At 43.5% G+C, this 72,089-nt stretch overlaps 2 protein-coding genes and 1 pseudogene across 4 annotated transcripts in view; all 3 read right to left on the reverse strand.

The window, feature by feature from the left end:
• Positions 1 to 1,826: 1,826 nt before the first annotated feature.
• Positions 1,827 to 37,015, reverse strand: LOC123760136 (phospholysine phosphohistidine inorganic pyrophosphate phosphatase). 2 transcript variants are annotated; one of them, XM_045745642.2, is made up of 6 exons: positions 36,908 to 37,015; positions 29,581 to 29,717; positions 22,301 to 22,490; positions 16,055 to 16,206; positions 6,097 to 6,253; positions 1,827 to 2,030 (listed from the first exon to the last, which is right to left on the reverse strand). In XM_045745642.2, the coding sequence occupies exons 2-6, from the start codon at positions 29,706 to 29,708 to the stop codon at positions 1,833 to 1,835; spliced, it is 825 nt and encodes a 274-aa protein (XP_045601598.1). In that variant the 5' UTR covers positions 29,709 to 29,717; positions 36,908 to 37,015; the 3' UTR covers positions 1,827 to 1,832. The 2 variants fall into 2 exon arrangements, with proteins under 2 accessions (XP_045601598.1, XP_069181559.1); XM_069325458.1 differs by lacking the exon at positions 36,908 to 37,015 and adding an exon at positions 36,733 to 36,901.
• A 13,399-nt stretch (positions 37,016 to 50,414) lies between these two features.
• LOC138365350 (mucin-2-like) lies at positions 50,415 to 59,456 on the reverse strand (annotated as a pseudogene).
• A 3,425-nt stretch (positions 59,457 to 62,881) lies between these two features.
• Positions 62,882 to 72,089, reverse strand: part of tkv (serine/threonine receptor kinase thickveins) — a 76,722-nt gene continuing 67,514 nt past the window's right edge. The window contains exons 7-10 of one of the 2 annotated variants that reach the window (XM_045745640.2): positions 69,837 to 69,983; positions 69,232 to 69,393; positions 68,039 to 68,198; positions 62,882 to 63,806 (exon numbers count right to left, since the gene is read on the reverse strand). In XM_045745640.2, the coding sequence (XP_045601596.1) occupies positions 63,678 to 63,806; positions 68,039 to 68,198; positions 69,232 to 69,393; positions 69,837 to 69,983 (598 nt within the window). In that variant the 3' untranslated portion in view covers positions 62,882 to 63,677. The remainder of the gene's footprint in view (positions 63,807 to 68,038; positions 68,199 to 69,231; positions 69,394 to 69,836; positions 69,984 to 72,089) is intronic. The other variant, XM_045745641.2, reaches the window with a different exon arrangement.

Genomic DNA, 72,089 nt, shown 5'->3' on the forward strand with positions numbered 1-72,089 from the left:
TCCTTAACAGAGTCATTTGACTTTCAATGCTATGTTTTTTTATGAACCTTGCAGTTCTGTAAAGCTTCACTGACTTTCTGAAGGCTTTCCTGGTGAGAACGGTGATGATAATCTCTTGTTTCTTGCACCTCTGAGGGAGCAGGTTCTGGTTCTGATCCATGGTAGGCCAAACAGGACTTCTGCAACTAATGTGACCCAATAGGGAAGAGTCATCACAGCGAGCCAGCTTCAGGAAGCCCACCAAGGGGCTCCACCCAGAAATACATGTAATACATGCATATAAAGTGTTTCAATCCTTCAATTCAAAATAGTTTAGTGTAGCTGCCTGTTTAATGATTCAATAAAGTTATTATCATTTTAATTATGTGACATTAAATTTCTTAGTTACCAAGTTATTAGTTATTTTATTGGACCATGTATATTAGGAAGAATTTTAAAATTTTCCTTACAATATAACATATCATATTGTACTCTGAATATCTCCCAATTTTGTAATTTCAATTTTATTTAAGAAGTATTCCCTTACTATACATTTCATAAATGATATCTCACCCATTACAGCACACACAATGACCGAAAATGGGCAGGAGAGGGGGGGGGGGGGCCGAGGTCACCCACACCAGCCCAGGGGCAGGAGAGGGGGGGCCAAGGCCACCCACACCAGCCTAAGGGCAGGAGAGGGGGCTGAGGCCATCCACGCCAGCCTAAGGGCAGGAGAGGGGGCCGAGGTCACCCACACCAGCCCAGGGGCAGGAGAGGGGGGTACTCAGGCCATCCACACCAGCCTAAGGGCAGAAGAGGGGGCTGAGGCCATCCACACCAGCCTAAGGGCAGGAGAGGGGGCTGAGGCCACCCACACCAGCCTAAGGGCAGGAGAGGGGGGGGGCCAAGACCACTCACACCAGCCTAACGGAAGGAGAGGGGGCTGAGGCCACCCACACTAGCCTAAGGGCAGGAGAGGGGGGCGGCCGAGACCACTCACACCAGCCTAAGGGCAGGAGAGGGAGCTGAGGCCACCCACACCAGCCTAAGCGAAGGAGATGGGGGGGGGGGGGGCTGAGGCCACCTACACCAGCCTAAGGGAAGTAGAGGGGGCTGAGGCCACCTACACCAGCCTAAGGGCAGGAGAAAGGGCCAAGGCCACCCACACCAGCCTAAGGGAAGGAGAGGGGGCTGAGGCCACCCACACCAGCCTAAGGGCAGGAGAGGGGACTGAGGCCACCCACACCAGCCTAAGGGAAGGAGAGGGGGCTGAGGCCACCCACACCAGCCTAAGGGAAGGAGAGGGGGCTGAGGCCACCCACACCAGCCCAAGGGAAGGAGAAGGGGCCAAGGCCACCTACACCAGCCCAGGGGCATCACACTGGTCCCTTTGTCACATTATGGCACAGACAACAAGTGGTTCAAAATTTACAAAGAATATAGTTAAGCAAAGTATACAAAGAATATTGTTTATATAACAAGAGGTAAACAATGCCGGCACAGTATGATCAACACACCGTATATGATCACGGTGCATCCAAGTCACTTGGTAAATGTTCATTCCATGCAAAAAAAAGTCACATTCTTCTAAAGTAGCATTTTATAATTTGGGGTACATTTTATGTACAGTTAACATGACTGTACTAAAAAAATATATATTTTAATTTTATAAACTACTAAAGCGAGGAGTAAAAATGTTAGAAAAATACGATCGCTTAGTTTGTCTGAATTTTTAAGGTTTCTGTTTATTTGGGGTCAGGATTTTTAATTCCCACTATTGTATGCTGTTTGCATTCAAGTACTATACTCACATGTCCATATTAAATAAGGTAAATAATAAAATATTAAAATCACAAAAATGTATTATCATGAGCTTCAATTATCATGTCAACAGCTTCTAAGAGATTGTTGGCAATAAAGTCAGGTTTTACAGTTGGATGATTTTCACAGCTGTCAGTATACTTGCCAGTGCGAACCAGCACACCTCTGATGCCACACTTCTGGGCACCACCAACATCAGACACGATATCATCTCCTATCATCACAGCCTGGAAAATACAGTTAAGGAGTGTACTTACTTTATAGTTATTTTGAAAGTAAGGTAATACAAAATCTACCACTGGTCTATAATGATTAATTTATATGTAAGAAAGTAGCTATCAAAACAAGGCACCAAGCAGGGAAGACTATTGTAACAGTTGGTGTACGATCACCAAACACTGCTGCTACCCTTGTACTGTAACGTAATCAACTAACGTCACAAACTGTAACACTTACAGTAATGGTTGCTAAACTGGTAACCCTTGTGGTTGTAATAATTGTTAAATATCACCCCAGTGAACTTGTTGAGCTTGCCTTTGCAGCAGAGAATGCTCAAGCCAGTTAACAGGAGACGGGGAAAAGAACGATCAAGGATGTAAATACCTCTTTACAGTACTGGATGGTAAATCAGGATTACACAAACACAAATTAACGCCGCCACCACTTCTCCTGAATTTGCAGTAATCAAGCTAATTGACTCAGAAGAAGACCAGTCAATTAGTACAGAGTATCAGGGAACCTTAATGTTTTAATACTTTCAGGATGGATGGAATTCCTTTTAAATATACTTAAGACAAAGGAATATATATTGACATACATTGACATATACATAAAGATACTCGTATGAAGGCAGGTAATGTCCAAAACATATCGAGGTCTATGACTCGAAATAATTAAGGGAAAGCACTGTATATGAAATACACAGGAGAATAATTGAATCACTTTATTTAAAAAATGCAAATTAAGTAAACTCTAGGCTACAAAAATCCTATCCTTGAGGCAATGGAAATGGAACCACAAATTGTACAAGCAACCCAAACACAACACTTTACTGTATCCTACACCCAAGCTGGTGGTCTGGCTTGTCCCCCGTTGACCCAACACCTCTCGTGGTGCTCGTCCTGCTCACACTGTCCTCACCTCCCCCCTCCATTACAGGTAAATTTGTTACCTGTAATGGCAGACCTTCAACCTTACCAAAAGTTGTGAATTGCAGAATGAATGACTAGGTAAAAATTTAAATAAGGAGTCCCTTTACCAGAAATATGACAGACATATAAATGGCATACTTAGTGGGGCCATTAACAAGTTCAGTCGAGGTAACACTATAGCTGGGTATACCTATGCTATGTACTGTACCTGTCTATGAATGTGAGGAACAACATCCCCGTGGTCCAGTCTCTGACCAGGCTCCCCAGAGGCTCCCCAGTTGGTGATTTGGTCAACCAGGCTGTTCAGTGCAGCTGCTTGCAGTCTGATGTATGAGTCACAGCCTGGTTGATCAGGTATCCTTTGATGGTGTTTATCAAGTTCTCTTTTGAACACTGAGAGGTCTGCCAATTATGCCCAATATGCTGTATGTAGGACAGTGTTGCAGTGCTTCCATTGTGCGAGTCATACAGGGATGACAGCAGCAGCATATCTGACCAACTTACACCAGTTATCTAGTAATAAATTACCTTCATCTAGAATGAATCATCTAGTAAATCTTACCAAGTAAGATTTAAAATTCCTGCCGATATTCAGGGATTGCATCGGTTTTCTCAGACCTCCAGTAAACAGATGCCACTTTGAAACAGAATAGTGGACACCATTCCTGGGTGTGAAGGCCTCAGTACTGAGCGAGCAACCAAGGGTGGTGCATGCAGCACTACTGTTCAGCTTGTATCCACGGCTGAATCACTTAAAAATGGCATCACTTAATATGGGTACTCGCCAAGAGTCTGGATGTTTCTCCACATATAATCTTGGAATGATGTTAGGTGAGTATGGTTCTGTTAACTAAGGGTGGAGGTTGAGGGCTGAAATTGACATGCTGAGGGGTGAGGCCAAAATGTTGAGAGTTGAGGCCGAGAAGTTGAGGGTTGAAGTCAAGATGTTGGGTTAAGTTGGGTTGAATTAGGCAGCCCATCTTCCTGTTTTGGTAGTACTTATAGTAATGATGAGGACCATAGTACATATACCGATGTAAAATGCAATTAGAAAGTAGAAATTGATAGTATTGAATTTAGACAAACTGGAAAAGATTTTCTATTTATGTTGCAAAGACAAACTAAACTAACCTAACCTTCCTAGGCCTAATACACACTACCTGAGGCCTAACATAGTACATATGTGTGCTATACTAGGCCTAGGAATATTTAAGTTTGATTTTTGTTTCATTTTTTCAGAGTCTATAAAGTAAATAAGACACATTTCTACTATCTTATTGCTTAGTATGTCAGTGTTTGTACTTTGGTGCACATAGTTACAAAAAGTACTACCTAAACAGGAGGATGGGTTAGAATTAGGTTGGGTGGGTTGGTTGGGTTTGATTGGGTTAGGTTGGGTTAGGTTGGGTTGGGTTGGGTTGAGTTGGATTGGGTTAGGTTGGGTTGAGTTAGGTTGGGTTGAGTTAGGTTCGGTTTAGGTTGGGTTAGGTTGGGTTGAGTTAGGTTGGGTTGAGTTGGGTTGAGTTAGGTTGGGTTGAGTTAGGTTCGGTTTAGGTTGGGTTAGGTTGGGTTGAGTTAGGTTGGGTTGAGTTAGGTTGGGTTGGGTTAAGTTGGGTTGGGTTAAGTTGGGTTGGGTTGGGTTAGGTTAGGTTGGGTTGAGTTAAATTGGGTTAGGTTGGGTTGAGTTAAATTGGGTTAGGTTGGGTTGAATTAGATTGGGTTGGGTTGAGTTAGATTGGATTGGGTTGAATTAGGTTGGGTTCAGTTAGGTTGGGTTTCAAGAGTTAGATTGGGTTGGGTTGGGTTGGGTTGGGTTGGGGTTGGGGTTGGGTTGGGGTTGGGGTTGGGTTGGGGTTGGGTTAGGTTGGGGTTAGGTTAGGTTGGGGTTGGGTTTGGGATAACATAAACCAGTACAAGCTTGTTTCATCAGCATTATAAACTTGTATAGGAGATAGAAGGTAAAGAATCATCCAGATCTCCTCAAATTTCAACACACATGCCTCTGCACCTTTTACATTGGCAGATTGCTGTTCACCTTATAATTTCACACATCTAATAACCATGACGAACCTTAAAGCCCCTCACTGTACACACAATTATCACGAAGCTTCATTTGTTGCTGAAAATGCTTGTCCTTTTCCTTAATCAGCCATCCTGGCAGCGGCTCCTTTGATTCGTCATGTGTCTGCCTGTACTGTACTTCTCCCAGCCTCATCAACACTTAACACAAGCATTACTAATAACTTTTCTGTTGCATATTGCTACATCACTAACTTTTAGCATAACTTGCAAAAACCTCAGCCTTTAATATATCATGAAGAGTTCTTTTGCTAACTTTGTACTTGGCACAGATGACACTTCTAGGAATTCCAGATTCAAGTTTCTTTTTAAGAGCAATTATTTTTGTTAAATTCATCACATGTTTTCTCTTGGCTTCACTGCATGCTGAAGCCCTGAACAACAGATTTCCTGCATTTCCTGATGCACTAGTGGCAGGATGCAGTATGTATTCACAGATATACAATGGTGAAATAGGGAAAGGGCTTTGTCCACCGTGGGCAACACAAAAACAAGACTGGGTCGTCAGAACACGTGCAGAGGTCGCACCAAGGCAAGCCAGTAGCCGACTGCCAAACTACTTAGGCTTCTTGTGAGTGGAGGTTGGGAAGAAGGGTCGGGCAGTGTATTATATTGGAGGAAGGGAATATGCATGAAGCGTACCTAAAGTGGCACTGCAGTATGGGTACCTAAAGTGGCAGTAGTATGTATACCTAAAGTGGCACTGCAGCATGGGTACCTAAAGTGGCAGTAGTATGTGTACCTAAAGTGGTACTGAAGCATGGGTACCTAAAGTGGCAGTACAATGTGAATATACCTAGTGGCACTGCAGTGTGAATTTACTTAAAGTGACACTGAAGTGTTAATGTGCACCATTAAATAGCAATACACGAGTGTGCCTAAAGAAACAAATCAACATCTTGTATTGAACTGTTTTATTCTTTATTTTTAATACAGTTTTCCTTTTACATTCAATGTGCTTCAACCAAGCACAACCACTTTACAAATGGTTGTAAACCACTTTGACAAATCAAAACAAAAATAAACATAAAACAGAAATAAAATGATAAGAATATGCACTGACCTCTTCTGGTGTAATTCCAATGTCTGATAATGCTGCACTAAAAAATGACAGACAAGGTTTACCAACCACTTCACTCTTGATGTCACAGGCAAACTCCAGTGCGTTTGCAAAAGCTCCAACATCTAGTTGCAACTGGTCCTTGTGCTTGTAGTACTTCCTAAGAGAGTGGATAAATGTTAGAGCTCGAGAATGGTTCATATTTAGTTTATTAATGAATAACATTACATATATAGTACTGCACAGCCAAACTGGAAGTTTCTGAACTGAGACCCCTCAGTTGCTCCCTGTATTTACAGTACATGTTTTACCATGACAACTATGCATACCAAGCTTCCCTAGTTGTTCACTGCTGTTCCCACTGCCTGGTCAATGTTACTTCCCTGGGGGGGGGGGGGGTTCAGGTGTCTGCTCTTTTGTTTCTGCTCTTTTGTGTCTGCTTTTTCACGGCTGCCTCTTCTTTAGGAGTCTCCCTTTGCGCAGACCAAGACCTTTGCCAAGTCTGGAGGTTAGGGCAGATTTGTTTTATGGTGCACGTTCATATCGCAAGTCAGCATTAGGCTACGTGCTACCTTCAGCTTCACTCATTGCATTATCCCAAGCATGGTTAGGGGTTTGTTCAGCTGATATCCCCGTGCCTGGTTTTCCCAGAAAGGATTTTACTTGCCAGTGCTGAAAATCCAAAAAACCAGCGTTGAATGTAATGAAACGCCATTTTCTGGGGAAGTACCGGAGGCTTCCCAAGGCTATCCAGGCTGAATGGATATGTATATCTTTCTGGCATCAGTCAATGCATGGAGTTCTTGCCTACCGGGAACCAAGAGCCAGAACCTGACCCCCTCTAGAGAGGCACGAGGAGCAATGGCCTATAGAGACCCCCCATCCCTGTGATTGGGAGCATTCTATGTCTGCCATCGACTGGGACAGGCACTCAGAAAGGTAGGCGCCCCAAAACAAACCCCTATTCTGGTAAAACTATTGCGACCGAAGGCCAAACAAGTGGACGAACTCCCCAAACAAAAATTGGCAAACTAGCATGACGTCATCATATCGCTGCGCCGCTGTTTGCACAACCACCCCTTCCTTCTCTGGGAGGGGGAAGGGGGAGCTACAGACCAACCTGCCAGCGACCCAACCTTCAGTCCTTAGGCTGGATGTCAAAAACTGCGAAAAAACCAGCGTTGAATGTAATGAAACGCCATTTTCTGGGTGAGACCCGGAGGCTCCCCGGAGCTTTACCGGCTGATATGCTAATGTCAGACTTTGGCATCAGTCATGTGTATGGAGTTCTAGGGCCTACCGGGGACCACGAGCCAGAACCTGGCCCCCTCAGAGAGGCAAGGGGAGCAATGGCCTATAGAAACCCCCGTGTGGTTGGAAGCATTCTATGTCTGCCATCGACCGGGTCAAGCATCCAGAAAGGTAAGCATTCCAAAACAAACCCCTATTCTGGTGAAAATTGCTACCTAAGCCGAACTAGTGAATAGAACTCTTCAACAGAAAACACGGAAACTAGTATGACGTCATACGTCACCGCGCCGCTGTCTGCGCAGCTCCCCCCTCCCCGGGAGGGGGAAGGGGGAGCCCCAGACCTCCCACGCCGGCTATCCACCCATCAGTTCTGAGGCTGGATGTCAAAACACGCGAAAAACGCCGACCGGAGGGAGGGAGGGTTGCCGGGGAGCCTCCGGGTCTCACCCAGAAAATGGCGTTTCATTACATTCAACGCTGGTTTTCTGGGGGGAGCCCCGTCGGCTCCCCGGAGCTAACTACCCACAGAGGAAGGTCAAAGGGACAAAACCGGGAGGCGGACACCACGCACCCCCCAAGGAGGCGAGACAACCGGCAGCAAACGCCAACCCAAGGCGCCACAGCCCCGAAAATCCCGGGAACAACACGAGAACCACGAGCAGCAAGGCCCCTGCACGAACACCAAAAATCCATGCTCGAAAGACTGCAAGGCCACGTCGCCCAGACGGCAGCGAGAGCAGCGAAGCCACGAACGCCACAGGCATGAGGGAAGAACACAGGCAGCTTAGCCGCAAGAACACGGCTGACCACCCGGGACACCATCACCCGCGAACCGGGAAGAACAGAACCGGATCAACGCAAAACGCGCTCCGGACCCAAACGCCGTGGCACGCAAACAACAGCAGAGGGCCGCCACTGAACACAAAAACGACACACCCCCGGCCCGACCAACAAAGCACCAACAAACCCTGGACCCCTCCAGAATGCAGCAGCCCCACCCCCCGCCAGAAAAGATGGAGACTGCTGCCATCAAACAACCAAAACGCTAAAACCGAAGGAGCAAGAAAACACAGCGAACCGACCCCCAGAGGCAAAGGCCCAAAGGAAAGAGCCGACGAAAAAACACACTGGAACCGAAGGGGCACTACCAACCGAGGAGAAGACAGAGCACGCTGACCAGAGACCAGGATGGTGCAAGCGGCGCACGAACAGGCCGGAGGTGAAATGACGCACAAGACAGCTGACTAACGGTGCAGAAGCAACACCAAGACCGAAAGCAAGCTGAAGCGGCTCCGCCTGCGCCGCACGAAAAGAGGCGACAGTATGTGGCAAGACGACGGCCCCCAACCCCTACTAGAAAACCAAGCCGAGAGTAAACCAAGCCAACAAGAAGGACCCACCGAAGAAGGGACAGGAAAAGGAAGGACCGCCAAAATACCCCATACTGCCGCCAAGAAAGCACGCAGGTGGGACACCTACCACGAAGCCACCTGACCACCAACCGGAGGCGAGACCACGAGGCAGAACATAAGCAGCCCCGACAAGGCCCCCCCCGAGCCCAGGAAAAAGGCGGAGCCGCGAGAAGATCTCGGGCGCGACCACCGAAACCCAGGCGGCACAAGGAGATGGAACGTCTGCCGAACAGAAAAACTCCGAAGCATGCAAGCCCGCCAGGAGTTCAGAAACGACGGGTCCGACGCGAGACATCGCAAGACCCCCCCCAAAAAAAAACAACCGGCAGGGCAAGCTAGGAAACCAAAGAAGGCGGAAGGGTCGCCGCCAGAACAGGACCCGAACCAAGGGGCACGAACAACTGCAACAGACCGAGACAAAGAAGCACATCACAGGACACAGGCTGACAAACGCCTAAGAACACACGCAGAACATTCCTGCTGCAGAAGAGGCAGGAAGAAAGAGCAGAAGCACAAAAAAAAAAAAAAAAAAAAAAAAAAAAAAAAAAAAAAAACAGGAGAACAACCAGGGGTGGACAATCAGGCAGGGACAAAAACCCCACGCAATCCCCAGGCACAAAACGGCAGCAAAGCGCCACTCCACAACCGGACACAGGAACAAGGACACGCCACCGTGAAACACGGTACCAATGCTCACGTGCAGCAGCAGCAGCAACAGGCACCACTGCAACATGCAACATGTAAATAGCAACTCCCCTCTGCAAAGGCAGAGAACGGAGCAGGCAGACCCCAGACAGGGCCAACGGAGACACGACAAAACCCTGCAGGCCCAGAAACCTGCACCAGGCGACCGACGGCGGAGAAAACCCCGCTCGATACCTGCTGGATGAGGTACTGGGAGCTCTTTTACACCTCAAGCCCGGCCCAAGGTCAGGCCAGACCGGCCAGAGGATGGCCCACCAGGCAGCTGCTAGGAGCAGTCCACCGGTCCACATACCCCCACAACCAGGACGGGCCGGAACTGCCATACGAAAACAGGCCAGTGCGCCCTGGAAGTCCACGGACGAACCAGCAAGAAGGCTTATGCTCGCAAGTAGGTCGTGTAACAAGCACAGACCACTGATGGTAATACAGTGTTCCCCAAAAGTGCCAATAGCACCACTGCACGCCGCTGGTACTATCCCGCAAGTTCTACCAGATAGGCGGGACCCAAGAGCCAGAGCTCAAATCCTGCAAGCACAGCCAGGAGCCTCACCAGGTGAGTACAGAACCAACCCTACAACCCCCACACCTCACAACATTAAAAAAGGAGGGCCCCCTGAATGACTCCAGCATGGGTTGGACATGCACATGAGGGGGACAGGAAGGGGTGATAAAGGGACAGTCACTGGTGTGCGAACGGTCTCAGTCGTACAAAATTATACCTAAATAAAAACAGGTATATGAACACCGCCGCATCCAGCGCCCGGCCAAAAGACGCCAGACCGCAGAAACTCACCTGGCGAATGGTGGCTCGAACTTGACACGACTCAACCGTGCCCAGAAGAACTTGGGAGCACCGCCAGGTGAAGACGCCAGAGCCGGACCCGCAGGAGAACAGGGAGAGGCGAAGGAGGCGGTCCACACCCATGACACAGAAAACCGCGGTGTCCTCCCCACAACTGGGAACCAGGACACCCCTGGTGCAAAGGGGCACATACCGCAGCCAGGGAGAAGAACGAGAGGCGAAGCACTGTAGCAAAAAAGGGCGCAAAACCCCAGCACTGAACCATCGCCCAGACCAAAACAAACTCCACGGCGCATGCGCATAACACGCTGGCCGAACCGCACACCCTCCCTGCGGGAAGGCGCCAGCCAGGACTATTGCACGAGAAAAGGAGCCAAAAGAGGAAGCAGGAACAATAAAACCGGCCAAAGAAGCAAAGAGCCCAAAAAAAAGGGAACCCAAACGGGCGACAAGTAGCCCAAACGGGCGACAAGTAGCCCAACCGGGCGACAAGTAGCCCAACCGGGCGACAAGGAGCCCAACCGGGCGACAAGGAGCCCAACCGGGCGACAAGTAGCCCAACAGGGCGACAAGTAGCCCAACAGGGCGACAAGTACTAGGAGCCGACAGACGTTCCAATAATGCGGGAAGTAGCGAAAAACCTTCCCGTACCCTCGAGAACACAGAAGCCAACACTAGTCCCGAAGGCACACGAAGGCGCAGGCGCACCCGAGATCAAAAGTCACGCAGAACCCCAACGAACGGGGAAACATGACAAAAACACCGTCCCAAAAAGCGGGGGAGGAAACATCCACCCACAGGACGGAACCAACCGACTCAAAGGCCAAGGAACCGAGCCCGGGGAGGGGCCGACGTCCAACAGCACGTACGGCGAGTGGGGAGGAAAGACCCCACTCCGCGTAACCACAAGCCCCGCCTAGAGGGGGATAAAACCCCCCACGGGGTCTAACGGGGCCAAGGCCCCCCCCAAGGCAGCCCCTCCCCAGCCCCGGGAACCTACACGACAGGCCCCGGGGCCGAGCCGTTCCCCCAAAGCCCCGGCCGTACCAGAAAACCGGGGCAGCCGTGAAAACACTAAGGAAGGGAGCCCACTGGCAGACTCATACAACACGGCTGGAGGAACAGGCCCAAATGCCCCCGTCACTACCCCGGAAGGGGAATTCCCCGAGACTGCCCGAGTCTCAACACCACGAAACACCCCGCCCTGAACCTACAGACGGTAAGGAACCGGATGCAGGCAGGAAGGGTGAACCAGGGGAAAGACAAGGGGGCGTGGATGCAACCAACACCCCCAAGCTCCCAAAACGAAATACAACGGGGCAGCCCCGGGGCTCCCGGGGAGGAAACCACGAGAACGTTGCCACCACCAAGGCTCAAGTGCAACGCCCCTGCTGCCCGCACCCGCTTTGTTAGCACAACTGGGTAACCGAGCCACAACGAGCAACCAAACTCGCAGGACACCGGGTCGAAGGTGTCACCGACCCCACAGGCAGCAGACGGAGGCAAAACAGAGAGTCACCCAGAGACAAAAGGTGAGAGCAACCCTCAAACTCGCTGGAAGCGAGGGGGGGGCTCTGGGGTCACATCCATCGGACCCGCGCGCCCCCAGGGGTTTCCCAGGGTCCCGAGCGTTTACTTTAAGAGGACTCGCGCTCAGGTAATCCCAGGCAGGGTACTGCTAACCGGCACCCAAGCTACCAAACAACTTTCTAAGAGCTGAACCCCCGGGACGTGTACACTCACGGGGACCTAGCAGGGGGTACCACCAGAAATACTCAGAACACAAGGGACACAAGGGGCAAGAACGAAGGCAGACCCCCCCACCAGGTATATAAACAAAAGAAAAAGAAAACCCCGCAAGAGGACAGCGTACCCAAGCGGAACAGAGCCGGCCGCTATGATTGGTAAAGACAAGCTGCACAGTACCCCGCGCCCCACCAGTGCAAACACCGCCCCTTACTCTAAGGCGAACATGGGAGACAGAACACCCGAGCACACAAAGAGCGGCCGAAAACCAAGCGGTAAACGGCCAAGCAGGGGCAGGACCCAAGGAACTTGTGGAAGGTGGCCCCAAGCCCCAAGGGCAGTACTTACAAGGCACCTAGGGAAGGGAACCCGAGGCGCATGCAGCCCGAGTACTGAAGAATCACACCCGGCTCACGCACCACCTAGAAAACAGACACCACACTCTAGGTACAGTGCTGAAACAACCACTGGAGCCGGAGCACATAACCATTGCCAATAGCATCAGCCGAAGAACTGATGGGTGGATAGCCGGCGTGGGAGGTCTGGGGCTCCCCCTTCCCCCTCCCGGGGAGGGGGGAGCTGCGCAGACAGCGGCGCGGTGACGTATGACGTCATACTAGTTTCCGTGTTTTCTGTTGAAGAGTTCTATTCACTAGTTCGGCTTAGGTAGCAATTTTCACCAGAATAGGGGTTTGTTTTGGAATGCTTACCTTTCTGGATGCTTGACCCGGTCGATGGCAGACATAGAATGCTTCCAACCACACGGGGGTTTCTATAGGCCATTGCTCCCCTTGCCTCTCTGAGGGGGCCAGGTTCTGGCTCGTGGTCCCCGGTAGGCCCTAGAACTCCATACACATGACTGATGCCAAAGTCTGACATTAGCATATCAGCCGGTAAAGCTCCGGGGAGCCGACGGGGCTCCCCCCAGAAACACCGCCGACCGGAGGGAGGGCAGGATGCTGGGGAGCCTCTGAGACTCGCCCAGAAAATGGCGTTTCATTACATTCAACGCTGGTTCCCTGGGGAGAGCCCCGTCGGCTCCCCGGAGTTACTTCACCACAGATAAGGAAAAGAGGGAAGGATCTGGGAGCCGGATGCCATGTGCCCTAACATGAAAACAAGACCACAGACGAAAAGAAAGGGCCCTGCAGACGACCCAGGAGATCCAAACTCCAGAACAGGAAGGAGGGGGAACCCGGGCAAACCAAAATGCGTCCCAAGCCCCAGAGGCCAAGACGCGCAGAGAACAGCAAAGAGCTGCAACCGAACAACAAAAGAAAGCACCCCCGGCCTGACCAATTACCCAAGGACCCCTCCGGAAAGCAGCAGACCCAAACATCACCCGAGAAGAAGGAGACTGCATCAAAAGAACAACCTACCACGAGGACCAATGAGGCAGAAGACACAGGCGCCAGAGGAGAGCCAGAAACTCCCCGACCCGACCCCTAGATGTCAACAGCAACAGGAGGCCTGAAAAACAAAAAATACACCAGAACCGAAGGGATCACGACAACCGAGGAGAAGAAGAAAATAGACCACCCAGGCCAACGACCAGGACAGCACGGGAAGCGCAAGATCAGGCCGGAGGCAAAACAATGCCCAAGACAGCAAGCGGAACGGAGCAGAAGGAACAGCAACACCGAACGCAAGCTGGAGTGGCTCCACCAGCGCCACCCAATATGAGGCAACAGTACATGGCACCAGAAGACGGTCCCGGAACAACCCCGAAGGGAAAGACAAGACAACCCTATCAGAGGTTGTCTTATTTTTGCAGACAATAGGAAAACCCTTCGCAGACAATAGGAAAACCCTTCGCAGACAACCCATCGCAGTGATAGGAATACAGAAGGACCACCAGGAAACTACACACTGCAGCCGAGACGAAGCACGCAGGTGGAAGACCAACAATGAAGCCACCAACGCCCACGCAAGCGACGAGAGCACCAGACAAAACCCCCAGACACAAAGACCCGAGGGAAAGAACGAACCAGCCCCGTACAGGGCTGGACCGATTCGCAAAAGAGGCGGAGCCATGGGAAGCCCCACAGAATTGGAACCGAGGAAAACAGAGCCCCCAAACATGGCTGGCAAAACATCGCTGCCAGGGAACCAGGAACCCAAACCCGGCAAGCCAAAAAGAACCAACCCGGACGAGTAGAAACGCCCTGTCCGGGAGGACCCCCCCCCCAGGACCCTGGAAGGACGAACAAGGCCAAACACAAAAGAGCCAGGGCCCAGGCAGAGGCAAACAAGGAAAACGAGCACATAAACGAAAACGTGAGACGCAAAGTGAAAAACAGCGACCCCGCAACCCTAAGGAGCAGCACAACCAGCTCCAGCAGGGAAGAACGACGCATGCGTTTCTGAGGTATACAGGAGAAGAACTACTCAGGACACGTACCGCAAGAAACAAAAACACACGTCCCAGAAAAGGAACAAAGAAAAGCCGGAGCCAGGGCCGGAAATCAAGCCACCTCTGACTCCAGAAAAGGAACCAGGAGGGCAGGAGCAGTTGACCGGAAGACCACAACCTCCCGCAGACAGTGCAACACAAAAGCCAGTAGGGAGAACAAGTAAAAAGTGAACACAGTACCAAAGCTGAACACTGGGGTAGTCCAAACTCAGGGAACTGAACATGGACAGAGGCCCACCCCAGCACTTAACAACAGCAGAGCCAATAAGCATCGACCAAGATACAGACAGCCATGTGTAGCATAGAGGGGGAAAAACAGAAATAGGCAAGGAAAAGACCGGAATACAGACCAAGTAGCAGTCGGTAAGGCAATGTACACGACCAACTACGTGTGTTGAGGGCGGTCGCACACACACACACACAGAGGGACACCATGGTGGATATCGATGTGCACCCAGGCACTGAAGATAGGCAAGGAAGGAGTATCCAGAGACCAAGTAAAGGAAGGAGGATACAAATCATGGACCGGGGGAACGAAGGAGTGTCCAAATATCAAGAAAAGACCCAGGCGCCAAAAACAAAACAAAAAATACCGAAAAGCGGGCAGTGCCCCACAGAACAACAAGAACAAGATACATCAAGATACATGGACAAAGTAATCCTGTTCAGGAGTTCAGCCCAGTTCCGCATATTTTACACGAAGTTGTAACTTCATGCACAGAATACAGTACACAGTATTACATTTTCTTTGTAGTTTTTAAGGATTCTAACATAGTTTTTCAACTGCAATGATGTTGTGGGCTGTCAGTAACATTATTTATAATGTTATTGACAATTATTTAGCAATTCTGTAGGTTGTGTTAATCTCATAATCTAAGTACAGCATAGCACCACACACTAAGCAGTTACCGATGGCATCTGACAAAATAAAGTGCCTCCCAATATAGTACTCATATCGCTAACTCTAGCCACAACACTGATATTATCAGAATCCAGAATCTGATATGAATCATTTTCATAAAATAAATATGAATAATTTTCCACAAGTTTATTTTCTAAAGGAACATGATGTTTCATTTCATGATGCATACATGCACCAAACTGCGGCTGTGTGCTGTGAACATCGTAACCAGCACTGGGTTAACCCACATCTGAACTTTATACAGTCATCACAGTCAGGATCTTCTATGACACTCATCATTATATAAATCCAGTTACTTATTTATTTCATTACTAATTGAAGCTGTGGGAATGAGTTGCATGGCAGTGCTGCTGCTTTATGCACTACACATGGTTGCTCTCCCAGCATTGAGGCCCTCACAACCAGGAGTGCCCACAATTTTTTTCATGATGTCTGTTAACTGGAGGCCAGAAGCAGCAGATTTGCATCCTGTGTACCACAGGAGTTTTAAATTTTAAGGAGTACTTTAAAACATCCCTGACCATGTGGCTGAGCAGCTTATGGAAAATGATTGAGAACATCCCTGAGTCATGCAGTTGCAGGGATAATGTCATGCACAACTAGTGACACGATACAATTTGAGTGTATTCACATATTTCAAATTGGTTGCTTTGAACCACATTTTACCACAAAGCAACTTGTTTCATGGAATATCTTATTGCAAAACTTACCCATAGCCAAGGGCAAAAAGCTTTGGCTTTTCCATGGTCTTCAATACCCTGAATGCTGCATTCATATTAGCAAATGAAAATGCTTCGTCTGCATCCCCAATTACTACACACGTTGGAGTCCCAGTCACCATGTCCTTAAACTCCAGCTCAATCTGTAGTGGTGAGAAACACTTGTCATTTCACAAATTACTCAATTATAGTCCAGTCATAAAAACAATATTCTGGGATGTCCAACAAGTGATACTTTCAACTTTATTGAGCTAGCAAGTTGCCTTCTACTCCAGCAAGAATTAAATGTTAAGAATTTACAAGAATATTTTTACAAGATTGTACAAAAATTCTTTAGAAATATGCAGTATATTTAAGTTTGTATATTCAGCTAGAAAAACCCAGTGCTAGGATTTTTTTTGTTATAAAATTAACCACACAATCAGGTACAGAAACAAGATTTGTCTAGCAGGCTGGTTAATTTTAAGTATCATAGACCAATATCACTTGATTCCCCATAAGTATTCCATACCTTATAACAAAAGGAACTAAAAATATAAATAAGAGTGTCTTACAAACAGTTGAGCATTAACATTTAACAGTTCACTCCCCTCCAAAATCTCTATGGTAAAGATATTAAGACTAACCATAATTTGACTGTCTAATGCACCAAGCAAGCACACACACATTCAAGAAATTACTCAAAACATCATTAATACCCAATTATTTCCCCATACTTTATTGGTGACTTTCACGGAGTGTTATCATAAATTCACACCTTCATATGATGGATATCCACCAGCAGAACATGACTATACAGAGTTATCACACTCATCCCTGGTCTTCCCACAGCTCAATGTGTTCAATCTCCTGCAGATACAAGACCATATTGCCTTCAATATAAAACCAGCACACATGCCACATCCCAAGATAAACCCTGCCCCAAGGGAGGGGGTTGGAAAGATCAGAGACGGGGCAAACCGTGCTCAAAGGGCAGGAAGAGGTTGCTCAGATGGAGCCAAGGTAAAGTTCACTAACACCTCCAATTCTGGGTCTCAAAACACAAAGCAGGCAAGCTCCAGAGCGTCCAATTTGACACATAACAGACTGCTGAAGGTAGGCAAATGAACCCATAAAACAGTAGCTGCCTGATATGTTTGAATATCATCAGGACGGTCAGAGAGAAGAGCCACATGGGGAACGCAAACCCCACATAACTCTAGAGTCGTAGATGCCTTAGACTCAACAGGCAGCATGACGGAGGCAGAACAAATGATTGTCACCTCATGGTACGAAAGATGAGCAACCCTCAAATTCGTACAAGGCAAGAACAGGCTCGGAGGGAATATCAACAGGCCACACCAAACCAGTAGGGGATTTTCAGGGCCTGAAGGGAAAACCAAGCAGGACACCCAGGTACTGGGGATGTGTCGCCAGACCTAAAAAATAAGCCAACACATCTTGGGTCAGAGGTGTGCAAGCCAACTTTTATACACCATCCCTGCAAAAACAAAATGTAACTCTCTCTATTTTCTCCTTATTACAACTTGTAATAAAGTTGTTATATCTTGGTATAATGTTTTTACGATGTAATAGAACATTGTTACAACTTGCTATATTGGTTCTTACAACTTGTTAGGTGTTAAACCTTGTTCGAACGTTGTAGCAACATCGTAGTTTCATCGTGTGTATGGCAGGTTATGTACAAGCATGCAAGCCATCAATGCACCCCAACCAGCCAATGCTTGCTCCAGTCCTGGACCATAACAGAGGGGGCAATAAAGAGGCAAAGCAATAAGAGTCTGCATGTGGGCAATAAAGCCTGACTTACCCAACGTGAGGGCCATCCAAAGCTGGATAGACCTCAGAGAGCAAACTCCTGAACACACCAAAGAAGAAAACTCTTTCAATGCAAGGGCAGTGCTATGGAGAACCCAGGGAAGGTAGCCCTCAGCATATGCAGCTCCAAACACTCCAAAGGCCAGGCTCATGCTACACCAACAGTGCACAACCCAAGGCCACACAGGACAATGTCCAATAAAGGCACTTAGCTGAAAAGCACTGGGGCCAGCCATGGCTTACTGACAATCTGGTAGCCCAACAGTAGATGTGTTGATCACACTGCATCAGTGAAAGAATTGAATGCTCTAGCAACTAGACATTGTGTGCCCTGCCCCACCCTCCCCAAACGAGAGAGGGTGAGGTGAATGGATGCACGCTTGTTTCGAAAGATTTGATCATTTGTTTACAATGTTGGGTGAGTTCATTTGTAGGATTTGAGGCTTAATCTATTTTGAACCCAGCAGTGGTCTGTTTTGATTCACTGACTTTCTGGATGCCTTTCCCAGTAAGGTGGTAGGGTGTCATGTGCTTCCTGTGGCTCTGTGGAACCTGTGGCTCTGTGGAAGGGGGAGGAGGCAGGTTCTGGCTCTGGTCCTCAGTAGGCCAAACTTAACGCCATGGGTGATGTGATCTAGTAGTTGGGAGCCATCTCAGCGAGATAGCTTCAGGAAGCCACAAGAGGCTTCTCCCAGAAAAGGTCATGCAGATTTCTGAACATGAAAAAGCATAGTGAATAAATATGTCAAACAAGTGCTAAAAAAGTTAAATACTGCCATCTACAAAGGAGGGGGCATGCAGTTTGGCCACTACCTCTGCCTCAGCCACCAACGTGCAGAAGGGCCTCCACCTGTGGCCCCTAAGCCAACATGTTGAAACCACAATGAAGTTGACCAGACAAAAACCAGCACTGAATGTAATAAAATGCCTCATTCTGGTGGGTCCAAGGTGACTCCCTGTTACTTGTCACTCTGGTAAGCTCCACACCTATACAGTCACACCAGACCCTTGTGAGTCAATAAGAGCATACCAGGGACCCGAGGCCAATACATGTTACCCCTCAGAGGCACAGAAAGTATGGAATCTGTGATCACCCTCACCATGATAGTAGCCACCAGAAAGGTGGAACGAATGAAAGATAACAGTAAGGTACGACAACAACTCAGTACTGTAGTTAGATAGTTCACACTCTAGTTCCAAATGTCCTCCACCTGTTGGCAGCACTTGGAGCTCGTGGATCTATCAGTGAGCCGCCTCAGTCAAGAGTTGCCCAGAAGAAAAAATCAACTCGTCTGGAAGGAGAAAGAAAATCCAAGGGAAGGCAACCAGAAGATTTCTGGTTGCCTTTCCTGGTGAGGTTGTGAAAATATGTGTCACCATGCCCTGCACCTCTCTGAGGAGGGGCCAGAATGGCACTGGTCTCCAATAGGCCTACAGAACTCCACAGCTGATGTGACCTGGTAGATGATACCATCTCAGTATAAATTGCTTAAGGGAGCCACAAGGGGCTTCCCCAAGAAAAGGCTTGTCCTAGTAATGAAGAAAAAGAATGTCTAATCGACCTCACACAAAATACAATGTTACACAGAAAACACAGACACGATCCCAGAATAATGCAGTGCTGGGCAGGACACAAGATGATGGGGGACGGGAGTGATGTCATAAACGAGGAGAGGGGGGGAGCACAGAACACCTCCCCCCCCCATCTCTCAGAATGGAGACCCCCCACCCTCTAGGACAGGAGCCCAGTCAACAAACACCTCATGACAACAAACATCGCAGGCACCACAGTGGAAGGGATCAAACCACTCTACAGGCAGCAGAGCAGAGGCAGTAATGAATGACATTAGCCATATAGCAAGACTGGCAAGCCAGGGCACCCTGAAGTACTCCAGGACCTGAAGGAAAATCTGGCAGGGATTCCAGGAGCTCCTCGTCAAGAAAAGAAAATACCTAATGCAACCTAAAGGGACAAATGCAGCTCCAACAATCATTGAAACCTTGTAAACAAAGCCTGCAAACACCTCTCTGTAGCCCAGAGAAAAATAATCAACCCGATCACCCCAACCTCTGAGCCTCACAGAGAAGTCAGACCCCTACACTACTCAAGGAAATGAACCCTCCTTCCAGAGGCCAGCCTCTTAAGAACAAATACACAGGTGAACTGCCAAAAATTTGGAAGACGGCTAATATAGTCCCAATATTCAAGAAGGGTGACATACAGGAGGCATTGAACAGACAGGCGGTCAGTGTCACTAACTTGTATACCATGTAAGGTGATGGAGAAGATTGTGCGAAAAAAGCAAGTGGAACATCTGGAGTGGAAGAACTTTGTATCGCAACATCAGCATGGGTTCAGGGATGGCAGATCATGCCTCACAGGACTGATTGAATTCTATGACCTGGCAACAAAAATCAGGCTAGAAAAAGAGGGATGGGCAGACTGCATATTTTTAGATTGCCAGAAAGCCTTTGACACAGAACCACATAAGAGACTTGTGCACAAACTGAAGATGCAGGCAGGAGTGAAAGGGAAGGTACTCTACTGGACAAGAGAGTACCTAAGCAACAGAAGACAGAGTCACTGTGAGGGGTGAGGTCTCTGAGTGGCAAGGCATCACCAGTGATATCCCTCAGGGATTAGTTCTTGGACCTATACTGTTCCTGATATATGTAAATAATCTCCCAGAAGGAATGGACTCGTTCCTCTCAATGCTTGCTGATGATATAAAAATTATGAGGAGGATTAAGATAGAGGAAGATAGTATGAGGCTACAAGATGACCCAAACAAACTGAAGGAATGGTCAAACAAATGGCTACTAAAATTCAACCCAAGTAATGAAACTAGGGAGAGGAAATTAGGAGGCCAGACACTGGATACCAAATGGGAGATGGAGTCCTTCATGAAACGGACTGAGAGAAAGATCTAGGAGTTGATATCACACCATACCTGTTTCCTGAAGCCCATATAAAAAAAATAGCATCAGCGGCATATGGGAGGCTGGCTAACATCTGAACTGCCTTCAGAAACCTGTGTAAGGAATCTTTCAGAACCTTGTATACTACATATGTAAGACCAATCCTGGAGTATGCGGCCCCAGCATGGAGCCCACACCTTGTCAAGCACAAGATGAAGCTGGAAAAAGTTCAGAGGTATGAATTAAGAGGCATGAGTTACGAGGAAAGGCTGAGGGAACTGCACCTCACATCGCTGAAAGACAGAATAACCCGGGGAGACATGATCACCACATACAAAATTCTCAGGGGAATTGACAGGGTAGACAAGGATGGATTATTTAACACGGGTGATACACCCACAAGGGGACATAGGTGGAAGCTGAGTACCCAATGAGACAGAGACATTAGAAAGAACTTTTTCAGTGTCTTAGTGTCAGAGTAACTAGTAAATGGAATACACTAGAAAGTGATGTGGTGGAGGCTGACTCCATACACAGTTTCAAATGTAGATATGATAGAACTTGAGAAGCTCAGGAATCTGTACACCAGTAGAATAACAGTTGAGAGGCGGGACCAAAGACCCAAAGCTCAACCCTCCTCAAGCACAACTAGGTGAGTACAAACCCACCAGCGATGGCAACCTTGTCAGAGCAGGGACAACAGCAATCACTTAGGAATGATTAACCCTAAACACACGCAGCTAAAGGTGAACAGTTAACCAACGTTTACACAGAGACACCTGTGAAACAAATACAATACTACAAATTGGAGCAATACACAAGCAAACTAGCCTTGCAGAACAAAATTCAATGGATGGCTAGCACTTGTCTGGAAAAAACGAGGACCCCGCAGGGTTAGCAGAGATTGGGAGCTGTAATTTCTGTCACACCAGGCAATTTTATCACACCAGGTTCACTGACTGATCCATGAGGAGGTCAGTCAGGTAGCAGCACTAAGTGGCAGCACCACCTAGTGCTGCCACCTGGTGGTGAGGAGTTAGAACTAGAAGGTAAACTGCCAAACTACCGAGTAGATCATTTGACGAGTTGTAGATTTACGCTGTTGTCCGTTTTGTCTTGCCCAATTTTCCCAGTAACTATCATCATGATGAGGATGATCACAGATTCCCTGTTGTGTGTGTCTCTGAGTGGGCCTGGATTTTCCCTCTGATCCCCAGTATACTCTTAAGTGACTCATAAGAGCCTGGTATCACTGGATAGATAAGGAGCTAACCAGAGCAGCTACCAACCCCAAGGACGGTGTAACAACCAACCAACACTGGATTAATGTGTGTAAACAGTACTAACTAAAAGTGTTCACTCTCAAGAAGCAGTGTATGAACAAATTGAGACACAAAGCAGTGTATGAACAAATGTTCTCTCACTTTGTGAATTAACTTTTGTTCACAATTGTAATTTATTATACAACAAAAATTTGAAAAATATACTAAAATGACTAACAGCAGGATGGACCAATATATGTGGAACCAGCCCTTGGTTTTTTAAAATTGAGATGACTGCTGGAACTGGACTGAAAATATCTGCTTCAGACAAGCTAAAATTATGATGACGAAGCTTCTTAACCACATCCGCCTGAGTGGCACACGTTTCATTTGTCACAAATCGTACTGGAATGCCAGCCTTCCTTAACCTGAGAAAGAAAGAAAGGAAAAATTAAGAAGAATCTTTCAGAAACATTTTGGCAGTTTACTAGTGCCATAAACTAAGCATATGTTTATGGCACTAGTAAAGTAGAGGGCACCCAAAAAAAAATTCAAATTCAAAAAATCATTTTATGCTTTATATTTACTTAATCTAGTGTCCAATGTAATGAAACACCTCTTATTGTTTGGTCCCCTGTTGGCTCCCCATGCCACATGCATGTATACTATAGTGCCACACTCTATACTATAGTGCCATGTGTACTAAAGTACCAAGTTGAAGACAACGATGCCATGCTGCTAATAATAAGAATTTATTTACTTATTTATTCATATACAAGAAAAAACAATAGATTAGTAAAGGAGTATATATGCTGGTGGGCGAGTAGCACAGTAGAGACAGTTTGAAACCAAAAATTTGAAAACCAAAACTAATTTTCCCATAAGAAATACTGTACTGCAATGTAAATTGAATTAATCTGTTACACACTCCCAAAAATATTAACTTAAAAATACATTTTATACATACTACTGTACTACTTATATTTTGTACTACAGTGTGTACAAGTACAGTGGTACCTCGGATTACGAGTGTCCCTGGTTACGAGTTTTTCGGGTTACGAGCAGGATTTGCTTGGAAAATTTGGATGGGAATAAGAGCGTTGCCTCGGGATACGAGGGTGTTGATACGCGTACCGGCCGACCTAGCGCGTGGTGGCATGGCGATCGCGCCTCAGTTTACCAGAGCCTCGCACCTAGTGAATATCCCACCTGAATTCTTCACAAGGATTTACAGTTTGTTGCCAGATTTTTGGCCATTTGAGCATAAAAGTTGTTATTATATATTTTGCCATGGGTCCCAAGAAAGCCAGTGGTAAGGTTCAACCTAAGAAAATAGTTGTGAGTAGAGGCAGTAGAGGATGCCCCCTTCCTCATTAAGAAAATGTGTGAAGTATGGGAAGAACTGTAAAGTTTTGTTGAAAAAACTCACTCAGATAAAGCTGTAGCAGGCCGTTGCATTGACTTTTTAAATGACAATGTGATGTCTTACTACAGACAAGTGTTGCATAGAAGGGAAAAACAATCTTCAATGGATCGTTTCATTGTGAGAAAATCAAGCAGTGAGCCACAGCCAGGACCTAGTGGTATGCAGGCAAAACGTGCCAGAGAATGCACTCCAGAAAAATCTTTACTGCCTGATGTTATAATGGAAGGGGACTCCCCTTCCAAACAGTAACACCTCTTCTTCTCCCTCCTCCTCACCATCTTCCATATGCCAACAGGAGTCATCATCAAGGGTAATAACTTGAACATACTTTTGTAGTGTAGATTTGGATGAATTAGGTATAAAATTTAGTTTGAAGTGAGGTTTTGGGTAGTCAGGAACAGATTAATTCATATCCCATTATTTCTTATGGGGAAATTAGCTTTAGTTTATGAGTTTTCGGGTTACGAGCTGTCTCCAGGAACGGATTAAACTCTTAAACCGAGGTACCCCTGTATATCTTACCTTTATTGAGAACTCTTGTTGACGTATGGAAGAGTGAGGAAGGGGGGAGGAGGAGAGGTGTTAGTGTTTGGAAGGGAAATCCCCTTCCATTATAACTGCAGTGATGACATTTGTGGGGCTCACTCTCTTACATTTTGCAGGCATACCACTAGGACCTGGCTGTGACTCACTGTTTGTTTGTCTTAATAAGAATCTGTCTATAGCCACTTGTTTTTCCCTACGTTTTAACACTTGTCTGTAGTGAAACATCACATTGTCTCACTATGAATGATCTCTTGTTTTTCCTCTATCATCATCCTCACAACTATTTTCTTAGGTTGAACTTTACCACCGACTTTCTTGGAACCCATGGAGTGATATACAGTATATATAATAAGAACGTTTATGTTCAAAAAACAAAAAATCACAAAAACAATTAAATTCTTCACAAAGAATTCAAGTACGTTGTCACTAGGCAGGAGACACTGGTAAACCGAGGCGTGCCACACGCTCGGTTGACCCATACCTGTACAACAAACTCGAGCACCGAGGCAAACCTCGAGTACCGAGATTAATTTTTTGAAGAAATTGAGCTCAAGAACAGAAAAATTTGAAAACAGAGGCATTCCAAAACCGAGGTTCCGCTGTACATTCTTGCAAAAGCATTCTAGGCAGGTCCTGAAGCTAACAGAATATGAATTCATGTAATGAACATCAGTACTTGTATATAGAGAGAAAATAAAATTATAGTGATGAAGTTGCATTTCTACACTGTAATATATTGGGTGAGTAAGTAGCACAAGGTGGGATACTATGAAGATAAAATTACATAGGTACTTCATAGTTTTATGAAGTACCTAATAAAGTTTTGAATAGAGTACAGGTTGGACATTTTTTAATTCATTGGGGAGTGCCATATAAAGTATTGGGTTCTTTTATTTGCAGGGAATGTTTCCATTGATTTAGTCTGACTCTGGGAATATCAAGGAGATTTATTTCTGTAATGATGGTCATGGGTTCTATTACATCAAGAAGAGTTTCAAAACATAAATAGAATTTAGGAATAGGGTTTTGTATGTATAAATAGCACAAGGGAATGTGTGTGGAGTATAGGTTTAAGCATATTTAGGGATTTAAACAGAGGAGCTATGTGTTGCCTGAAGATAGATTTTGTTGTACTTTTGATAGCTAATTTTTGCTGGGTGATGATGGGGTTAAGGTAGTTTGCAGTGGTTGAACCCCATGCACAGATGCCGTAAGTTTAATAGGGAAAGATTAGTGAGTAGTATACCTTAAGAAAAGTAGAGTGAGGAACATAATACTGTATCTGACTTTTGAGAGAATACCAAGTTTTATTTTACTTTTTTTTGGCTAAGTGCTGTATGTGAGTACTGAAATTAAGTCTCGTGTCTATGTATAGGCCAAGAAACTGGGCCTCATTTTTACTATTAATGCTGAAATGCTGTTCGTTTGAGTGGCTTTAGGCATACTTGCCCTACCTAGAAATCCAATCTTTTGTATCTTATTTTGTATGTACTGTATGTACTTTTACCCAAAGAAAAAAAAATACAGCCCTCTAGGAAATGCTTGTCAGGATTGGCATTGCAGGTCAGAGTTTTATAGATACTGTACAGAGAATGCTTGAGAATATGTGCAGAGATGATATTTACCATGTTTAAGGATTTCCGTAAGGGAAAAGACTGGTGTCTGAAACTTGATTTTTTATTATTCTAATTGTTGATTTTTGTTGAGTAATTAGGACTCAGAGGTAATTAAAAGTGGTAGGGCCCTAGGCATAGATACCATTGGTGAAATATGGATAAACGAGTGAATAATACAGAGTTACAGTACTAGAACAGGAAAAGGTACATAGCATCTGACTTTGGAGAGAATGTCTACAATTTCTGAATTTTTTTTTAATTATAAAGTACAGAGGAACCACGAGTGATGAGCAGCCCCATCTACGAGCATTTCAGGTAACGAGTGAGATACTCGCAGAAAATGTCTTGATTGACGAGCTTCTGCTCGGTTAACGAGAAAACCACGTGGTGCTTCGTAGCGTTCTCGCTGGCTCTCGCAAATTCTCAGACGCCTCTGACGACAGTGTTTTATTGTGCAGGATAAGCATCCCTCTGCATTTATTTGTTCTTTTCTTTGTTTTTTTGTGGTTTTGCGACTACAATTTGTATCCCACGATGTCACCAAAGAAACTGCTTGCTAAAAATAGTGTTGTCAAGAGGAAGAAAGACACAATTACTGTAGATTTGAAGTAAGAAATCATAGCAAAGCACGAGTGTGGTGTTCGTGTGACTTGTTTAATGACAATTTGGTGTCTTGTTTTAGGGACATCCTAAAACGAAGACAAAAGCAAGCGTCAAAAAGATACGTTCTTTGGAAAGGTGAGAAAAGACGAGTACAGTAAGTGATAGTGAACCACAACCCGGTCTCAGTGGGGTGAAATTCTCAAGAAGAGAGAGCTTGCCTGACTCAGAGGTGGTTTCTCCTTCCACACCATAACCCCTCTTCTCCTCCTCCCCACCTCCCAATCGTCTCCCTCAAGCCAGCAACAACTCTTCATAAGGTAAAGTACTGTACAATTGAAAACAGGAAAACAAAACATTTATAATAACTACATGTACTGGTATTATAATTACATTATAACATTTTATAGTGATGTTTTTCGGAGATGGAACGGATTAAGTGTACTGTATTTCCATTATTTTAAATGGGGAAATTCGTTTCACAAGACTAGCATTTCCCATGACGAGCTCGGTGCCGGAACGGATTAAATTTGTTAACCAACGTTCCTCTGTATATTGTATAGGGTAATGAAAATTTAGTTTGTTGTCATAGTGAGCACCAAGGAACTTCCCATCTACTCTGCTCATAATTTGGGTATTGTTATTCTTAAAATAACAAATCTTAGAACAATATGAGTGTTGTACTTTGTACCAAACAATATGTAAAACATCTAATCGATGTTAAGGGCAAGTTTGTTAGCAGTCAACCACAAATGAACTTCAATTAGTTCAGTATTCACCGTGTCGTTTAAAGTAAGTGGGTTAACATGGGAGAACATGAAGGTTGAGTCATCACCAGATAGAACTGGCTGCTAGTGTTATGTGGTATTAGAAACATCATTGATGTATATGAAAAAAACCAACGTTGAATGTAATGAAACTCCATTTTCTGGGTGAGTCCCGGAGGCTCCCCGGAGCTATCCCAGGCTGATATGCTAATGTCAGACTTTGGCATCAATCATGTGTATGGAGTTCTTAGGCCTACCGGGGACCACGGCCAGAACCGGGCCCCCTCAGAGAGGCAAGGGGAGCAATGGCCTATAGAAGCCCCCGTGTGGTTGGAAGCATTCTATGTCTGCCATCGACCGGAACAGGCACCCAGAAAGGTAAGCGCCTCAAAACAAACCCATATTCTGGTTAAAATTGCTACCAAAAGCCGAACTAGTAGATAGAACTCCCCAACCGAAAACAAGCAAACTAGTGTGACGTCACACACTGCCGCGCCGCTGTCTGCGCAGCTCCCCCCTCCCCGGGAGGGGGAAGGGGGAGCCCCAGACCCCCCGCGCCGGCTACCCACACCTCAGTTCTTGAGGCTGGATGTCAAAAACGTGAAAAACCGCTGACCGGAGGGAGGGAGGGATGCCGGGGAGCCTCCGGGACTCACCCAGAAAATGGCGTTTCATTACATTCAACGCTGGTTTTCTGGGGGGAGCCCCGTCGGCTCCCCGGAGCTAACTACCCACAGACGGAAAAAGAGGGACTTACCCGGGAGACGGTCGTCGCTCACTCCTCAACTCGAAGCCGAGACAACTGGCTGCAACCGCCGACCCAAAGCAACACAGGCCCGATGGGGCCCAGGTACATTCACAAGGTAACGAGCAGCCAGGACCCTGTTCGACCGCCAAAATCCCCGCGCCCGAATATCAGACCAAGACATATTCCCAAAGACGGCAGCAAGAGCCGCGAACTTACGAACGTCATGGGCACGGGGAACCCGCGAACAGGGAAGAAGGGAAACCGGATCAACCCACAGCGCATCCCCGGACACAGAAGCCGTGGCGCGTAAATAACGGCGAAGCGCTGCAACCGGACACAAAACATGATGTACCCCCGGTCTGACCAACCAAGCATCAACCACCCATGGACCCCTCCGGAACGCAGCAGTCTCATTCTTCGCCAGAAAAGAAGGAGACGGCTGCAAACGAACAAAACTATCACCACGACCAAAAGAGCAGAAAAACAAAAAGAAAAACAAAACCCCGCAAGAGGACAGCGAACCCCAAGGAACAGAGCCGGCCACGATGTCGGGAATACAAGCTGAGCAGCACCCTGCGCCCCTACCAGTGCAAACTGCCTCTTACCTGCCGGTAACAAGGGAAAACAGAACACCCAAGAGCCCAACAGGCGGCTGAAAAACCAAAAGGTAAAACGGACCAGCAGAGGCAGACCCCGAGGAGCCTGTGGAAGGTGGCCCCAAGCCCCAAGGGCAGTACTTACACCTAGGGAAGGCAGCCCTAGGCGCATGCAGCCCGAGTACTGAAGATAACTCCTGGCTCTCGCACCCACAAAACCAACACCACACGCAAAGCACAGTGCAGTAGCGACACCGGAGCCAGAGCACACGACCATCGCCTATAGCATCAGCCTCAAGAACTGAGGTGTGGGTAGCCGGCGTGGAGGGTCTGGGGCTCCCCCTTCCCCCTCCCGGGGAGGGGGGGGAGCTGCGCAGACAGCGGCACGGCGGTGTGTGACGTCACACTAGTTTGCTTGTTTTCGGTTGGGGAGTTCTATCTACTAGTTCAGCTTTTGGTAGCAATTTTAACCAGAATAGGGGTTTGTTTTGAGGCGCTTACCTTTCTGGGTGCCTGTTCCGGTCGATGGCAGACTTAGAATGCTTTCAACCACACGGGGGCTTCTATAGGCCATTGCTCCCCTTGCCTCTCTGAGGGGGCCCGGTTCTGGCCGTGGTCGCCGGTAGGCCTAAGAACTCCATACACATGACTGATGCCAAAGTCTGACATTAGCATATCAGCCTGGGATAGCTCCAGGGAGCCGACGGGGCTCCCCCCAGATAAGGAGTGGACCAAGTATCCTACCCTGTGGATTGCCAATGTTAACTGGCTGAGCGGGAGTACAGGGCTGTAGTATTGTTCACAGAAACATACTACTGCCTGTCACTGAGGTAAGATTGCAAGAGGGAAATAGGTGAAAAAGATTTAATGTGAGAACACTACATTAGTTACAGGGGCTTTACTCAATGAAACACAAATAAGCACAGTGAACAGTGCATTTACAGCCAGAATTGTCCTGGTTTAATTCGTGCACCAGAACAGAAATGTGTGGTCATGTTTCTTTTGATGGATGCCTTTGTTCACTTAAACAGTAAATAGGTAAATGGGTTGCATCCTGGAAGGTTAGTAATTGGCTTAGATAAGGCTAACAGGATTTCTGACCCCTGACTATTGGAAACCATTTGACAATGTACTCTCAAGACACATGTGAAAAGAAAAGTTAATCTGTGAAATACATCTAAAATAACTTTGAATAAATATTATAGTTTAGGTAACTGACCTTGCTACAGCATCAACACTGCCTGGTATGGCAGTACCAAAGCCTTCCCCAGATTCATAAAGGACTCCAGTAATATCAAGAAGCACACCTTTTATGGGCTGCTTCAGCCATTTTTTTACTGCCGTCATAGAAAAATTCTGAAAATGAAACATTCATCAAGATAATCATGTGACATTTTCATACTTGGAACACTTTCTTAAACTACAATAAAACCCAAACGGCCAAGAAATATAACACCAAGCTAGTTTATCACATTAATTAATTTGTTAATTCAAGTTTGATAATTAATCCAGGATTAATTAATCTTGTCTGTCTCTGGTCTTACCTAAGTAATCACCTAAGTGTACACCGTAGTTACTGGATGAGAGCTACGCTTGTAGTGTCCCATCTTCCCAGCACTGTCAAATAATGCTTTGAAACTACTAACAGTTTTGGCCTCCACCACCTTCTCATTTAAATTGTTCCAACCACTGTTTGCAAAAGAAACTTTCTAATATTTTTTTTGCATCTTTGTTTCCTTAGCTTGAATTTGCATCCTCCCATTCTTGAAATTGTTGGTTTCAGGAATTCCTCTTTGTCAATTCGGTCGATTCCTGTTATTATTTTGTAAGTGTGATCATATAATCTCTGTTTCTTCTATTTTCTAGCATTGGCATATTTAAGAGTTAGCCTCTCCTCATAATTCTTGTTTTTCAGTTCTGGAAGCCATTTTGTAGCATGCCATTGCACCTTTTCCAGTTTATTGATGTGCTTCTTTAGATATGGGCACCATACAACTGCTAGATGTTTCAGTTTTGGTCTCATAAAAGTAATGAACAGTTTCTTTAGTACAGTATTTCACCTTCCATGTAATTAAAAGCAAGTTTAAAGTTGGAAAGTGATGCATATGCTCCTCTCACAATGTTCTTTATGTGTTCCTCTTAACTGTCAATCAACTGTTGTACAGATTCCTGAGTCTGTTGGGCTTTATCACCTCTACATATGAAACTGTGCACGGAGTCTGCCTCCACATCACTGCCTAATGCATTCCATTTAACTACCCTGACACTGAAAAAATGATTTCTAATGTCTATGTGGCTCATTTGGGTACTAAAGTTTACACCTGTGTCCTCTTGTTCATGTTTCACCCATGCTAAATAGTTTGCCTTTGTAACCCTGTCAATTCCACTGAGAATTTTGTAGGTGGTAATCATGTCTCCCGTTACTCTTCTGTCTTCCAGCAATGTGAGGTTTAACTTCCATAGCCTTTCCTCGTAACTCATACCTCTCAGTTCTGGGACTAGTCTGGTAGCATACGCCTGACAGCTGAGTGGACAGCACTTCGGATTCGTAGTCCTGAGGTTCTGGGTTCAATCCCCGGTGGAGGCGGAGACAAATGGGCAAAATGTTTCTTTCACCCTGATGTCCCTGTTACCTAGCAGTATATGGGTACCTGGGAGTTAGACAGCTGCTACGGGCTGCTTCCTGGGGGGGTATAACAAAATGCAGGCCTGGTCGAGGATCGGGCCGCGGGGACGCATGCCCCGAAATCATCTCAAGATAACCTCAAGATACCACTGAATCTTCTCCAACTTAGTCTTGTGTTTAACTAGGTATGGACTCCAGGCTGGAGCAGCATACTCCAGGATTGGTCTGACATAAGTGGTATACAAGGTTCTGAGTGTTTCCTTACACAGGTTTCTAAACGCAGTTCTTATGTTTGCCAATCTAGCATATGCCACTGATGATATCCTTTTGATGTGGGTTTCTGGGGACAGGTTGGTCATAGGTCATAGAATTATATTAAGCCTGTGAGGCACGATTCACCATCCCTGTAACCATGCTGGTGGTGTTACAAAGCTCCTTCTCTCCAGATGTTCTATGAGCATTTTCCTCACTATCTTCTCCATCACCTTGCATGGTATACATGTTAGGGAAACTGGCCTGTAGTTCAGTGCCTCTTGCTTGTCACCCTTTTTGTATATTGGGACTAAATAATAATAATAATAATAATAATAATATTACTAATTGTTATTCACAAGAAGGTACAATGGGTTGGTGAGATTACATAAGATTGGTATTTTTACACTCTTGCAAAGTCACTAACATGCATAGCGTTTCTGGCAGGTCCTTAATCTAACACATCAGGTAAGATGTCAGTTTTTTCATTAGCTGTCTTCTAGATTTCTGGTAGTTCTCATGTTTCCAGGCTATATTTACTATTTGTGTCAGCAGAATCAAGCTACAGTATTTAGCTCTTGGACCCCACCTTTCTTACCAATCTCTTTTTCCTCTATTATGTCTACTACATATATTTCTAACACATGCATACACACACACACGTGTGGAAAAAGGCTAACAAAGTTCCAATCTACAAAAGTGGCAGCAGAGAAGACCCCCTTAATTATAGACCTGTATCACTGACAAGTGTAATAGTCAAAATATTGGAAAAAATAATTAAAACTAAATGGGTAGAACACCTGGAGACAAACAATATAATATCAGATCGTCAGTATGGTTTTTGCTCTGGAAGATCCTGTGCAACAAATTTGCTCAGTTTCAATGATCAAGCCACAGAGATTTTACCGGAAAGGGATGGTTGGGTTGACTGCATCTATCTGGACCTAAAAAAAGGCTTTCGACAGAATTCCACATAAAAGGTTGTTCTGGAAATTAGAACACATTGGAGGGGGTGACAGGTAATCTTCTAACATGGATGACAAATTTTCTGACTGATAGAAAAATGAGGGCAGTAATAAGAGGAAGTGTATCGGACTGGAAAAATGTCACAAGCGGAGTACCATAGGGTTCAGTTCTTGCACCGGTAATGTTCATTGTCTACATAAACGATCTACCAGATGGAATACAGAATTATATGAACATGTTTGCTGATGATGCTAAGATAATAGGGAAGATAAGTAACTTAGATGATTGGCATACCCTTCAAGAAGACCTGGATAAAATAAGTATATGGAGCAACACTTGGCAAATGGAATTTAATGTAAATAAATGCCATGTTATGGAATGTGGAATAGGAGAACATAGACCCCACACAATCTATAAACTATGTGAGAAATCTTTAAAGAAGTCTGAAAAAGAAAGAGATCTAGGTGTGGTTCTAAACAAAAAACTATCACCTGAGGATCATATTAAGAACATTGTGCGAGGGGCCTATGCTACACTTTCAAACTTCAGAATTGCTTTTTAATACATGGATGGCAAAATACTAAAGAAACTATTCACAACTTTTGTTAGACCAATGCTGGAATATGCAGCAGTTGTATGGTGCCCATATCTAAAAAAGCACATCAACAAACTGGAAAAGGTGCAAAGACATGCCACTAGGAGGCTCCCAAAACTGAAGGATAAGAGTTACAAGGAGAGGTTACAGGCATTAAATATGCCTAAACTAGAAGACAGAGGAAAAAGAGGTGATATGATCACTACATACAAAATAGTAACAGTAATTGATAAAATTAATAGGGAAGATTTCCCAAGACCTGGAACTTCAAGAACAAGAGGTTATAGATATAAACTAGCTAAACAAAGATGCCGAAGAAATATAAGGAAATTCACTTTCGCAAACAGAGTGGTAGATGGTTGGAACAAGTTAGGTGAGAAGGTGGTGGAGGCCAAAACCGTTAGTAGTTTCAAAGCGTTATACTACAAAGAGTGCTGGGAAGATGGGACACCACAAGCATAGCTCTCATCCTGTAACTACACTTAGGTAATTACACACACGTCCCCAGGAAGCAGCCCATAGTAGGGCTGTTCATGAAGCCGACATCCATCACCATATACCAGCCAAAAAAGGTAAATGCGTAGAGCACCATAGAAAAGCAAGATTGGCTTTTGCCAGAAGATATGTCAAGGAAAATCTCGATTACTGAGCTCGTGCAATCTTCAGTGATGAGAAGATATTCACATCAGTAAATCATGGCAGATTACACTGCTATATTTGTAGCCTTCTGTTTAACTTTGTTTCAATCTTTGTACAAGTCCGAAGAGTTGTTTTCAGTATTTTTATTTTATGTTTATTTTTGTGTTATATTATAGCGAACAAAGTCAAGTTGTATGTAAACTGTTATAGTAATTTGTTTTGTTTATTTGGTTTATATTTTATAATTTAGTTTATTTTTATAATTAGTTTATATTTTCTACTTTTTCTGATTCTTTAATTCCTGTCCTCATACTCACACCGCTACATGTAGCATTTTAAAAACACTACAATCACTTTCTGTGGTTGATTATTCAATAAATCACTGAACTATATGTTTAACAGATCTCTAACCCTGTCCATGGAGGACAGAAGAAAATGTACACATGCAGGTTAGCATTGCAAATGTGCGGCCACGTTGATGGTAGAACAAAAAATACCGCAAAAGCAAATGCGGTATTTGCTTTTTATGCCAACGTGAAGCATACCACCTGATGGGTATGACCACAGTACCTGCTCACATAACAAAATGCATGTGTACAATTTGGCCATACCCCAATTAAAACTGGATATTAGTAACATCATACACAAGACAGTTTACAAATGGATATAAAACCTACCTAACTTTTCATAACTTAACATGAACCAACATAAACAACCTAATTCAATCGAGCATAACCTAAATTAATACATACATCCTAACTAAATAATATATACAGTTTTAACAAAGAGGAAAACGAGCTTTGTCAAACTGTCTTTTGCAATATTTGACCATAAACCTATTATAGGGACTGGTGCCAAGCCTGCACACACAAACATCACCTCATGAGACCAGGAAGCATGGCAGAATTTACAAAATTATACTGTTGAAAAGTACAGATGCAACATGTATGCTGAGCGAGAACTCTATCAACGTCAAATGCTCAAGACTTTTTCAACATTCTCCCTTTACATATAAGAGGCATAACTGAGTAAACTTTTATGGTGTTTAAAAAAGACTTGATAAACACCTCCAAAGGATAGCTGATCAGCCAGACTGTGATTCATATGCCAGGTTGCGATAATGAATAATGATAATGATAATGAATAATGATAATGATAATGAATAATAATTCATTATTATTCATACTGGAGCCTGACAGGCTCCAGTATGTTTCTGTGACTAATTCAATTTCTCTCACCCTACCCATCAACTTCCTCAAAGCAGCATACTTGGCCCTCTCCTCTTTCTCATCTACATTAATGACCTTCCAAATAACTCCCAAAACCTCAAACCAATTCTATTTGCTGACGACACAACCTTCCTTTACTCTAGTCCTGACCCCCTTGCTCTAAATGTCACAGTGAATACTGAGCTAAATAAAGTCCATCTCTGGCTAACTGCCAACAAACTCACCCTCAACATTGACAAAACTTTCTATATTTTGTTTGGCAATTAATCCTCAAATCAACTAAATCTTAGGATAAATAATACCCAAATTTGTAACAAATTAGATGGCAAATTCCTTGGCATTTTCATTGACCACAAGCTGAATTTCCAGGGACACATTCTAAATATATCAAAAAAAGTTTCAAAAACTGTTGGCATTCTTTCTAAGATCAGATATTATGTACCCCGCCCTGCCCTGGTGACTCTCTATTACTCCCTTATCTATCCATATCTCAACTATGGTATTTGTGCTTGGGGCTCTACTACCCAAAATCATTTACGTCCTCTAATTACTCAACACAAAGCTGCTATTAGGACAATATCCAACTCTGGCCCCAGACATCACTCGGTACCCCTACTCAAATCTCTGAATATGTTAGATATTAAGTCACTGCACATTCTCTCATGTGTATTATACATATATAAAACGCTAAACTGTAATGCCAATCCTGACCTCAAAAGCTTCATAGAAGGTTGTAACAGAACCCATGAGCACCACACCAGAAATAAATACAGTTTTGATATTCCTAGAGTACGACTTAATCAAACTAGAAATGCTCTACAAATCAAGGGACCCAGATTGTGGAATGACCTTCCCAACCATGTTAAAGACTGTACGTCTCTCTCAACCAGTTTAAGGTAAAAACGAAGCTATACCTAATAAATTCCCTGTAACCTACCTTACCCCTCTATTGTCAACCAATGTCTGTTTTTTTTAAATGGCGCTGTTTGTCGACAGAATTGTATTTGTGCTGCTTTTTCAGCCATGTTCCCCCCTTTTTTATCTCTTTTTTTTATTTGTTCTCAACTCATTTTATTCTTTATGCTCAATTAGTATTAAGCTTTAGTCATTTAAGTTTTTCATGCCCGAAACGCTTTGCATAATAGTGGCTTTCGGCATTGTATGTACTAGCTCTATCTATAAATTCATCAATATTTGTATCACCCCTTGTGTGTATGTACTTTACCTGAATAAACATTTGAATTTGAATTTTGAATTTTTAGGTGAATACCTAGGGTCCTTCTAATTACCACAAGCTACCACAAGCAACACAAGCTTCACAAAGCTTCCTGGCAATACATTAGTAATGAATAAATATGATATGTTAGGTTAGGCTGACCTAACCAAACCTAACCTAACCGATGCTTGGATCGTCGACTTGATTTGGCGTCACCAGCTTTTTTTTTTTTTTTTTTGAGATATATACAAGAGTTGTTACATTCTTGTATAGCCACTAGTACGCGTAGCGTTTCGGGCAGGTCCCTGGAATACGATCCCCGCCGCGAAGAATGGTTGTTACAACCAAGTACACATTTTACTGTTGAGTTAAACAGAGGCTACAGTTAAGGATTTGCGCCCAGTAAATCCTCCCCGGCCAGGATACGAACCCATGACAAAGCGCTCGCGGAACGCCGGGCGAGTGTCTTACCACTGCACCACGGAGACTGGTGAAGACTGGAGACTGGAGCTCTTTATTTTTGTCTAATTTCTTTATAAAAAGATACTTTTTCAGATTAAAATTATGTTTTTTCGTGTTGTACATTCAGCACCAACATTATAATGAGTAAATATATCATATTTATTCATTACTAACGTATTGCCAGGAAGCTTTGTGAAGCTTCATGCCCGAAACGCTTTGCGTAATAGTGGCTTTAGGCATTGTATGTACTAGCTCTACCTATAAGTCAAACAATCCTTGTAAATATTTATTGTATGTATGTACCTTACCTAAATAAAATTGTATTGTATTGTATTGTATTGCTTGTGGTAATTAGACGGACCGAATACCTAGTAGGGAGTAGGTACCCAGGAGTTAGTGAGCTTGTTGTAGGGGGATGTATCCTGGACGGGGTCAGTAATTCGACCCTGAGGGAGGGACCTAATCTCTACTGTATGTATAAATTGGCTGCCTGTCCCCTGGCACAATGAATTATTAGTATAACTCATAAATAATTCAGGTAAATATGGCAGGAAGGTTCACCTGTTTACACTATCAGCTGACTCCAGTGTTGCCAAGTCCTCGCTCCCTAACACTCCCAAAACCTTCTCCAGCGTCTAAATTATCTCCAGCTTTTAAATCAAAGAAAAATTCGAATAATAAACAATAACATCGACTGTATTAAAAATCGACTGTAATGTTTTTATTAACAAGCTATATTAACATATTCTATATGAAGGATTGTGAATGTAAAAACACTAATGTTCAATGTACCTTCTCCTAAACTAACAACCTTCTTGTAAATAAATAAGTAAATAAATAAACTAAATAAGGAAAATAAATAAATTACAAAGTAGGAATATTGGAAACTAGTTCTTGATCTACACTGTAATATCTCATAGAATATGGTAGCAGCACGTTTCTGTAATTACCTAAGTGTAATTACCTAAGTGTAGTTACAGGATGAGAGCTACGCTCGTGGTGTCCCGTCTTCCCAGCACTCTTTGTCATATAACGCTTTGAAACTACTGACGGTCTTGGCCTCCACCACCTTCTCACTTAACTTGTTCCAACCGTCTACCACTCTATTTGCGAAGGTGAATTTTCTTATATTTCTTCGGCATCTGTGTTTAGCTAGTTTAAATCTATGACCTCTTGTTCTTGAAGTTCCAGGTCTCAGGAAGTCTTCCCTGTCGATTTTGTCAATTCCTGTTACTATTTTGTATGTAGTGATCATATCACCTCTTTTTCTTCTGTCTTCTAGTTTTGGCATATTTAATGCTTCTAACCTCTCCTCGTAGCTCTTGCCCTTCAGTTCTGGGAGCCACTTAGTAGCATGTCTTTGCACCTTTTCCAGTTTGTTGATGTGCTTCTTAAGATATGGGCACCACACAACAGCTGCATATTCTAGCTTTGGCCTAACAAAAGTCATGAACAATTTCTTTAGTATATCGCCATCCATGTATTTAAATGCAATTCTGAAGTTAGAAAGCATAGCATAGGCTCCTTGCACAATATTCTTTATGTGGTCCTCAGGTGATAGTTTTCTATCTAGAACCACTCCTAGATCTCTTTCTTTATCAGAATTCTTTAAAGATTTCTCACATAATATATAGGTTGTGTGGGGTCTATGTTCTCCTATTCCACATTCCATAACATGACATTTATTAACATTAAATTCCATTTGCCAAGTGGTGCTCCATATACTTATTTTGTCCAGGTCTTTTTGAAGGGCATGACAGTCATCTAAATTTCTTATCCTTCCTATGTGTATACCTAATTTTGTTAACAAAAAAAGGGGGGATGGTCGAACCTCTTCTCACCCCTCCGGGCCCCCTCCGGGCCCCCTCCGGGCCCCCTCCATTCCCAACCCCAACTGAGAGCCACGGAAAGTTAGTTTAGTTTATTTATTATGCACCCCATACCCATCTGTTGGGCGGTAGTGGAAAGGGTTACAGAGGCACATAATGGGCCCAGGGACTGAACCCCACAGTTCATTTAGCTAATGCTTCATCATCTGTCAAGCACCAAGTGCACCACAGGGCCAGACGACAGGTGTATGTTCAACCTGCGGCTGCCAGTCAGGTGCCAGGAACCTGCCTCCTGGAGGTGTTGACACAACACTCGCCATACCCTTCACACCACCATGAAGAGCAGTTGCCAAATGCTGCCATCAGTCCCACTCGCTGCTCAGAGCCATCTGGAGGTGATGTTCTCTCCAGCTGGCTGCCAAACTCACCACCTTTAAATTACGAAGTGCACAATGGGACCGGTGCCAGACCGAAGACTCGTGCCATCTTCCCAGCTCCCCCAAAAGCACCAGCCCCTGATGTAGAGTGGCATATGATCGGGATTCCTCCCTTGCTCCTAACTAATTCTATTGCTGTCCTGAATCTCTGTATTAGTTCCTCACTCCTAACTCGCCCAACATCATTACCCCCTGCACTAATACAAATAATGGGTTTGTTCCCATTTCCCGTCATAATATCATTCATGTTTCCAACAATATCACCAATACCAGCTCCCGGATAGCAAACCCTTAACCTGTTTCCATTATCTCTGGCACAAAACGTTGTCTAAATACCTCACCTGGGAATCTCCCACAACCAAAATTCGCTTCGTTCCTCCCTTTTCCTTTAGGGCACTTTGAGGGACCTGCGCTTCATTGTTCCTCGTTGCTTTGCCTTTGCCTCCTCGTTGAACTACAGGTTCGCCACAGCACTCGTCATAAGAACATAAGAACATAAGAACAAAGGCAACTGCAGAAGGCCTGTTGGCCCATACGAGGCAGCTCCTATTCTATAACCACCCAATCCCACTCATATACTTGTCCAACCCGTGCTTGAAACAATCGAGGGACCCCACCTCCACAATGTTACGCGGCAATTGGTTCCACAAATCAACAACCCTGTTACTGAACCAGTATTTACCCAAGTCTTTCCTAAATCTAAACTTATCCAATTTATACCCATTGTTTCGTGTTCTGTCCTGTGTTGATACTTTTAATACCCTATTAATATCCCCCCGGTTATGTCCATTCATCCACTTGTAAACCTCTATCATGTCACCCCTAACTCTTCGCCTTTCCAGTGAATGCAACTTAAGCTTTGTTAATCTTTCTTCATATGAAAGATTTCTAATTTGGGGAATTAACTTAGTCATCCTACGCTGGACACGTTCAAGTGAATTTATATCCATTCTATAATATGGCGACCAAAACTGAACTGCATAATCTAAATGGGGCCTAACTAGAGCAAGATATAGCTTGAGAACCACACCAGGTGTCTTGTTACTAACGCTGCGATTAATAAATCCAAGTGTCCGATTTGCCTTATTACGAACATTTATGCATTGATCCTTTTGTTTTAAATTCTTACTAATCATAACTCCCAGATCCCTTTCGCAATCCGACTTCGCAATCACAACACCATCTAGCTCGTATCTTGTAACTCTATCATCATTACCTAAACTCAGAACTTTCGTCCTCTAACACATCAAATGCGTTAGAAGTCCTTAGGCTTTTAGGTGTCGGTTTTGCCAAGGTCTTCTTTACATCCCTGTCCTTTACAACTTGCCAAGACGAGGTTTTTTTAACACTGGTCGCCTCCTTTGTTTCTTCCTGATGTTGTTTCAGCTACATAAGAACATAAGAACAAAGGTAACTGCAGAAGGCCTATTGGCCCATTCGAGGCAGCTCCTATTCTATAACCATCCAATCCCACTCATATACTTGTCCAATCCGCGCTTGAAACAATCGAGGGACCCCACCTCCACCACGTTACGCGGCAATTGGTTCCACAAATCAACAACCCTGTTACTGAACCAGTATTTACCCAAGTCTTTCCTAAATCTAAACTTATCCAATTTATACCCATTGTTTCGTGTTCTGTCCTGTGTTGATACTTTTAATACCCTATTAATATCCCCCTTGTTATGTCCATTCACCCACTTGTAAACCTCTATCATGTCGCCCCTAACTCTTCGCCTTTCCAAACGAACATAAGAACATAAGAACAAAGGTAACTGCAGAAGGCCTATTGGCCCATACAAGGCAGCTCCTATTCTATAACCACCCAATCCCACTCATATACTTGTCCAACCCGTGCTTGAAACAATCGAGGGACCCCACCTCCACAATGTTACGCGGCAATTGGTTCCACAAATCAACAACCCTGTTACTGAACCAGTATTTACCCAAGTCTTTCCTAAATCTAAACTTATCCAATTTATATCCATTGTTTCGTGTTCTGTCCTGTGTTGATACTTTTAATACCCTATTAATATCCCCCCGGTTATGTCCATTCATCCACTTGTAAACCTCTATCATGTCACCCCTAACTCTTCGCCTTTCCAGTGAATGCAACTTAAGCTTTGTTAATCTTTCTTCATATGAAAGATTTCTAATTTGGGGAATTAACTTAGTCATCCTACGCTGGACACGTTCAAGTGAATTTATATCCATTCTATAATATGGCGACCAAAACTGAACTGCATAATCTAAATGGGGCCTAACTAGAGCAAGATATAGCTTGAGAACCACACCAGGTGTCTTGTTACTAACGCTGCGATTAATAAATCCAAGTGTCCGATTTGCCTTATTACGAACATTTATGCATTGATCCTTTTGTTTTAAATTCTTACTAATCATAACTCCCAGATCCCTTTCGCAATCCGACTTCGCAATCACAACACCATCTAGCTCGTATCTTGTAACTCTATCATCATTACCTAACCTCAGAACTTTACATTTATCAGCATTAAACTGCATCTGCCAATCCTTTGACCATTTCAAAACCCTATCTAGATCAACTTGAAGTGATAGTGAGTCCTCCTCCGAATTAATTTCCCTACCGATTTTCGTATCATCGGCAAATTTGCAAATGTTGCTACTCAAACCTGAATCTAAATCATTTATATATATTATAAACAACAGAGGTCCCAGGACAGAGCCTTGAGGCACTCCACTTACAACATTTTCCCACTCTGACTTGATTCCATTTATACTAACTCTCTGTTTCCTTTGGTATAGCCATGCCCTAATCCAGCTTAATATAGCACCCCCAATACCATGAGACTCTATTTTTTTAATCAGTCTTTCATGTGGCACTGTATCAAAAGCTTTGCTAAAGTCAAGGTATACAACATCGCAATCCTTACCACTATCAACTGCCTCAACAATGCTAGAATAAAAAGATAACAAATTTGTTAAACATGAACGGCCATTTATAAAACCATGTTGCGACTCAATTATTAATTTATGTTTTTCAAGATGAAGACGAATTTTATTTGCTATTATAGATTCGAGTAACTTTCCCACAATAGACGTTAGGCTAATTGGTCGATAGTTAGACGCAAGTGATCTATCTCCTTTCTTAAAAACTGGTATCACATTAGCAACTTTCCAAAACTCTGGCACTCTGCCTGACTCTATTGATTTATTAAATATGGTTGACAGTGGGTCACAAAGCTCCTCTTTGCATTCTTTAAGCACCCTAGCAAACACTTCATCCGGCCCTGGGGATTTGTTTGGTTTGAGTTTTACTATTTGTTTAAGAACATCCTCCCTGGTAACTGCTAAACTCGTCAACCTGTCCTCGTCCCCACCCACATAGACTTGTTCGGCTGAAGGCATATTGTTAAGTTCAATATGCGAAGCTGGTACGAAGGAGGTACGAAGGAGGTACGAAGCTGTCGTACCTCCTCCCGTAGCGAATCCAGCTCTGTCCTCAGAGCTCCAAGTAAATTCACCAGTTCCTTCACTAATCCTTCCATTATTGCTGTAATAATATTACTACAATCGGAGCTCCAGCTAACACAACCTCTCACTGTGACAGCACCTGACACAACCTCTCACTGTGACAGCACCAAAGGACAGATTCCAGTGAATGCAATTTAAGCTTTGTTAATCTTTCTTCATGGTGTTGAGATTGCGAAAGGGATCTGGGAGTTATGATTAGTAAGAATTTAAAACCATAGGATCAATGCATGAATGTTCGTAATAAGGCAACTAGGACACTGGGATTTATTAATCGCAGCGTTAGTAACAAGACACCTGGTGTGGTTCTTCAGCTATATCTTGCTCTGGTTAGGCCCTATTTAGATTATGCAGTTCAGTTTTGGTCGCCGTACTATAGAATGGATAAAAATTCACTTGAACGTGTCCAGCGTAGGATGACAAAGTTAATTCCCCAAATTAGAAGTCTTTCATATAAAGAAAGATTAACAAAGCTTAAGTTGCATTCACTGGAAAGGCGAAGAGTTAGGGGTGACATGATAGAGGTTAACAAGTGGATGAATGGACATAACAAAGGGGATATTAATAGGGTATTAAAAGTATCAACTCAAGACAGAACACGAAACAATGGGTATAAATTGGATAAGTTTAGATTTAGGAAAGACTTGGGTAAATACTGGTTCGGTAACAGGGTTGTTGATTTGTGGAACCAATTACTGCGTAACGTGGTGGAGGTGGGGTCCCTCGATTGTTTCAAGCACGGGTTGGACATGCATATGAGTGGGATTGGGTGGTTATAGATAGGAGCTGCCTCGTATGGGCCAATAGGCCTTCTGCAGTTACCTTTGTTCTTATGTTCTTATATGAAAGATTTCTAATTTGGGGACTTAACGTTGTCATCCTACGCTGGACACGTTCAAGTGAATTTATATCCATTCTATAGTACGGCGACCAAAACTAAACTGCATAATCTAAATAGGGCCTAACCAGAGCAAGATATAGCTGAAGAACTACACCAGGTGTCTTGTTACTAACGCTTCGATTAATAAATCCCAGTGTCCTAGTTGCCTTATTACGAACATTCATGCATTGATCCTATGGTTTTAAATTCTTACTAATCATAATTCCCAGATACCTTTCGCAATCCGACTTCGCAATCTCAACACCATCCAGCTCGTATCTTGTAACTCTATCATCATTACCTAGCCTCAGAACTTTACATTTATCAGCATTAAACTGCATCTGCCAATCTTTTGACCATTTAACAATCCTATTTAGATCGACTTGAAGTGATAGTGAGTCTTCTTCCGCGTTAATTTCCCTACCGATTTTTGTATCAGCGGCAAATTTGCAAATGTTGCAACCCGTTCTCGCACTTTCTTACAGTCAATATTGACTTTTTAAATAAGTGCATATATGATATACTAATTTATTGTGAATATTTTAGTTTACCTTGAAAAGCTTCATAGAAAACACCAACCTTACCAAACCTTCTTAGTATGTTAAGATAAGCATCTTATTGCTTCGTAATTACAATTATTACTTAGCCTATACCTATAATACGTTAAGTAGGTTGACCAGACCACACACTAGAAGTTGAAGGGACATAAGAACATAAGAACATAAGAACAAAGGAACAAAGGTCAGAAGGCCTATTGGCCCATACGAGGCAGCTCCTATTCTATAACCACCCAATCCCACTCATATACTTGTCCAACCCGTGCTTGAAACAATCGAGGGACCCCACCTCCACAATGTTACGCGGCAATTGGTTCCACAAATCAACAACCCTGTTACTGAACCAGTATTTACCCAAGTCTTTCCTAAATCTAAACTTATCCAATTTATATCCATTGTTTCGTGTTCTGTCCTGTGTTGATACTTTTAATACCCTATTAATATCCCCCCGGTTATGTCCATTCATCCACTTGTAAACCTCTATCACGTCACCCCTAACTCTTCGCCTTTCCAGTGAATGCAACTTAAGCTTTGTTAATCTTTCTTCATATGAAAGATTTCTAATTTGGGGAATTAACTTAGTCATCCTACGCTGGACACGTTCAAGTGAATTTATATCCATTCTATAATATGGCGACCAAAACTGAACTGCATAATCTAAATGGGGCCTAACTAGAGCAAGATATAGCTTGAGAACCACACCAGGTGTCTTGTTACTAACGCTGCGATTAATAAATCCAAGTGTCCGATTTGCCTTATTACGAACATTTATGCATTGATCCTTTTGTTTTAAATTCTTACTAATCATAACTCCCAGATCCCTTTCGCAATCCGACTTCGCAATCACAACACCATCTAGCTCGTATCTTGTAACTCTATCATCATTACCTAACCTCAGAACTTTACATTTATCAGCATTAAACTGCATCTGCCAATCCTTTGACCATTTCAAAACCCTATCTAGATCAACTTGAAGTGATAGTGAGTCCTCCTCCGAATTAATTTCCCTACCGATTTTCGTATCATCGGCAAATTTGCAAATGTTGCTACTCAAACCTGAATCTAAATCATTTATATATATTATAAACAACAGAGGTCCCAGGACAGAGCCTTGAGGCACTCCACTTACAACATTTTCCCACTCTGACTTGATTCCATTTATACTAACTCTCTGTTTCCTTTGGTATAGCCATGCCCTAATCCAGCTTAATATAGCACCCCCAATACCATGAGACTCTATTTTTTTAATCAGTCTTTCATGTGGCACTGTATCAAAAGCTTTGCTAAAGTCAAGGTATACAACATCGCAATCCTTACCACTATCAACTGCCTCAACAATGCTAGAATAAAAAGATAACAAATTTGTTAAACATGAACGGCCATTTATAAAACCATGTTGCGACTCAATTATTAATTTATGTTTTTCAAGATGAAGACGAATTTTATTTGCTATTATAGATTCGAGTAACTTTCCCACAATAGACGTTAGGCTAATTGGTCGATAGTTAGACGCAAGTGATCTATCTCCTTTCTTAAAAACTGGTATCACATTAGCAACTTTCCAAAACTCTGGCACTCTGCCTGACTCTATTGATTTATTAAATATGGTTGACAGTGGGTCACAAAGCTCCTCTTTGCATTCTTTAAGCACCCTAGCAAACACTTCATCCGGCCCTGGGGATTTGTTTGGTTTGAGTTTTACTATTTGTTTAAGAACATCCTCCCTGGTAACTGCTAAACTCGTCAACCTGTCCTCGTCCCCACCCACATAGACTTGTTCGGCTGAAGGCATATTGTTAAGTTCCTCTTTAGTAAATACAGATACAAAATATTTATTAAAAATACTACTCATCTCTTCATCACTATCTGTTATTTGACCTGTCTCAGTTTTTAATGGACCTATCCTTTCCCTAGTCTTAGTACGATATAACTGAAAAAACCCTTTAGGATTTGTCTTTGCTTGCCCTGCTATGCGAACTTCATAGTTTCTTTTTGCTTTCCTTATCTCTTTTTTAACATTTCTAACCAGTTGTACGAATTCCTGTTCTAAAGTGACCTCCCCATTTTTAATCCTTTTGTACCAAGCTCTCTTTTTACCTATAAGGTTCTTCAAATTCTTTGTTATCCACTTTGGGTCATTAGTATACGATCTATTCAATTTGTATGGTATACTACGTTCCTGTGCTTTGTTTAGAATATTCTTAAATAAGTTATATATTGAATCCTCATCGAAATCCCCATTTAAGTCACCTATCGCTGGGTTCATGTCTCGCTCCAAGACCGGCCCACACCCCATACCCAAGCCTTTCCAATCAATTTGACCCAAAAAATTTCTTAGGCTATTAAAATCAGCTTTTCGAAAATCTGGCACTTTAACAGAATTTTCTCCTACTGGTCTATTCCATTCTATGCTAAATCTGATTTCTTTGTGATCACTGCTCCCTAGCTCACTCCCTATTTCGATGTCATTAATTTGCGTTTCCCTGTTAGTTAACACTAAATCTAAAATATTATTTTCCCGTGTTGGTTCCTTAATGTGTTGCGTAAGAAAGCAATCGTCAATTAATTCTAGAAAATCTTCTGCTTCACTATTCCCTGTTTTGTTCAACCAGTTTATTCCGCTAAAATTAAAGTCACCCATGACATAAATACTGTTAGATCTAGATGCTCTAGATATTTCATCCCATAGATGCTTTGCTTCCATTCTGTCTAAATTTGGTGGCCTATATATTACTCCTATTATAATATTATTAGCTTTTTCGTTTAATTCAATCCAAATAGTTTCTGTGTGTGGCTCTGTTTTGATTCCCTCTTTGAGACTACATTTCAAATTGTCCCTAACATATATGGCAACTCCACCTCCTCGTCTAATATATCTATCTGTGTGAAATAGTTTAAATCCATATATTTGATATTCAGCTAATAGTTCTCTATTTTCTACATTCATCCACGTTTCGGTAAGTGCAATAATATCTATTTTTTCTGTGCAGACAAGAGCATTTAATTCGTTAATTTTATTTCTTAGACTTCTACTGTTAGTGTAATATACCCTAAGTGAATTGTTATTTTGCGGACCTTCTCTTTCCCTGATCGTTTTGCCAATTCCTTTCTCCCACAAACACATACTTTTATTACCTCCTTCCTCCAAATCAATTCCCATACCTCTATCTACTAACAGTTTAAACCCAAACAAACACCTCTAACCACTTCTTCTAGCGAGTTCGCAACAGCAACAACCCCAGCTCTTGATAGATGCACCCCATCACGAGCATACATTTCATTTCTTCCATAGAAGTGTTCCCAGTTGTCTATGAAAGATATTGCATTTGATTTGCAATATCTTTCCAGCCGGCAATTGACACCAAGTGCCCTCGATATCCATTCATTTCCCACTCCCTTTCTTGGAAGAATGCCACATATGATCGGGATTCCTCCCTTGCTCCTAACTAACTCTATGGCTGTTTTATACCTCTGAATCAGTTCCTCACTCCTGACTCGACCAACATCATTTCCTCCCACGCTAATGCAAATAATGGGATTGTTCCCATTACCAGCCATAATATCATTCATGTTGTTTATAATATCACCAATGCCAGCTCCGGGATAGCAAACCCTTAACCTGTTCCCCCTATCTCTAGCACAAAACGTTCTATCCAAATACCTTATCTGGGAATCTCCCACAACTAATGTTTGCTTAGGTACTTCCTTTACTTTCTGAGGGGCCTGCGCTTCCTTTCTCTTCGTTGCTTTCCCTTTTGCGCGATCCACAGTCTCTCCACAGCACTCGTCCTCCAAAACGTCAAATGAATTTGAAGTTGCTATGGCGTTTGAAGGCGGTTTTATCAAAGTCTTCTTAAGGCCCCTGTCTTTCGCAACTCTCCAAGACGAGGTCCCTTTACTGCTGGTCTCCTCCTTCGTTACCTTCGTTACTTCTCGTTGTAATACTTGGACGACGACGCTTCGGTCCGTCCTGAACCATTCTCAAGTCGATTGTCTTGAGAATGACAATCGACATTGTCATTCGACTCGAGAATGACAATCGACTTGAGAATGGTCCAGGACGGACCGAAACGTCGTCGTCCCTTCAACTTCTAGTGTGTGGTCTGGTCAACCTACTTAACCTATTATCAACATACTTCAACCACGTTATTGTGACTCATCGCCTGCATAGGTTAAGTAATAATTGTAATTACGAAGCAGTAAGATGTTTTTCGTAACATTCTAAGAAGGTTAGGTAAGGTCGGTGTTTTCAGTCAGTCAGGTGCAGTCACAGTGAGAGGTTGTGTTAGCTGGAGCTCCGATTCTAGTAACATTATTATTGCAATAATGGAAGGATTAGTGAAGGATTTGGTGAGTCTGGTTGGAGCTCTGAGAGAAGAGATGGATTCCCTGCGGGAGGAGGTACGACGGCTGAGACTTCGGGAGGAAACGAAGGAGGAGGCCAGTGTTGACGGGACCTCATTAAGAAGGACTGACGGGACCAGTAATAAGGAGACCTCGTCTTGGCAAGTTGTGAAAGACAGGGGTCTTAAGAAGACCTTGGCAAAACCGACAACTAATAGCCTACACCTAAGGACTTCTAACGCATTTGACGTATTAGAGGACGAGTGCTGTGGTGAACCTGTTGTTCAAAGAGGAGGCAAAGCAACGAGGAGCATTGAAGCGCAGGTCCCTCAAACTGCTCGAAAGGAAAAGGGAGAATCGAAGCGAATTTTGGTTGTGGGAGATTCCCAGGTGAGGTATTTAGACAGAACGTTTTGTGCCAGAGATAGGGGGAACAGATTAAGGGTTTGCTATCCGGGAGCTGGAATTGGTGATATTGTTGGAAACATGAATGATATTATGACGGGAAATGGAAACAAACCCATTATTTGTATTAGTGCAGGGGGTAATGATGTTGGGCGAGTTAGGAGTGAGGAACTAATACAGAGATTCAGGACAGCCATTGAATTAGTTAGGAGCAAGGGAGGAATCCCGATCATATGTGGCATTCTTCCAAGAAAAGGAGTGGGAAATGAATGGATGTCGAGGGCACTTGGTGTCAATTGCCGGCTGGAAAAATATTGCAAATCAAATGCAATATCTTTCATAGACAACTGGGAACACTTCTATGGAAGAAATGAAATGTATGCTCGTGATGGGGTGCATCTATCGAGGGCTGGGGTTGTTGCTGTTGCGAACTCGTTGGAAGAAGTGGTTAGAGGTGTTTGTTTGGGTTTAAACTGTTAGTAGATAGAGGTATGGGAATTGATTTGGAGGAAGGAGGTAATAAAAGTATGTGTTTGTGGGAGAAAGGAATTGGCAAAATGATCAGGGAAAGAGAAGGGCCTCAAAATAACAATTCACTTAGGGTATATTACACTAACAGTAGAAGTCTAAGAAATAAAATTAACGAATTAAATGCTCTTGTCTGCACAGAAAAAATAGATATTATTGCACTTACCGAAACGTGGATGAATGTAGAAAATAGAGAACTATTAGCTGAATATCAAATAAATGGATTTAAACTATTTCACACAGATAGCTATATTAGACGAGGAGGTGGAGTAGCCATATATGTTAGGGACAATTTGAAATGTAGTCTCAAAGAGGGAATCAAAACTGAGCCACACACAGAAACTATTTGGATAGAATTAAACGAAAAAGCTAATAATATTATAATAGGAGTTATATATAGGCCACCAAATTTAGACAGAATGGAAGCAAAGCATCTATGGGATGAAATATCTAGAGCATCTAGATCTAACAGTATTTATGTCATGGGTGACTTTAATTTTAGTGGAATAAACTGGTTGAACAAAACAGGGAATAGTGAAGCAGAAGATTTTCTAGAATTAATTGACGATTGCTTTCTTACGCAACACATTAAGGAACCAACACGGGAAAATAATATTTTAGATTTAGTGTTAACTAACAGGGAAACACAAATTAATGACATCGAAATAGGGAGTGAGCTAGGGAACAGTGATCACAAAGAAATCAGATTTAGCATAGAATGGAATAGACCTGTAGGAGAAAATTCTGTTAAAGTGCCAGATTTTCGAAAAGCTGATTTTAATAGCCTAAGAAATTTTTTGGGTCAAATTGATTGGAAAGTCTTGGGTATGGGGTGTGGGCCGGTTTTGGAGCGAGACATGAACCCAGCGATTTAAATGGGGATTTCGATGTGGATTCAATATATAACTTATTTAAGAATATTCTAAACAAAGCACAGGAACGTAGTATACCATACAAATTGAATAGATCGAATACTAATGACCCAAAGTGGATAACAAAGAATTTGAAGAACCTTATAGGTAAAAAGAGAGCTTGGTACAAAAGGATTAAAAATGGGGAGGTCACTTTAGAACAGGAATTCGTACAACTGGTTAGAAATGTTAAAAAAGAGATAAGGAAAGCAAAAAGAAACTATGAAGTTTGCATAGCAGGGCAAGCAAAGACAAATCCTAAAGGATTTTTTCAGTTATATCGTACTAAGACTAGGGACAGGATAGGTCCATTAAAAACTGAGACAGGTCAAATAACAGATAGTGATGAAGAGATGAGTAGTATTTTTAATAAATATTTTGTATCTGTATTTACTAAAGAGGAACTTAACAATATGCCTTCAGCCGAACAAGTCTATGTGGGTGGGGACGAGGACAGGTTGACGAGTTTAGCAGTTACCAGGGAGGATGTTCTTAAACAAATAGTAAAACTCAAACCAAACAAATCCCCAGGGCCGGATGAAGTGTTTGCCAGGGTGCTTAGAGAATGCAAAGAGGAGCTTTGTGACCCACTGTCAACCATATTTAATAAATCAATAGAGTCAGGCAGAGTGCCAGAGTTTTGGAAAGTTGCTAATGTGATACCAGTTTTTAAGAAAGGAGATAGATCACTTGCATCTAACTATCGACCAATTAGCCTAACGTCTATTGTGGGAAAGTTACTCGAATCTATAATAGCAAATAAAATTCGTCTTCATCTTGAAAAACATAAATTAATAATTGAGTCGCAACATGGTTTTATAAATGGCCGTTCATGTTTAACAAATTTGTTATCTTTTTATTCTAGCATAGTTGAGGCAGTTGATAGTGGTAAGGATTGTGATGTTATGTACCTTGACTTTAGCAAAGCTTTTGATACAGTGCCACATGAAAGACTAATTAAAAAAAATAGAAGCTATTGGGGGTGCTATATTAACTTGTTAAACATGAACGGCCATTTGTAAAACCATGTTGCGACTCATTCATTAATTTATGTTTTTTGATTTATTAATTTATGTTGACAATTGAAATCAACCAGCATCAGCAAGGAGTCCAGTAGGTGTTTAAGATCAGGACATTTGGGGGGAGGTAAATGGAACAGACCGTGTACCATTTACGCACAAAGACACGTGCAGCAGAACACTAGAGAGGTGACGGAAAAAGTAGGGGGACGAAGGGAACATCAGAACGAATCAAGAGAGCAGAAGAGGAACGGGCCCCAGTAAAAGCCGAGGGGGGAAGGGGGGGAAGAGAAAGGAATAGCCACGGAAGCGACCAGGACGAGCACCAAGCATCGGCTCCTGGAGACAGACACAAAGGGGCGAAAACTGTGAAATCAGAAGTTGGAGTTCATGGAAATTGGCGTAATATCCGCGAATATTCCATTGAAGAATAGACATCGACAAGAAGAGAAAGGACAGCAACAGAGAACAATGAAGAAACAAAGGTGAAAAAGGCACACAGCACGTTAAAGAAGCGTAGGATCAGAATCAAGGTCAGAGAAGTCAGGGTTAGTGGGCATGGGTAAACTGAGTAAGGATGGAAGGAAGGGAGCGGGAGGACCGACCAGAGGCGGACAAGCAGGGTCCGGAGGATTAGCAAGAGGAGGAGGGGAGGACAACTGAGGGTCAAGGACAGCAACCGAGAGGGAAGCGGGGGCCAAAGAAACCTCCATAGCAGGAACGGAGCACAACCACCGAAAGGGATGAGGATGGAGCAAGAGAGTCAAGAGGTAAGGGGGAGGGGCGAGGAAGAAAGCGAAGCCTTCTTACCCGCCGGGGAGGAGGAAGGAGAGGAGCCAGGCTTTCGCTTCTGACTCAAAGAGACAGGTGTCCCAGCAACAACGCACTGGGCAACACATTCAAGCATCTCAGCAGGAGAAGCAGAACGAGAGCAAACAACACGATGGCCGCTGGGAGAGTGATGGACATCAGCCCGCACAGAAGGCAGCGTGGAAAACTAAGAGACGGAGAAGAAGGATGGGAAGTTGGATCGGAGGGAGACGAGGAAGAAGACACAGGATTCAAGACAGACTTGGTTGAAAGAAGGGGAACCCCAAGCAGAGAACCATGAGGGAGGGACCCCGACGGGACAGAACTTAAAGGAAAACAGACAGCGGCGCATCTGGGTCTAAGGCCTGGAAACGGTTGCGAGCCTGAAGAAGGTGGGAAGGATGAGGAGAGGAAGAGCACAACACACGAGCATAAGACACCAACGAAAGGGGGGAGATGGCGAACTTGGCGCCTCGCCTCAGGAAAAGACAAACGTTCCCGGTGCTTCAAGGTGAGGACGTCTGCCTCAGGTTTGTAATGTACACACGTGCGGGATAAGGAGGCCAAGCAGGTGGCTGCATCCTAAGGAGGAACAGCAATGACACGTGTACAGAGACGGGTGGGGTTGAAAGTAACAGAGGCATCTACTGAGTCAACAAGGTGCCTATGAAGGGAGAAATCGTCAGGTGTAGAATCCAGAGGGCGGAGATCAAAGTATTTGACCCACTAAGCGGGACCAATCAAGGCCTGGTACGCATTAGTACTGGAAGGGATCGTGCGAGTGCGGCCGTGGTGTGGACGGCGTTGAAACCCCCCGCCGTCCCCCTCCTAATAATAATGCCCCCTCCTCTAAGAACCAGTCCGTCGAGATCGGGTTCAGTGACGAAAGGATTGACAATAAAAGCATCCCCTCGCTCACGACATCGGGTACCACAAGAGTATGCCTCCTCAAACACTCGGGCATCAAAACAAAAGAAGGCTGAAATAATAATCAAAACAGGCAAAAGGTCGGCGGGAAATGACAATTAGAAAAGAGGGGGGGGGGGGGGGAGAGAAAAACGGAACATAAGGAAAAGCCACTGGCAGAATTCGAGAGGACAGCAGCAGGAGCAGAAGGCCACAAAAGGACAGAGGACTGTCCCATGGAGCATCACACTCCGGCAGCTGCCCACCAAGCCCCCTCACGGCAGCAACGGACCGGACAGGGAGGGGGTACACAAGTCCCTCCCCCACGACTAAGCTGTACACTTGGGAGAAGGGGACCTGGCAAACCCTCCAAGAGTTTAAAAGGAGTTACAAGACCATCTGAATGTTAATGTTTAAGTGGACATGTAGGCCACTTACACAAGCAGCCTCACTTGCTAGGCAATTGCCAAGGAAGCCCAGCCATAAGCTAGGCTATGAAATAAAAAAATATTTAAATCAACCCTACAAATTATTTATTCAAAGGTAAAATAAAAAATTACTGTTCAGAAAGTTTTATTAGTAACTATAAAAATTATAGCCTTAGTGAGTATGATTTCAATGTTTAACATCTTCATTATTTTTATAAACATATAATTATCTGGTCTGCTACTGACACTGAATTTAAGCTTACAAGTGGCATTTGTTAATAAAATTAAAAAAATATCTTTGATGTAACTGATATGTGAAGCTAATTGAAAAGGTGATGGGGTAAACTGTTATTTATAATGACTCGCCTGGCTCCTGCTGCCCACTAGGCAAAGTAAACTCTCTGGCCAAGTCAATAATTCAATGAAAACATTGTTAAATGTTACTATGATATTTTACAATGCAAATATGAGGAAAACAGTAAGTAATAAATAATGATGAACAGCAGTACCATAAGTTTCCCAAAAACTTTGATTCAGTCATTACACTTAACAATAATACCAGTATACAATATGAGTTGATGTCTTATACAATACCACTGATACCACTGGTACCTGTGGTATTGTATATTGTATGTTTGACTACATTTCATAAAATTACAGCAACCTAGGATATGAACTATTTAAGGGCACATGAACTGTAAGTAATTACTCATTTACCACAAAGGCTTCCAAATGATGCACAACAAAAACATTGAAGAATAAGAGTACAAGGACAAATCAAAGGCACTAACATATATAAAAGATGACAAGTATTTCATAGTTCTTCCTAAAGTTTGATGTCCTTGATGCCACCATCTACCATTATGAAGGGTGGGGGGGTCCCAACGGAGCAGGCGAGAGTAGGTGGGGTCTCCACACCACACAATATAATGCCCTTCCAATTCGGCCTGGCTAAGTTATCACACGTTCATCTATCACTTTAAAGGAAGAAATGTACATGTTTATCACTCACAATGTTCGGTAATATGTTTATTGTTTGTGATGTGTGTATGAACATCATGTACTGAACGGAGTGGGAATAGCTTCAGCTGCCTCCTCCGTTTGTGTATTTATACCTCAATAAACTTGTTTAAATTTAAATTTCAATCTATCAGGTTGGGTCTAGAGCATTATCATATGAGCTACGGGACCCCGAAAAGTTTGCTGGTCTCTCGTAATAAATGTCTTGACTAATTTCCATTTAACATTACTCTTTATCCACAATTATGCCAGTTTAAGTTATGACTGATTAACAGAGGTGCATACTAAAATGTGACTTATTAACCTAATCTAATGAGTTTATGGCACTTATGGTTCCTACACACAATGTGAAAGACAAACAAATCTCTGTTTTGGGATACATTATACTGTATGTGGACAGTCAGTAATAACAATTCTTTATTAATTATAAAAAAAAAATTAGACCAAGACATTTTGATCACAATGCCCATTATTAAAAGATAACATAAGGTTGCCGTCTTCCTTCATTTGTATAACTGGTTACGTAAATTACAAGGCATAACATATGCAAAATTACTACTGAAAATATTTGTTTCAGCTGCACTGAAAGTATTTGCTATGTATAAGTGCATCCAAGTGACACATTACAATTACTGTACAATTAAAAAAAAATATTTGAAATATTTCGTAAAAAAGCACATTATGAAATACAGTAAGCTGATCATATTGACCCAGGTCAGCATCATACGATGCACCACACTATATACAATACAGTAGGCTGATCGTACTGACCCAGGTCAGCATCATACGATGCACCACACTATATACAATACAGTAGGCTGATCGTACTGACCCAGGTCAGCATCATACGATGCACCACACTATATACAATACAGTAGGCTGATCGTACTGACCCAGGTCAGCATCATACGATGCACCACACTATATACAATTAAAACTCTGATGATTATGTACAATGTTATACAGGAGTATCAAAGTACTATACACATATAAAAATCTTGCTCCTTCCCTGTTGCTGCAGATGACATCTCCATTTTTACTTAAAAGGCAAATCATTTATGGAAGTACACACAAAACATATTTAACTACCACACTAAACCCGGGATGAACATCACCTGATGCAACACGGGAATTTGGGATCAATACAAAATAACAGAGGTTATTAAAATGATATCATCATAAAGCATTACTTAATATGATGTATGTATACATCCATATACTGTACCACAATACAATCTGAGGAAATTTGTACCACCAAAACAAGAAGGCAAAAATTCTTGAGAAAAAAAAATTTCGGACAAAAATAACTTTGTTAAAGTTGACATTAACAATTAAGCTCACAATACAATATTATATATTTTGAAAGCCTGAGTACTTTGCAATATAGGAAGGCAGTAATAAATCATTATCTACTTCACTGTACCTTGTTGGTTTAGGATATGGTTACACAATAAGCTGACTCCAGACAGAACACACATTCAAACTACGGTATGTCTAACCATTCAATATTTTTCTCATTCACATCAATCTATATTTATGCATACTTATGGCAATTTATTTTCATTTTACATTACTGGCTTTGCTGTCAACAGCAATTGCTTCAGAATAAACTGTCAAATAGGAAAAACTTTAAATGCTATACATGCTCAATCTGTTTAAAGAAACAGTCAAAATTAATGTTTAATTGGACTAAACAAATTATACCAAATTAACTGGGCTCAATTAAAACGTTAAATTTATTAAATTATCAAAACTTTTCCCTAGTTCATGCTTTCATGTTTTCCTTCCCCAAAAGTGCTTGTCTGGCTTAATACATATTTCTTCTTAATATTGTATTCAAATTATACTTTGCTTTGAATTACAAATATAGCCATTAAGAAATCAAAGACAACAGTGTGAACAGTGGAAACAATGTGGAGACGAATGTAAGTTTTCATCACTACTTGTAATTTTTAAATAAGCAAATAGATACTGCAAGGACTAGTCAGAGACCGGGCCGTGGGGACCTCAACCCTTGGAATCAACACAATATAACCGCAAGATAACCTGCATGCTCTGCCTGCCACTAACGAACTCGAGAACATTTAAAATAATTTGGGCTTGAAAACTCGAAGAATCCAAGGATATGCAAAATACTTGCAAAACTATGATCAAATATAGTCTTATTAGTTATGATGCAACTAGTCTTATTAGTTGCATCATAAATCCAGAGAAATGTCAACCACAATGAAAATTGAAAAACAAAAATAAGTATTTCATGTTCACAATTAATAATTAACCAAAGAAATTAATTTAATATATTTGTCAATCAAGAATTGTCTCCAGTCCCCCTGTGGCAGGAGTCTGTCAATATACCAAGTGTTAAGATGTATTATACAAATCACAGGCTCTCACCATCATACCAAGATTATTAGTAAATATTTGTGAATATATAAACCCCCTGTCTTTCTCATTATGGACTAAATGTGGGAGGTTGGGGAGGATGACTAGGAACAAGATGGCATATTTAGTGGTGAGGTGGAGTGGTTGGGTGCGGTGAGGTGGAGAGGTTGGGTGGGGTGAGGTGGAGAGGTTGGGTGGGGTGAGGTGGAGTGGTTGGGTGGGGTGAGGTGGAGAGGTTGGGTGGGGTGAGGTGGAGAGGTTGGGTGTGGTGAAGTGGAGAGGTTGGGTGGGGTGAGATGCAGAGGTTGGTGGGGTGAGGTGGAGAGGTTGGGTGGGGTGAGGTGGAGAGGTTGGGTGCGGTGAGGTGGAGTGGTTGGGTGGGGTGAGGTGGAGAGGTTGGGTGGGGTGAGGTGGAGTGGTTGGGTGGGGTGAGGCGGAGAGGTTGGGTGGGGTGAGGCGGAGAGGTTGGGTGGGGTGAGGCGGAGAGGTTGGGTGGGGTGAGGCGGAGTGGTTGGGTGGGGTGAGGCGGAGAGGTTGGGTGGGGTGAGGCGGAGAGGTTGGGTGGGGTGAGGCGGAGAGGTTGGGTGGGGTGAGGCGGAGAGGTTGGGTGGGGTGAGGCGGAGAGGTTGGGTGGGGTGAGGCGGAGAGGTTGGGTGGGGTGAGGCGGAGAGGTTGGGTGTGGTGAAGTGGAGAGGTTGGGTGGGGTGAGATGGAGAGGTTGGGTGGGGTGAGGTGGAGTGGTTGGGTGGGGTGAGGTGGAGAGGTTGGGTGGGGTGAGGTGGAGAGGTTGGGTGGGGTGAGGTGGAGTGGTTGGGTGGGGTGAGGTGGAGAGGTTGGGTGGGGTGAGGTGGAGACGTTGGGTGGGGTGAGGTGGAGAGGTTGGGTGGGGTGAGGTGGAGTGGTTGGGTGGGGTGAGGTGGAGAGGTTGGGTGGGGTGAGGTGGAGAGGTTGGGTGGGGTGAGGTGGAGAGGTTGGGTGGGGTGAGGTGGAGTGGTTGGGTGGGGTGAGGTGGAGAGGTTGGGTGGGGTGAGGTGGAGAGGTTGGGTGGGGTGAGGTGGAGAGGTTGGGTGGGGTGAGGTGGAGTGGTTGGGTGGGGTGAGGTGGAGAGGTTGGGTGGGGTGAGGTGGAGAGGTTGGGTGGGGTGAGGTGGAGTGGTTGGGTGGGGTGAGGTGGAGAGGTTGGGTGGGGTGAGGTGGAGAGGTTGGGTGGGGTGAGGTGGAGTGGTTGGGTGGGGTGAGGTGGAGAGGTTGGGTGGGGTGAGGTGGAGAGGTTGGGTGGGGTGAGGTGGAGAGGTTGGGTGGGGTGAGGTGGAGAGGTTGGGTGGGGTGAGGTGGAGTGGTTGGGTGGGGTGAGGTGGAGAGGTTGGGTGGGGTGGGGTGAGGTGGAGAGGTTGGGTGGGGTGAGGTGGAGTGGTTGGGTGGGGTGAGGTGGAGAGGTTGGGTGGGGTGAGGTGGAGAGGTTGGGTGGGGTGAGGCGGAGAGGTTGGGTGGGGTGAGATGGAGAGGTTGGGTGTGGTGAAGTGGAGAGGTTGGGTGGGGTGAGATGGAGAGGTTGGGTGCGGTGAGGTGGAGAGGTTGGGTGGGGTGAGGTGGAGTGGTTGGGTGGGGTGAGGTGGAGTGGTTGGGTGGGGTGAGGTGGAGAGGTTGGGTGTGGTGAAGTGGAGAGGTTGGGTGGGGTGAGGTGGAGTGGTTGGGTGGGGTGAGGTGGAGAGGTTGGGTGTGGTGAAGTGGAGAGGTTGGGTGGGGTGAGATGGAGAGGTTGGTGGGGTGAGGTGGAGATGTTGGGTGCAGTGAGGTGGAGAGGTTGGTGGGGTGAGGTTGGGTGGGGTGAGGTGGAGAGGTTGGGTGGGGTGAGGTGGAGTGGTTGGGTGGGGTGAAGTGGAGAGGTTGGGTGGGGTGAGGTGGAGAGGTTGGGTGGGGTGAGGTGGAGAGGTTGGGTGGGGTGAGGTGGAGAGGTTGGGTGGGGTGGAGAGGTTGGGTGGGGTGGAGAGGTTGGGTGGGGTGAGGTGGAGAGGTTGGGTGGGGTGAGGTGGAGAGGTTGGGTGGGGTGAGGTGGAGTGGTTGGGTGGGGTGAGGCGGAGAGGTTGGGTGTGGTGAGGTGGAGAGGTTGGGTGGGGTGAGGTGGAGTGGTTGGGTGGGGTGAGGCGGAGAGGTTGGGTGTGGTGAGGTGGAGAGGTTGGGTGAGGTGAGGTGGAGTAGTTGGGTGTGGTGAGGTGGTTGGGTGGGATGAGGAGAGGTTGGGTGGGGTGAGGTGGAGAGGTTGGGTGGGGTGAGGTGGAGATGTTGGGTGGGGTGAGGTGGAGTGGTTGGGTGGGGTGAGGTGGAGTAGTTGGGTGTGGTGAGGTGGAGAGGTTGGGTGGGGTGAGGTGGAGATGTTGGGTGGGGTGAGGTGGAGATGTTGGGTGGGGTGAGGTGGAGAGGTTGGGTGGGGTGAGGTGGAGAGGTTGGGTGGGGTGAGGTGGAGAGGTTGGGTGGGGTGAGGTGGAGAGGTTGGGTGGGGTGAGGTGGAGAGGTTGGGTGGGGTGAGGTGGAGAGGTTGGGTGGGGTGAGGTGGAGAGGTTGGGTGGGGTGAGGTGGAGAGGTTGGGTGAAGTGGAGAGGTTGGGTGGGATGAGGAGAGGTTGGGTGAGGTGGAGTGGATGGGTGAGGTGGAGTGGAAGGGTGAGGTGGAGAGGTTGGGTATGGAAAAGCAGTGAGGTTTTGTGGGGTGAGGCAGTGGGGCTGGATGGGACAAGGAAGTGGGTGGGCCAAGAGCTGCACTTGGTTATAAAAGTCTAAGGCCTTGCTCCATTCTCGCTTAACCCATACTAGCATGAATCTGGAAGACTGTCCAGTAATATTGTACACTCAAGCTGTCATCATGTAGAGCTCGGGAAAGGGGTGGAGGGTGTTCAGGAAAAGGTGGGGAAATTATAGACTGCCTAGTATAAAGAGGAAGCTCTTTTTTTTTGTCATACAAAGGATTTTTTAACATTTACAAGTTCAAATGATGAGAAAAATGGTTCTTAGATCTGATCAAATAACAACAAGTGCAATGATAATAAATTTTAATAGCATTACTTTTTCTATCATACCATCATACTTTAAGTTTAATTTAATATGAAACACTGAGCAGAAACCATGAAGAAAAACAACATACCCAAAGACATCCTGAAGATGATGATGATGATAATGACAACTAAAAATAAAAAATAAAACTGGAGTCATCTTATCTTCAAGGACTAACCGAGGTGGGTTTTTATAAACTCGCATCAATGCATTACTTCTAGTACGGCAACTACTAATAATTAAGACACTCACACTGTCCTACTGAAATAACATAACAATCAAACTCAATATCAAGTGAACCCATATAATATTTCAAATTAAAAGAAATGGTCATTATAAAGTCAATTCATCACAGACAAATAGTTTGGCTACTAAGAAGCCATGGCACAAGAAACAGACTGGTAAACACACAGCATTAAACACAACCCCCCCCCTCCCTCCCCAACGTCTTGCTGCGCAGGCTGCACACACTTACCTCACTCAAGTGTACTCCACATTATGTATTGTACAATATAATCTTGCTTGCACACTTACCTCACTCAAGTGTACTCCACATTATGTATTGTACAATATAATCTTGCTTGCAAATGAGGACTGTGCACAAAATAAAGCCATAAACAACTACAAAACAAAAATAGTGACACTGCGAAACTAATTAACACTCAACAAGAAGTGCAAACTTAACTCCAATAAAATGGCATCAAATCTACTCAACACAAATGATGAATATATAAATGATATGCTTTAATATTATATTATAAACAATCATTCAAATTTTGAACTGCCAATTACATTTATAAAATGTATTCATGTACACATTCGTGTTTGTATTAATATATACATTAAAGCTAAGCCCATCCACACATTCTAAACCATTAGAAATATTATATTTATATATATATATATATATATATGTCGTACCTAGTAGCCAGAACGCACTTCTCAGCCTACTATGCAAGGCCCGATTTGCCTAATAAGCCAAGTTTTCATGAATTAATTGTTTTTCGACTACCTAACGAACTCCCAGAACCCCATCAACCAGGTATCAACCAGGTTAACCTACCTAACCTAACCTAACCTAACTTTTTCGGCCACCTAACCTATAAAGATAGGTTAGGTTAGGTTAGGTTAGGTAGGGTTGGTTAGGTTTGGTCATATATCTACGTTAATTTCAACTCCAATAAAAGAAAATTGACCTCATACATAATGAAATGGGTAGCTTTATCATTTCATAAGAAAAAAATTAGAGAAAATATATTAATTCATGAAAACTTGGCTTATTAGGCAAATCGGGCAATGCATAGTAGGCAGAGAAGTGCGTTCTGGCTACTAGGTACGATATATATATATATATATATATATATATATATATATATATATATATATATATATATATATATATATATATACACACACACACACACACACATTCAAGCGTATATATATATGTACATATACACACACAAGCATAACTCTCATCCTGTAACTACACTTAGGTAATTACGCACACACACAGTAAACAAAACATGTTAAAATTATACATTGAACAAAATTCATTACACAGGTAAAGACACAGGCTATCATCCAAAAGAATAACTGGATAAATGCTTATTTTGTTATATTCCTTCAATATTAAAACAAAGTGTGAGATTGGTTGCTGGAATTGACAAATGCTGTGATGTTATTTGTATTCCCCGTAATTCTTGACTTCTTCCATGCATGGCTATGGTAATTATGGAAATGGTGAGCTAAACACCATGACTGGGAGTAAGAGTATGGGGGAGAGCTGGGGAGGGTATGGGGGAGAGCTGGGGAGAGTATGGGGGAGGGTATGGGGGAACCAGAAGGCATGGGGAGTGTGGGATGGCAGGAAGACTTGGGAAGAGCAAGGGAAGTTGTGGCATGAGAGGTGCATGGTGGGGGAGGAAGAGGTGCATGGTGGGGGAGGAAGAGGTGCATGGTGGGGGAGGGAGAGGTGCATGGTGGGGGAGGAAGAGGTGAATGGTGGGGGAGGGAGAGGTGTATGGTGGGGGAGGAAGAGGTGCATGGTGGGGGAGGTAGAGGTGCATGGTGGGGGAGGTAGAGGTGCATGGTGGGGGAGGTAGAGGTGCATGGTGGGGGAGGGAGAGGTGCATGGTGGGGGAGGAAGAGGTGCATGGTGGGGGAGGAAGAGGTGCATGGTGGGGGAGGAAGAGGTGCATGGTGGGGGAGGAAGAGGTGCATGGTGGGGGGTGATGGGGGTATATATGGTGGGGTGGGGAGGAGTGGGCCAGGGGGAGGGGGCTGGCTCATGCATGCCTGACAATGTCAACAGAGATCAGTCCTGCCTATTGGTGCAAAATACTTAAATTATTATGAGTACACTTAAAATATAACAAATATTATTAGCATTCTCACATAGAATCAAACATTACTCCAAACTGAAATAAACCCACAAGTTTTACAGCCAAGCTGATAAGTGTTTTCAGAATTTAAGAATTCAATTGATAAGTATTAATTATATGGAAGTATTTTGATAATGTATACATATTAGATGGAAATATTCAGTACATAAAATGATAAAATACCTGAAATGCATCTTTAAAACACAATAAGCACATAACAAGGTAATAATATTACAATTTGACTTGTATAACAAATAGCATAGCACTGAATAATTTAAAACAAAACACATTTTAGCTTACAACTTTTAAAAGACTAATATGTACAAGGTGATCCAATAATCCAGATGCTCACTTAACAGGTAATTTGTGTGACTAAACATTGTAAAGGCACATCATCAATAGGAGCCTTGCACAAGATGAGGCCTCCAGCTGGCATCCTAAAAGGCAGAGTTCACACTCCTCTCACTTTCTGCCAAACTCTTCCAAACATCCATAGGACAGTACTGCTTGTAACCAATGCAAGAGAGTTAATACTGAACCGCTATATATTGTAAATGTCAACTGGAAGGACATATTTTATATGACTAGCTATGGTGTCACAATTCCTCTTAAATTAGTTCTCAAACCTACACATTCTAATGTACGCAGAAATCGATAGATAAACTGCTCTTTGATCAATGCTGATATAGTACGGCATGCTCTGAAAATTATATTAATGAGTATCTCTCAATGACAATGTGCACTACTAGTGAACACTAAATATCTCTACGTCTTATGACCGTCACACATGAATATTACTCGCACATTTTGTGTGAGTACTCACCTAGCTCTTCAGATCTCTCAACTGTCAATCTACTGGTGTACAGGTTCCTGAGCTTATTGAGCTCTGTGTTTGTTATTACCTACGTGTACTTACAGGATGAGAGTTACACTCACGGTGTCCTGTCTTCCCAGTACTCTCTTGTATGACGGTTTTGGTCTCCACAACCTTCTCACTTAGCTTGTTCCAACCGTCTACCACTCTCTCTCTCTCTCTATGTGCATGTGCGTGTGTGTGTGTGTGTGTGTGTGTGTGTGTGTGTGTGTGTGTGTGTGTGTGTGTGTGTGTGTGTGTGTGTGTGTGTGTGTGTGTGTGTTTTATAAATTTTTTTTTAATATGTATTTTCCATGTGGGTGCTAATCCAATTTAACAATCATTTTAACAATCAGTCCAGACATTATATGTGCTTTAGGACAATTTCACTTGGACAGATTCCATTGTAGTGTTTGAACACATCTGATCACATATGTTAATGAGAAATACAGTATTTTTAAGGAAGCATTAAATTTGAATATGAATTTAGTTCTATTGTAAGACTTAATCCAGCACGAGATTCTTGTACAACTAAAAGTTATTGCTGCGTGATAGACTAGGATGGCACGCAGTAATAGTTAGTGGCAATAGTACAGGTGGGAAATAATATTAAAATAATATTAAGGTGTCATCTCATCCAGACGAAGTATTCATATATTTTAATGGTGATAGCATCACTGTCCTTTGGATTCGCCATCACAATAATAAATGCAAGGACTCCCATTGCTCTTATAGTCACCTAAAACAGTCTATTCTACAACACTTGGCTTTACTAAAGTCCATCCAAGTGGCACTCACACTTGGTTACTGTTCTCACACTACACATCAGGCACTTGTTGTTTCACTCCACATGTGGAGACACTGCACGCAGTCTTGTCATCGCTAACACCGCCAGTTGTTCTCCTCTACCACAAGTCACTCGCTTCGTCTTTACAAGAGGCTAAAAATCACTATACAAGGTTTTATGTATACAGTTATTTGATATAAAAAATTTCTTATAAAAGTTTATAAATCTTTAACTGGATTTACACTACACAGTTGCATTTGCTAAACCCATAAACTCAACAAATAATTTATAATTTGCACTAAACAATCTTGGTGCCATCAGTAACATGCAGTTTATACAGTGTCTTTTTCACTCTGAGAGCTGTCAGACGAGCAGCAGGATTGCCATGCCAGCATTCCTGAATCACTTTGCTCATAGTCTTCAATACCTGGAAAAAAACAAAAATTAGACCTTGGGCCAATATAATCCCCGATAGTTGAAACAAAAATATAATACCCAACATATGACATGATGAATAATATTAGTAACTGTTATGGTATCAACACCATTGCTGGAGTGGGGGAGTGACGATTTTGGCTCCATCTATGGATCTGTACTCCAATTCCCAGGTATTAGGTGAGACGCAGACAACGCCATCTGTTGGCGGTGGTGTGGCATCGGTGAAAGGCTCCTGTTTCACACCTCAGTTAGGAGGTGAGGTCGATGATGATGACTTCTGGTTGGCGACATAACGATATCAACGCCATCTAGGTTGTGCATGCAATTACAATTTCAGTTCCCTGGTGGAAGAGGGTTATCCTAAGGACACCCAGTATACTGTCTGTCTAGCTACTGACATTTATGTTCACAGAGGTGATATTGGCATTTCATTACATTCAATACCGATTTTCTGAGGAGAGCCACGTCGGCTCCCTGAAGCTAACTACCCAAAGATAAGGAGAAACAGGGACTTACCCGGGAGGCAGTAGCACTGCATGTCTCGTGAAAAAGAAGAAAAAATGGACGGCCATGACAGACGCCCCATAGCAACGCAAAGCCGGATGGGGGCACGGAATGTTCATGTGATACTTAGTGGCCAAGACCCAGTTCAACCTCCCAAACTCCCATGTCCAAATGTCGGCCCGGAGATATTCCCAAATACTTGTACAGCCGCAAGAGTAGCATACTTCCTAACATCATGGGCACAAGGGTAGACCACAGGCTGGCTCTGGCTTAATGACACTGCAAACAACCTGAGACATGCAGGCGATGAGTCACAATAACGTGGCTGAAGTATGTTGACCAGACCACACACTAGAAGTTGAAGGGATGACGACGTTTCGGTCCATCCTGGACCATTCTCAAGTCGATTGTGAAGAGGAGGTAGAGACAGGCAATAAATAGGCAAGAGAGAGCTGAGGAGGAAAGTAAGGTGTAGGGGATAGTAGAGACACCTGTTGTAGTAGGTGTAGGGGATAGTAGAGTAGAACCTGAGACACACGAGCCCTGGAACAGGGAACCAGGGAAACTGGATCCCCCCAAAGCACGTACACTGTCATAGAATCAATGGGTATGGCCACCACTACTACAGGTAGTGGCGAAAAGCCGCCACCGGACACAGCACATGATGCAACCCCGGCCAAACCAACCCATCAATCACAACCAACAGACCCCTCCGGAAGCTCACTGCCTCCTACGCGGGAAAAGAAGGAAAAGGGTGCAAACAAACAAAACAACCTACAAGATTACATGAACTGAACCCACGGAGCCGGAGTATAAAGCTCCCCAGCTCGACTCGCAGAGGTCAAAGACAACAAAAACAAGGCCTTAAAAAGGCAATCCCATACTGAAGATGAAAAAACACCTTAGAAAGCTTGTGGAAGGAAGTGGAAGTGACATCCACACCAAATGTAAGCATCAGTAGCATCGCCAACGCCGCACGATAAGAAACGACAGTATTCAGCATGATACCTGGTTGATACCTGGTTGATGGGGTTCTGGGAGTTCATCTTCTCCCCAAGTCCGGCCCGAGGCCAGGCATGACTTGTGAGAGTTTGGTCCACTAGGCTGTTGCTTGGAGCGGCCCGCAGGCCCACATACCCACCACAGCCCGGTTGGTCCGGCACTCCTTGGAGGAATAAATCTAGTTTCCTCTTGAAAATGTTCACGGTTGTTCCGGCAATATTTCTTATGCTTGCTGGGAGGACGTTGAACAACCGCGGACCTCTGATATTTATACAGTGTTCTCTGATTGTGCCTATGGCACCTCTGCTCTTCACTGGTTCTATTCTACATTTTCTTCCATATCGTTCACTCTAGTACGTTGTTATTTTTCTGTGTAGATTTGGTACTTGGCCCTCCAGTATCTTCCAGGTGTATATTATTTGATATCTCTCTCGTCTTCTTTCTAGTGAGTACATTTGGAGGGCTTTGATACGATCCCAATAATTTAGGTGCTTTATTGCGTCTATGCGTGCCGTATATGTTCTTTGTATTCCCTCTATTTCAGCAATCTCTCCTGCTCTGAAGGGGGAAGTGAGTACTGAGCAGTACTCAAGACGGGACAACACAAGTGCCTTGAAGAGTACAACCATTGTGATGGGATCCCTGGATTTGAAAGTTCTCGTAATCCATCCTATCATTTTTCTGGCTGTTGCAATATTTGCTTGGTTATGCTCCTTAAACGTTAGGTCGTCAGTCATTATTATTCTCAAATAATTCCCTAATAATAGCGACAGGCCCAAGAAAAACCAAGAGAGAAAGGACAAAACAATCCTGTTTGACACCGACAAAACCCTACGAAGAGATAGGAAATGGCAGAAATCCCACCAAGAAACTTTATACAGTCGCCGAGACGAAAACCACAGGTGAGACACCATCAAAGAAGCCACCTGATCACCATACAAGCACGATACCCCCGCATCAGAAAAACCAGATGCATAGAGCGGAAGAGTAAGTCGAACCAATGAGGAACCTCACTGGCACGACCTGCTGCAAGAGGCGGAGCCGCAGAAAAACGCCCAGGTTCGGACACCAAGCAAGCAGCGCCTGAAACCAAGGCTGGGTCGGCCACCATGGAACTAAGAGAAGCATACTCCCCTGATAGAATTCCAGTCGAGCTAGAGCTAGGAGCAACAGCTGGACCAGGGAAAAAAAAAAGACACAGAAACCCCCACCAAGACCAGTCCTGCCGAAAAGCATTGACTATGAGCCTCACAGGAGGGAACGGCACCATGTACAATGGGAGACGCCGAGACCAAACTGATGCAAAGAGGTCTACCTCCGGGCGCCCATGCGTCCAGCAGCCATATGAGAATATCAGTAATGATCGTCTACTCCATCTACCCAAAGCGAGCAGCCCTAAACAGAACGAAGAGAAGTACCACAGTCTCGTACACAAGACAAGACTGCCCCGGGAATACAAGACCGGAAGACATGATCACCACCCACAATTCCTCACGGGGCTAGATTCACGAAGAAGTTACGCAAACACTTACGAACCAGTAAATTTTTTCTCAATCTTTGGCAGCTTTATTTACAATTATTAAACAGTTAATGAGCTCCGAAGCACCAGGAGGCTGTTTATAACAATAACAACAGTTGATTGGCAAGTTTTCAAGCTTGTAAACTGGTTAATAAATGTAACCAAAGCCATCAAAGATTGAGGAACGATGTACACTTTCGTAAGTATTTGCGTAACTGCTTCGTGAATCTGGCCCCAGAAGAATGGACAGCGTGGAAAAGGATGTTTGAATCAACACAGATGATATACAGGTACTGCCGAATAAATAGTGGTGAACATTTAGGACTGTTGCCCAGACAATCTTCCCTGGCCAGAACACAAACCTAGACCAAATCACCTGCGAGGCACGGGATGTGTGTTACCACTGCACTACCAGAGCTGTAACCTGGTGGTTGATGTAGTGGGTAATTGCAACAGTACTTATGTATTTTCAAAGGTAATATTGCCTATCAATGAAATCCCAATGATTATGTAAAGAGGTATCAAGTAGTTTGCCTCAGTTCTTTGGTAATATCACTTGCAGTCTCTTGGGGTAGACTGAGGTATACTTTCCACTGTTACCTCATCTGTAAACTTGATGGCAAGTTCATATACATAGGCCTCATCAGGGTGGGACTTAATGTTAACTAGAGCCTGACATGTGGGAAGTGTACTGTACCCTTAGTCCTGGCAAGGAAAGAAACAAAGGGCCATGCCCAGAAAGCAATAATTAAAAATGGCAAAATTATTAAAAAAAGATGATTCTGAAAGATCTTGATCAGATACGTAGGAAATGTATATGTTTATCTCTCAGGATGTTTGGTAATATGTTTATTGTTTGTGATGTGTGTCTATCTATGTATTAACACGATGTACTGAACGGGGTGAGAATAGCTTGAGCTACCTCATCCCTTTGTGTGTATTTTACCTCAATAAACTTATTTCAATTGATCAGATACGTTCCCAATTAGACTGTCTCAACAAGTGCGTTTAATAACATCACAGGAGCAGAGCGTAACATTCATATACAAATTATACAATACTGTATATGCTTTCTTTTTCTATTATTAAGACTCCAAAAAAATGACTGAATACAATTAAGATGACTTTCAGCTCACATAATATAATACAATATAAAGTTGCATCAAACAAGAACTGAAGTCAATAGGATTACAAACCTCGTTACAATGCCAGCGAAGAGGTATCTCTGGCCTAATACCCTTGACGCACACAACTTCGTGCATGTCTTCAAAGGAAGGGTCTGGCGGCACACAGTTGAAGTAAGGCAACTGGTAGTCATCAGCTAAAAGATATCTCTCTCCATTTTCACTTGCACATCTGAAATTATATAACACACACCATAATATTTTGCAAAGTTTGTACAATTATACAAATTACGTAATTTAGAAAACATGTAGCTATAATTAAGTTTAAGAACATGTTTACAGTGGTATATAGGACAGCAAGTAGTTAAGAATTTGTTTAACTCTTGTTCCGATACACCATGACTAGTAACTCTTGTTCCGATACACCATGACTAGTAACTCTTGTTCCGATACACCATGACTAGTAACTCTTGTTCCGATACACCATGACTAGTAACTCTTGTTCCGATACACCATGACTAGTAACTCTTGTTCCGATACACCATGACTAGTAACTTTTGTTCCGATACACCATGACTAGTAACTTTTGTTCCGATACACCATGACTAGTAACTCTTGTTCCGATACACCATGACTAGTAACTCTTGTTCCGATACACCATGACTAGTAACTCTTGTTCCGATACACCATGACTAGTAACTCTTGTTCCGATACACCATGACTAGTAACTCTTGTTCCGATACACCATGACTAGTAACTCTTGTTCCGATACACCATGACTAGTAACTCTTGTTCCGATACACCATGACTAGTAACTTTTGTTCCAATACACCATGACTAGTAACTCTTGTTCCGATACACCATGACTAGTAACTCTTGTTCCGATACACCATGACTAGTAACTCTTGTTCCGATACACCATGACTAGTAACTCTTGTTCCAATACACCATGACTAGTAACTCTTGTTCCGATACACCATGACTAGTAACTCTTGTTCCGATACACCATGACTAGTAACTTTTGTTCCGATACACCATGACTAGTAACTTGTTCCAATACACCATGACTAGTAACTCTTGTTTTGATACATTGTAACTAGTAATGCTATCATTTGTTGTCATTCCAATTGTTCTATTTGTTACCTTCAGTCTAAATACGCACAATTCTACAATACAATTACTCTATGTGCACTTGTTTACTAGTTACTTATTTGTGGAATATTTCAGAATGAGTGGAGAAGTTAATTATCATCATTAACTCTTACCTTCTAGCTATTTCCCAGAGGACTAAGCCAAAGGAGTAAATATCTGCCATTTTAAGGGACTCGAAGCAACTTGTGTTTATAGTTTCGTTAAGCACCTCTGGAGCCATGTATCGGCGTGTTCCAACTTTGGGATTGGTGCCAAAGTCCAGTTCGTTGTTCTCACTGCGGAAAAGTAACAATATACATCATTTACTTTCAAATTATGAATCATTTATAAATAATATTCCTATACCAAAAACAAAAGTGTCATACATTCATCAGATACAAGATATCACATTTAGCTCAGTTTCTACCTTATACCTGAAGCTAAATTATGATACGTTCTTTACATTCAACATTTCTTTATGTACTTATCATTAGCATATTCATTAAAATAATAAAATTAGGCGACATTAATTTAAGACACTGAATGTGGACATTAAAACCTTAAAGCATCGTACATTGTAATGGCAAAATGATGGTTAAAATGCGCAAGCAATCTAATGATTTCAACCTTTAATCTCCACTGTTGGACAACCAATTTATTTTAGTCTACTCTACGATTCTAATAGAATACGAGTCCTCGGAGCTCATAAACTATTTCACAGATAGGAAGGTAGATATACCTTCCTATCTCACTCGGCATGAACGGGTCGACTTGTAAACACATCATTCCAGCCCCTGCATTATGAGCGCACCAATCATCATCAGCATTATTTCCTGGTTTCTCACTTTCAAGGGATGGGGAGACATTCAGCTCACAGACAGTAGAGCTGTACAGGAAAAGAAGGGGAAAATATGCTCAAACATTAACTATGTCATACACACTTCACAGCATTATGAAGAGCCAACACAATCACACGGAAAAATAATCGAAACAGCACCCAACTACATCAAAACAGTAGATGTACAGTACAGTGCTCTTTATGAAATGTAATATAAAACATGCAAAATATTCACTCCCTCCTCCCAAAGTGTGGCCACCTAGGTTTGTACCCTAAAATTGATGACAAACTTCTCACATTCAAGCTATATTGTCTCACACTCGCGTATTTTACCATCACTTTGCAAATTACCTACTAAAAAGTACACAAATAAGGTTTGCTTTAGTTTTATAGCTATATACTTTAATCATTTGCAACCATACTTATCGTATTTACGATAAATAATAAAAGAGCGTTGGATAAGTGTTCATAACTTTTCTATATTCAGTGACTACACAAAAACTACAATGCATTTATCATTACTTATTCATCTATAATCTAAAGCATTTCAGAACATTTCAACAATTTATAATTATAACACAAAATGATATTCTAGAAAACTTAAAAAAACAATATGTTTGACGCATCACTGAGAGGTGGCCCGGGCGGACTGGACAGGTACTCTGGTGAGGGGCTACAGCCCACAAAGTGTTAAGGGATTTTAAGTGTTTACAATAATTTTGTGCAGAAAGCAGAGAATACTAGATCCCTCTAAACAAGGAACTAGCCACTAAAAAGATAGAAGGCAAAACTGACAACAGTAAGGCAAAATGGACAACAGCAAGGCAAAACGAAACAAATGAAATTATACACTAAGCAGTTAGGTCATTTCACTTTAGTTGTCCATCACAAGGTGGCAGAACTGGGAGCTGCCGGTTCAGCCGATACACCCCGTCAGTCATGAGCTGACACAAGACAAACCAAAGCATCTAAAGGTGACAGGAGAAGCCAGGAAACCACTCTGGACCTACCAGAAAGAGGTGGGTTTATTATGCTTAATGTTGGATTACAGGGAGGGCTCCCTGTTATCATCAAAGACCAAAAACTAAGGGGGGAAACCAGGGGCAGAAGACAGCAGAAGCCAGAAAACCCCTTTCCCCTCAAACAAGGAGAAAGCAGAACTGGGGAATGGAAAACACAGTAGACGAGGTTATGAACACCTGAAGAATATCGGCCCAAGAGCAGCCCACAGGCTGTATGAACAGCCTGTTCATCCCCACCACCCATTAAGACCCACCTCCTCTAAAAAAGAGGCAGAGTCCAGGGAAAAGGCTTCCAAGAAAAACTGATCCAATAGATGACCCAAGACAACAAAAATATTCAAGGCAAACGAAATATAAACTGGGTCTAGTAAAATATTCATGGACCAAAGAAGAACAAGGAACATGTAAAACAAACACCAAGAACCCAATACTGCCACTACAATGAAAAACTGCCCCTGCAGACACAAGTGTGGCAATGTACTAAAGCCCAAAAGAACTAGAACCATGGCAAAGAGACCAGAAAAATCATAAGCCTCAATGGCCTCAGCCCTTTTATTTCTTTCAACTGCCCGGCAGCCATTTGCAAGGAGTCGATGACAACAAACTATAGCGGGAAATGGCACACCACGACCAGGTGTGCTGCCCTTGAAGCAATTTGCGGCAACACAAAATATCACAATCAGAAACCCAAGTTTCACAACCTGTATAGCAAAACTTTTGCCCAAAATATAAACAACGAAAACAGCTAATCTGAGAGAAGGTAAGAGCAGGGATACCAAAACCACATGAAAATAACATGCAGTAAATGTATGATGAAACACACGAAAATAGTTTCTTTCTGTACAAAACAACCAAATAAAAGATGGATGCATCCGACATGAGGGTGTGTAAGTAAGTAAGTAATTATCAAAAGAAGGCACCAAACCGGGAAGGCTATGTAGCACCATCAAATACGCAAAATAATCAGAGGGCGCTAAATATCACCAAGGATGCCAATACGAGAACAAAAACGCATAAGGCGAACGATATCAAAAGTATCCGAGTCACCAAGAATTCTATCGAGGGACAGGTGACCGCGAGGGGCGGTCGGAAAGCAAGACACACACTCGTCCTGGAAGTCAGGACATTCAAG

This window comes from Procambarus clarkii, chromosome 16 (genome assembly GCF_040958095.1).
Source record: "Procambarus clarkii isolate CNS0578487 chromosome 16, FALCON_Pclarkii_2.0, whole genome shotgun sequence".
In the NCBI taxonomy this organism is placed as follows: domain Eukaryota; kingdom Metazoa; phylum Arthropoda; class Malacostraca; order Decapoda; family Cambaridae; genus Procambarus; species Procambarus clarkii.

What these genes read in the sequence shown, in the direction of transcription:
- LOC123760136 (XM_069325458.1), bottom strand. Translation starts at nt 36,873, where the DNA reads ATGAGTTATACTAATAATTCATTGTGCCAGGGGACAGGCAGCCAATTT. An exon ending in ACAAGCTCACTAACTCCTGG is followed by an intron (nt 29,718 to 36,732) that starts GTACCTACTCCC and finishes TTTCATTTTCAG; the next exon opens with AATTTTTCTATGACGGCAGT. An exon ending in CTTTTTGCCCTTGGCTATGG is followed by an intron (nt 6,254 to 16,054) that starts GTAAGTTTTGCA and finishes CCACTCTCTTAG; the next exon opens with GAAGTACTACAAGCACAAGG.